This window comes from Heptranchias perlo, chromosome 22 (assembly GCF_035084215.1).
Source record: "Heptranchias perlo isolate sHepPer1 chromosome 22, sHepPer1.hap1, whole genome shotgun sequence".
Taxonomy (NCBI): domain Eukaryota; kingdom Metazoa; phylum Chordata; class Chondrichthyes; order Hexanchiformes; family Hexanchidae; genus Heptranchias; species Heptranchias perlo.
This window is the reverse complement of record NC_090346.1, coordinates 4,463,344-4,535,432: the sequence shown is the minus strand read 5'-3', so window position 1 is coordinate 4,535,432 and position 72,089 is coordinate 4,463,344. Positions and strand designations below refer to the sequence as shown.

Genomic DNA, 72,089 nt, shown 5'->3' with positions numbered 1-72,089 from the left:
AGACACTTAATGGGTGACGACATCTCGAAGATCGGGCCGCTGCATCACCAGCAAGAGGCCCTCAGGTAAGTCCTTGAGGGGGGCGATTGGGAGAAGGGAGCGCTTGGGCCTGCCTGTTAGGCCTCAAGTAGACCTGGCTTTCCTAAACGGAGCCGATGTTGATGTTGGCTGCCTCAGGGCTATCCAATGTTGCAGATGGGGCCTTAAACAGGCATTGGGCCACTTACTTGCATCTGCAAAGGGCCTAACGCCCATTTCAGGTGCGGACCCTGGACGTCTATTTTTTGCCGATTCAAATACGGTGCATTTCCGGCTCATAATGAGTGTGCATTCCCTGCCCGCCATGTTGGAAGCTAGGCGCCCATTTAACACCCAAAAAACAGGCGCGGCTGCAGCCCGAACATTGCATGAAGCCTTTGCACGTAATGAAGACTTATCATAAAAAGTTACAGCAGAGAAGGAGGTCATCTGGCCCATTGAGCCTGTGCCTTCCACAACCTCAAATAAAAATATTTGCTGCCTTGTGTTTCTATTTTGTATTTCAGGCACAGCAACATAACTAAATAATTTATGACAAAGATTTCGGAAAAATAATTTTGAAATAAAAAGAAAAAACCACAAAACCATTTAAAGGCTAATGTTCTTGAACATGATGCCAATGGAAGGAATGAATTAATTCCTGGGCCTTTCATCTCATGGAAATTGACAGCTCTGGTCAGTGGATGTCAGACACAGTAGATTGTTTAACTAACTGTATCTGCACTGCCTGTGGCTATGTATAAATCGGTGACATTAAACAGCTCCCTGAGTTTCTGCTAACAGACTTAAAAGAAAGAGTTCAACTTTGCTATAACCACATGTAATTAAATATGTCTCTTAAAGGGTTCCCAAACTTTAATTTTAAATGTGGACAAGTTGAAAGCTTATTAGGGCTCCTTAAAAGCAGGTAATAGATAGAATGACTTCCAGTCTGTTCAAACTGTCTGCCTATTCATTTTATTTAAATATGTTTCGTCCCAGTGTATAAGCCAATAAATAATAAATAAGTTGAACCTATATTAGAGGGGGCAATAGGTGCTCGGATTGATTAGAAACATCCTAAACTAAAATTCTTTAGCTTTTGGGGTTTAGATGGCCCTCGAGTCCTTGAAATTGTTCCTGCTAGCTCCAGTTTCTAAAATAAACTGTTTGAAATATTATTTAAAATTGTTGCTTGCTGTGGCAATGGTTTTTTTTAGGTCAAGTTCAGCCAATGCTGCTGGAGCTGGAACTTGCTCACAATCCATCTATATAGTTGTAAAGATCGATGCAATGATTTTATTAACTGTTGCTGTAACCAAGTTTGTGGCCTTGAATTAAGAATTGTTCAACTTAAAGGTCACCAAGGCATCATGGCACGAATGAACTCTGAATGGAACTGAAAAACACACAATTGAATCAATATAAAATTGATCGAAATTCAGTAAAATCTCATTTATAATTTGTCAACCAGATTTTTATTGGTAGAAATTCAATAACATTCAGAAAATATAAAACAAATTGGAAACACATATCAAATAATAGAATCTACAAGTCATAATATGAACATTGAACCATTCCACCAATAAATGAAAGTTTTCATCAGTATATTTCCCTTTCCCTTAAGGGAAAGATAATCAATAGTCCAACTGATTTGGATTTAGGCTGTAAAGGAGGGAAATTCGTTCCACTGACAATTTCAGTGAAAAAGTAATCATGAGTCAAAAACCTGGCTGCACTTTGAAGAAGACCCAAGTCAAGGGGAAAGATTTTATTGTCACTGTAGCAAAAGCTGCACTCGAGTTGATTTGTTAGTGACAAGAAATCTATTTGTAAACAACTTGCCATATCCTTTCTAACAAATTAGAGAGGAGTAGACTTTGAGGTGCTCTCTCTGTTGGAAACGGGGCAGTAGCCCCACAAAGATGGTGGGGCACGACTTAGCGCCCCATTCCCGCCATTGCCATGGCCACTGTGGGCCCACCGCTGGACGGCCAGAGTACCCGCCTGAATCAGACAGTACGCCCATTTATATAACACCTTGAATGTCTTCAGGCCATTTCACATCGAATTAATTACTTATGAGGTGTAGTCACTGTTGTTTTGTAGGCAAATGCAGCAGCTAATTTGCACACAGCAAGGCCCCACAAACAACGAGATGAGTGACCAGGTAATCTAATTTGGTGGTGGTGGTTCAGGGAAGAATGTTGGGAGAGACAGAGAGAGAGCAGGTCATGGGTCTTCTAACCCTTAATAATCTAATTAATCTGAAGCAGAATTATAAGAAATATTAATAAACCAATGACTCCAACCATACTAGCTGCTCAGAATTGTTCACTGACAGTAAAATGCAGAAAAATAAATGCCTTGTAACATTTTTAATTTTAAGCGTATAATCAAATTGCAATAATGAAGCTGTGATTCATCAGTAGGATGAAACTGAAGGCAACAGTTTCACTGAAAGATAAACGTCCTTCAATCAAGTAGGCTATCCTCAGTTGCAATTAGTATGCTCTCACATGGCTATTATACAATTTGCATTTATGCTGCGCATTGAATGGCAATAAACTTCCCAAAGTGCTTCACAGAAGCATAATCAGGCAAAATTGGACGGCAAGCCAAAGAAGGAGATATAAGGAGGGATGACTAAAAGCTAGGTCAAAGAGACAGGTTTTAAATAGGGCCTTAAAGGAGGAGAGGGAAGTGGAGAGGGGAAGAGTTTTAGGGATGGAATTCCAGAGCATGAGGGTTGGACAGCCGAAGGTGAAGGGAGGGGGATGCACAAGACGCCAGAATTGTAGAAATGCAGAGTTCTGGGCGGATTGTAAGGCTCGAGGACGTTACAGAGATAGGGATGGGTTGAGGTTGGGGCAGAGACAGGCATTGTTATGGAGGTGGAGGCGCAAATAGGTGTTTTTTTCTGATGGAAAGGAAATGGGGTTGGAAGCTCAACTTGGAGTCGAATAAGACACTGAGATTGCAAACAGTCTGGTTCAAACAGAGACAGTGGCCGGGGAATCAGTGGCAAGGGTACGGAGTTTGTGGAGGGGCTGAAGATAATTGCTTCGGTCTTCCCAATGTTTAACTGGAGGAAATCACACCTCATCCAAGACTGGATGTCTAATAAGCAGTTTGATAACACAGAGGCCGTGAATGGGTTCAGTGAAATGGTGGTGAGGTAGAGCTGCATGTTGTCAGTGTAAATGTAAAAGCTGACCCCCTAGGCCAGATATTTCCTTGGAACTGCTCCTGCTTCCCCACTGTAACTTCGCTGGAAGTGCAGTGGCATTCCTGTTTACGGCGGTGGAGCTGAAGCAGCTTTCAGGAAATTCCCAGCCTACGTCTTCAGATGATGGCACCAAGGGGCAGCATGTAGATGAGGAAGAGGAGGGGGCAAAGGACAGATCCATGGGGTTCTCCAGAACTATCAGTGTGGAACAGGAAGAGAAGTCATTGCTGGAGATGCTCTGGCTACAACTGGTAAGAATGGAATAAAGCAAGGATAAGTCCCACTTAGCTGGACAATAGTGGAGAGGCATTGGAGGAGGATGGTGTGGGCGACCGTGTCAAAAGCTGCAGAAAGGTCGAGGAAAACGAGGAGCGATAATGCATCACTGTCAGAGTCACAGAGGAGGTCATTCATGGCTTTAATTAGGACCGTTTCAGTGCTGTGCGGAAATCTGATTGGAGAGATTCAAACATGGAGTTGCGGAAAAGATGGGCACGAACTTAGGAGGCAGCAACACATTCAAGGAGAAGGGGCGGTAGTTTGCAAGGACAAAGGGGTCATAGTGGTCTAAGAGGATGTGGGTGGTGAAGGACACAAGATAGCAACTGTAGTTGGAAAGCACCTTGGCTGTGGCCGAGACCATGGGAATAGAGAGGCCACATGAATTGGTAAGCTCGAGGGGGTGGCTGTGAATATGGGCAGGAGAGTTTATATGGAGGGAGAGGTTAAGGGAAGACAGGCGGGCAGTGAAATCAGGGGAGAAAAGGCAAGGTGAGTTGAGATGGAGATTGAAATTATTCGTGTGGAGCATAAACACCGGCATGGACCAGTTGGGCTGAATGAGCTGTTTCTGTGCTGTACATTCTATGTAATTTTATGTGGGAGGAGGAGTCACTCAGTGCAGAGGCTGAGGGAGGAAAGGAAGAAGGATATCTCGGTGAGAAACTCAGGATGGAGTTGGGGGGCGGTAGAGAACAAAGATTTTAAAGGAAAGGCAAGAGGGATGGAACAAGGTGAAGTGCTTGAAGGAGGAGGTACCAGAGGAGTAGGAGGAGAGGTCAAGGTGTGATTTGGTGATAAGGGTCACACCACTTTAGCAGCGGTGTGGGTGAGGCAGATGGTGGAAAGTATAGCCAGGCAGGGAGGCGTTAGTTAGGGGCAAGGTGTCACCACCCATGAACCAAGTTTCTGTCAAAGCCAGGATATCAATGCAATCGTCCACAACAAGCTCATGGATGGCAAGGGTCTTGTTCATGAGTGAATGGACATTCTTGAGGGAAATTCAGAGAGGGGCGATGATTGTTGATGTGCTGGTAGAGTCCAAGGGGGCTGGTGGTGGGTGGGGTGAGTGGGACAGAATGGAGGTTGATGAGATTAGCCTCCAGTGGTGCACTAGGGGGGTAAGATCTGCGAGAGAGGAGGGAGATGGGGCAGTTGAGGTTACTGCTCATAAGGAGGCAGTGAGGGTGACTCGATGGGGCCTTTGGAGAATGACATGAGAGGCACGGAGCGTAGTAGTAATATACTGAAGGAAAGCTTAGATTCATGAGGCTCATATAACAGTGTAAATAATGAACACCTCACCAGCTCTATACTACTTGAGATTCCTACTCCGAGGTAGCAAGCAAAATGACACACAGAGAAAGAGACAGTATAAGATACAATTTATAATGTTTCTAGCATGACGTATAGCAATTAACTGTTTATTTCAAATCAATGCACTTGTTATTGATTATATTACAGTTAGGAATATTTCAATTACATGTACAGAATGGATCCTTTGTAATAACACAGAACCTCAATGCTAGTTATTTACACACCAGTGATAAACTGTTTCAAACACATCAACAAATGAACATTACTCACTCTCAACTCAATGTGACCTCCTTATCAAAATCTTACCAAAAAAAAACTCCTTTTCACAAACCAAAATCAAATAGCAATAATGCAGTCAAATAGCAAGGAACTGTAGACAGACAGTTTGACATAAGGACAGCCTCATGGTCTAATCCTTCAGTCAATATGGCTTTCCTCAGTTACTTCTACACATCCATTATTACTGAGGACTACAGAGTATGTATGCTCCATTCACAATTCACACAAGTGGTCCATGGCTGCATTGATGGATAGCTTATTAAACAATGTCACATAATTTAGTCAGTAAGGTAACATATTATAATCAGAACACACTATAATTTAGATGGACATGTTAGTTTGCTTGGGGAGATATGTTGCTGTAGTTACACCAGATTTCAATTAAAAACTGCTGCTCCTAATGGCAATTTAATTGTATCTTCCAGTATAAATGTGGTTGTAAACTGATTGACTTGGGGAAAATGAATCACAACATATGTTGCAGATTTATCAGAAATAACTTAATATTCCATTACAAAGAGATTGAAATTAAATTTTTAAAAGTGGGCTAAGGCAGGCTAGCACTCTACATAGCCAACATCCAAGAAGGTAGATTATTGTACAATAATAGATCGATTCAATTATAAAAGAGGTCATAGTGATTAAACCTGCACACAGTAGAAGTAATATTTAGATATTGGGTTACTTTTATCACTGTTTATAACCCACTTTACCATATCCAAGATATTCACCACCACATGCTGCTTTTAATTGGAGAAGGGGGCGGTCACATCAACAGGAGAAATGATCAACAAGAACAACCAGTTTCTGGGAGGGGGTTTCGATGAAGTGAAATGCTTCACCTTCCTGAGCAGCATCGCGAGGTCCTTGAGATTGGTAGTGTGCTTTGTTTTTTTTCAATTCAAAGACAAAAAAAGCATACAGGCTTTAAGGAACAGTCAAATATTTACAAGGCCAGATTGATTACTGGAAGCCATTTTATTACTTCTGTGAACTTTTAACTTGCTGGTAATGATAAAAGTAATACTAACATGCTTTAGTTTTTCCGTTATCTCTAGCATCAGCTCCTCCCTACCTTCTCTCTGACTCTCAGGGAAAGATGGAAATTAAAGGAGGAAAGTAGGTTAGAATTACTGGCCCATCGCTTGGTTTACCTCATACTGTGGCTGTGACATAGGACGAAAATCAGCAATCACCTGCTGTTATCCTCACTGCTGTGAGTTTTTCCAAGAAGTTAATTATGAGTGCACATATCGTAAAAGACAAGATTCGATTCCAATCAGTCAGCAACAGCCTGGGAAAATAATGACTTTGACGTGAAAATATTTAAATACTGTGGCTACAGCCAGTAAGGAAAAACTCAGAAATAAACTGAATTGAAATAACAGATTTTCTGTTGGCACCATTATCACAAAACCCACTACTTCCCAAAACAAAACTATAGTTCTTAGCATCTACTTAATCTCCACTATCCATTAACTCCTCAGGAAATGTCACTAGATTTGTGAAGCATGATCATTAAAACTATGTTATCTGTCTTCAAAATAAGTAAAATTTTTAATATAAAAATTCTAACCTTCATTATAGATAATCAATCATGATTGGATTCCACTACTGCGGTCAATATTGTTGACCCTTAATACTCAAGGATTTTGTTTCACCTGTTCTTAAAAATAACTTCAGAATTTCATTAGTCATCTATTTAATTCCTCTGTTTATAAAGTGTCATGACAATGTACGTCAAAGCCTGATTGCTCGCTTCGTTCCTGTACAATTCCAAGGTGTGTTCTATCAGGTCTTGGTGTCTAAGCAACATCCAGTTCCATCGGTTTCATTAGGATTGTTCCTTTACAGATATTTATATCTGTTATAGGATTTGATCATCGTGTTTACACGATCTGGAATCCTCTCTCTATACGCCCTAGTTTCTGGCCCTATGTTAATAATAAACTCTGATTATCCTTCACTGTACCAAATTGCTCTTTAATCTTCCACTTATTGTACATTTAATTGACATTTTTTTACTACTTCCTTTGATGTCTCTTGCAATTGACTTTCCTATTTTTCTCTTTTATGTCTTTTTTTCATTTTGTAATTCTTGATTTATCCCTTTAGGTCCTTTATCCCTTTCAGTTCTTTCCATGTTTAAAAACTTTCACATCTTTCGCATGTACTTCTCTTGACCTGATAATTCAACTATTTGGAAATTAATTTCTTGTTTCTTACTAAAATGTATTTTAACTTCAAATCTTTAACCTTTCCTATAAACATGTATTTTTCCCTTTATTTTATCACTTAACAAAATGTTGCCAGTTAATTCTGCCCCATAGTTGTTTGACATTTGGGTGCCCTACTTTAGGAAATATGTCGAGGTCATGGAGAGGGTACAGAACAGATTTTCTAAGATGATACCAGGGATAAGGACAGACAAAAGAAACTAGGGCTCACCAGAACTTAGAAGGTTAAGAGGAAATCTGATAGAGGTGTTCAAAATGTTAAGAGTTTTAATTAGGTAAATAGGGAAAACTATTTTCCACTAGTTGGTGAGTCCGTAACTAGAGGGCAGAAATTTAAGATGATTACTAAAAGAATGAAGTGAGAGTTTTTTTTACACTGAGCGTTGTGAGGACATGAAATGCTTACCAGAAACAATGGTGGAAGCAGAATCCATAATAGTTTTTAAGAGGAAAGTGGGTAAATAGTTGGAAAAGAAGAATTTAAAAGGATATGAAGAAAGAGCAGCAGAACGGGATTGAATGGATAGCTTTTTCAGGCCTGATGGGCCAAATGGCCTCCTTCAAAGCTGTCAAATTGTATGATTTTATAAATAAAGTATTCTGTTTTACTTTATTATGCCATTCCAATTACATCACAAATCGTGAGCCTTTCACACACTCCCATATCCCACTGGCTCACAATAATCCCTTGGACTGGGACTTAACGTCAAATGAGTATATTTGATGAAGTGAATTTCCTGTTGGCTTGTCCATGTGTGAAACAATCTAATTTAAAATACAAAACTCATTTAAAAATGCAAATGCTTTTAATTTAAAAATTTTAACCAATTATCTTAATTTGAAACTCTGTCTGTCATTATTTCATTACAAATTACCATCTGTTATCAGTTTATTAAAAACTCCAAAGTAGATGATAGCACCGTAGAGTCGGAATATTGTACTGTTAGCTCTTGATCCAAATTAAAGGCCAGATTAGAAAGATGGGATAAATGTTTTCTCTTTCTGATGGATATTCTAAGTAAAATGAGCTTTGCTGATCACGATCCGGTTTCCAGCAGATATATTTCATAGAAAATACTCGATAATTTCAGAGGACAGAACTGCCTATAATTCTACACTATTTACGAATCTAACTCAGAAAAGTGTGTGAAATTAAAAGTTGCATTCTGGTCCATTATGTGGGCTAAGCGTCACACCTTTAGTTGTTTTCAGGTGAAGGAGACTGTGTGAACAGTGCAGAGCAGATATAGAATGCATCTGGCCTGTCCTGCAACGGAAAGATATCGGATTGTTTGAAAAAGTTCAAGTGCAAAGGTAATGATTGATTAGTGAATCAGGTTTGCTAGAGCATTTGCTTGTCTGTGTGAACCTATGACATGTTTGTTTGAATCCCAATACAATTCCTCCAGCAACCACAGGGCAAAATTGATCAGAAGTTCTTGTTACAGGTACTTTGGGCCGCATCAAGCACTGTGGCATCTAATACTTTAGTTAACTGATCTCATCCGGTGCAGCAGTAAGATTTCTACAATTGGCCTCAGTGCCTGGGTTGGGGAGGGGAAAACATCAGAGAAGGTTCCTCCTCCTGATTCCTATCTAGTGCTTCCTATTGGAATTGTGTACGTGTGGCTGTCAGGTGAGTCTAGGCTCTTCTCCATCCTACATTACCAATCCTTCTGCCCGTTCTTTGATCTGACAGTGGCTCTTCCTCTGATAAAGAGTTCAACATCTTCCAAATTTACAGTAATTGTGCCGGTACTGAGTCATTTGAACTATCGGCTGAAATAAATGAGAAGGAAGGAACAAAGGAAGGGAAAGAAATAAGTCAAAAGTACTTTACTACCATTGAATTACTTTTGAAATGTAGTTACTCTTGTTTTGTAGGCAAACATGGCAGCCAAATTGCACCCACAAACAGCAGCCAGTTAATCTGGTGGTGTTAGTTGAGGGATAAATGTTGGCCAGAACATCAGGAGAACTGACCTGCTCTTTTTCGAGTAGTGCCGTGGGATGTTTTATATCCAGCCCAGCAGGCAGACAGGGCCTTAGCTTAAAGTCTCATCCGAAAAACAATATCTCTGACAAAGCAGCACTCCCTCAGTACTGCACTGGAGAGTCAGGGCCTAGATTATGTGCTCGAATCCTGGAGTGGGACTTGAACCCACAATCTTCTTGACTCACAGGCAAGAGTTCTACCACGGAGGCAAAGCTGACACTTTCCAGGTGTGGTAGTGCGATCTTCATTCACATAATTAGGTTAGATCAGCCATTTTTTGAAGTCCCCATGGCCACTCTTGAATATCTCTGTCAAGACTCACAAATGAGTAGTGGTCACTTGGAGGCGGTTACAGAGGATGAGCAGTGCCTGCAGAACCAAACCCCAATTAGGAGTCAATGGCTTCAGGAGAGGAGGGGTGGGGAGAAAGATGGTGAGAAGAAATAAAGTGCAATGTTCCATTCTGAGCATTGACAGGCCACAAAAAATCAAAGTGAATTAACTTAAAAACATGTAAATCCTTCAAAGAAACATATTTTGCCATATACCCCATTTTGTAAAGCTCAGTCCAACAAAAATGAACACTACAATCTCATTTAAATTGCAGCCCAAGTGCATTTAGTTACACATGATAAATGTATTATGTATCTGCAATTTGGAGATTTCTTCACTGACAAGTACATCTGTTGGTTACTATATTAGGAATGTCTTAACAAAACAAAATGCCTAAAGGATTATATTAGTTCTAGTGTTGCCATTTCAACAGTTCTTTTTTGATGCTTTGACATTACATCATGTATCTCTCAAGTTCTTGCCATTTCCATATTTCAGGTTGTATTACATTGGTATTTTTCCATTCAACAGTTTGAACATTAATATTTGGTATTCAACTGATTCTATTATTCATGAAGTAAAATAAGGGATGCTTACCATTGTTCTTATATTTTTCATATGTATATTTCAATGATTTGGTGAATTAGGTCTTGAAAATTCAAACTCTTTTTAAAATACATTTTTAAAAATGCACCAGCCCTTCCTGTATCTCATAAGTGAGAAATAAAATATAGTGCATCTTTAATGGCTTGCAATTATGTAATAAGAGACAGGGCTTGAAAGGGGATGGTATTAGTGCACATAAAAAGAATTTATGGTATGTCCTGGCTCATATTCAGTCTGGCTTTACTCTGAAAGCAGTATTTTCTCTCTGCACTATCTTGCATTACCAATCTTTCTGGGCATCCTTTGATCTGACAAGGGCTCTTACTCCGGGTGTTTAGGAACAGAGAAAGGAAACAGGGTTCAACACCTCCAAAATTTACAGCAATTGCGCCCCAAATTAATTATTTGAACTGACGGCCAAAACAAATGAAAATAATTACTACAAAAATCATCCAACCAACCCTTCCAGGTGTGGTAGTGCCATTTTAATGGAAGTAATTAGGTTAGATCAGCCCTTCCGTGAGTAATTGGCCTGAAGGGCATCCTGTTAGTTTGCTAGTTTTTGATCAACATTTTCAGAGAGATCACACTGTTTTGATGTTTCTTAGTGATAGCAAACAATGTTTTAGTTTTTGGAGGCAATACAGAAAATGCATTTTACAATCAGTGCACATTTAATGCACATTCTATGCATTTTTTCACATCAATATTTTTAAATATGAACATACAGGAAGTAGCAATTTGAAGATCCACAAAATGGATGAAGTCATTCATCGTCAAGTCTAACAGGAAAATGCAACCTTAATTGTCACTAAGGATGAGCTGAAAAATCGCTAATCATTTTATTTGATTGTTTTCCGTTGAAAGGAGATAAACTAGTGAAACAGATTGAAGGTTGCTTACTCAAATTGGATTTTCAAATCTACCCCGAAAGCAGCTTGGCAGTTGGTAGCATCAATACCTCTGAGTCAGGAGGTTGCGGATTCAAGCCCCACATTAGACTTCAGCACATAACCCAGGCTGAGTGCTGCATTGTTGAGAGGAGCAGTCTTTTAAATTACAACAACAACTTGCATTAACATAGTAAAATGTCCCAAGGAGCTTCACAGGAGCGTTATCAAACAAAATTTGACACCGATTAAATTAGATTGGACTTAGATTAAGTTAGACTAAGGCTTTCTCTGTCTCTTCCAGAAGGTTAGGATATTGTCCTGTGAATGTTCCTCCCTCAACCAACACCACCAAAAATACATTAATTAGTCATTCATCTCATTTGTTTTTTGTGAGATCTTTCTGTTCAAAAATTGGCTGCCACAATTGCCTACGTAACAGTAACTACACTTCAAAAATAATTAATTGACTGAAGCATTTTGGGACATCCTGAGGACATAAAAAGCATGATCTAAATGCAAGTTCATTCTTTTTCATCCAAGAGCAATTTACTTTTTCGGCTTTGCTGACCTTATCAAAATAGCTTACATGCTTACAAGTTGCATCAACGTGTTTATTCTTCCATCGCTGGTCCTTCATGGATTCTTTTTTTTTCTTTTCTTGCTGCATCTGATTCGTTATGACCTGTTGTACTACCTCCCTATCCCAGTGCTGTATCAACACACAAAATCCACATTTTAATGAACTGTGCTTTGTGACAGAGTTACTTATTTATTACTACTAGCTCACTGAGTGATATGAATGAGACTGTGGTATTTCAAGAAGTTGTATAAAGAGGAATTAGTTAGTGTGTTAGGACTTACAATAGAGTATTTATTCAAGAATTCACTTGCAGTGTATTCCAGTAATGCTAACAAAGCGTTCTTGACACTTCTAACAATAGGGGATTAGAAAAATGTGGAGAGAATTGGGGGAACTTTAACACAACCTGACCAGTGGGAACAGGGCAGGAGTGCAGTTAAAATAGCTGTACAAAGACTTACATTCCCTGCTGTATTCTTGTCCAACACCATCCTATCTAGGTCCAGTTAAGATGCCAGCAGGCGGGAATCAAACAGGAATGGGGCGGTGAGTTTTTGCACAGCTATTTTAACTGTGCTCCTGCCCCGTTCCCACCGGGCAGGCTGAGTTAAAATTCCGACATGAATTCATCAAATTCGTCATTAGGATACCAATAGCAATTTAATGGCCTACTGAGCAGGGCGACCACCACGAGCACTCCGCTCAGTAAAACCTGGCAGCAAAGATGAGGTGGCTCTTTAAGGTAAGTCAAAAATTTTCCTTAGTGGATCCAGGAGGAGCAAGAGTGTGACTTACCTTGATTGCATTATCTCAGGGCTTCTTCCCACCATTCGGATAATTTTGAGTTTTCCTTTAGGCTCGAAGCCTTGGATTTAAATCTCAAAATCTGTCACAGCATGTAAAATAAGTACCTAACCAGTCTAAATCTGATTAAACTTCAGTCTATGAAAGGCAATATGTGTAGCATGGGTACTTCACCTCCTCTGAAGCATATTAATATACCTCACAATGGTGTTAGGCACAAGTAAAGTCTTTCATCCATAAGACTGAAACTACAGAATCCCTGATTAAAGTGGACTACATGTGATCTGATGGAATCTTTGCTGCTGTGACCACAAAGTTCAAATGATGGAGCAAGTGCTTTGGGAAGTATGAGTATCTCTGCCTAGATCTCACGGTTAATGGCGGAGGGAGCAGAGATCTGATGGACCAATTTTGTTAAGCCCTTGAGTGCTCCATTAGTTGCTCTAGAAGGAGACCTGACAATGTGTGAAGAAATGTTATTGTTCGATTGCTAAAAAAAACACTTTCCACCTTTAACCCCTTGAGTACTGAAGATTTCCATGTCAAGATAATGCAATAAGTTTCAAACATTTCAATTTATTGTGAATTGTACAATGCTTATATTTTTAGTTCTATGATATAGAAACTCCTGTTTGATGGACATTCCTCAACACAGAATTAATACTGATAAGAAATGGACTTTTCATTTTATTATTAGTGGTTTAAACCAGATTTGGAACCAGAGTTTATATTAAGTACTAACATCCAACCTGTCAAAGGCCTTCTCTTTATTGATGAAAGCTGCAGCCATTGAAGTGTACAGTGTGTGTAGCCGGATTGAATCACTTCATGAATTCCTGGTATCATCAAGTGAAAACTTACTTGTTGTAAAGTGCACTCAGTTTAAGAGAATAACTTTTGATAATACTTTGCAAGAATTTTAGCTAGGTCTTTACCCTGTTGAATAATGCTGGCCTTGCTAGTGATGCCCATATCCCAAGAATGAATAAAAAAAGGGAGCTTCAGACATTACCCACAACAAATTCTGTGACGACTGTAATGCTAAGTTCATGCATATGTATTTATTCTACCGAGCCTTACACTATGAACTTTATAACAGTATAGCCTCGTTGCGGAGTTTGTGCTTATTGGTACAAATAGTACTTTGTTGGAACATCAGAGTAAAAATCACAACATACATGTACTTATAGAATGGGTGTGGGCTCAGGAGCACTGTGATGACACTTCATTTACAGGACCATTTTAACTGTATCACATGGTTAGGCATCAGACTGCTGCTGTCACTACTCCATTTGTATTTCTCTTCCTCTCCCTCCCCTGTATATAAAAAAACACAAACACATAAACACTAAAACACAGAAATAAAGTTAAACACAGAAATAAAGTTAAACACTTAAAAAGCCCCAGCTCCAAGTTTTAGGCTGATTTTTGTCCACAGCACAAGAATCGAATTCAGCTACTGGCTCTGTGACTGAATGAATCACCACATACACGATAATATCTCTGCACACTAACGGACATCAATATAAAGTAAGTCCTCCAATTCTTTAGGTTTTTCTCTAAACAAATATTTAAGAACATAAAAAAACAGAATTATTTATCGATTATATAAATCTAACAGCCCCTGACTTTGATAGTGGATAAATTCTTCACAAGGCATATGCATCTACTTGCAAAATCTAGTATGAGTTTATTCAGTATAAAATTCAACTCAGAACTTACTAGAGCCTATCCATTTAGAAAGGTTAATTGCTGGTACACCCAGGTAATTGCTGGCAATATAAAACAGTCGAAGGAACATTTTAGCTTAATCTTCAGTCTTGTTGCTTAGTTTATCCAATCACCTCCTTACTGAAGTGCTGAGATGCTTTTACTAGCAGATCTACTTTTAATAATTGTAAGTGGACAAAAGTTTCTCCTGTGCTTATTTAATGAAACATTTGCTGTAACCAGAACACTGTTCTCTGCCACCCCTGATCCTGGGCCAATTTGGTTCATTTCAATTTGATTAACTAATTGTGCAGGTGTGCACATTACATTACAACCCTGCACTTAACCCTTTGTTCCCTGTATTCTAATTCCAATTGATTTTTTGAAAATAATGGACCAGATCATCACCTTAATTATCCTAATCAACAGTCACTACTGGTCGGAAAAGCACCATCACCTCAACAAATGGGTAATATTGATAATAGACACAGTAATGAGAGTTAGTGCTCCTACAAGTAATGAGACCCATTTCAACATTTTTAAAAGAATTGCAAAGTTTGAATACCAAATTACACCTATCATTGATACAATTGTTTGTGCCTTAGTCAGATGCCTTTTGCTCATACCGTTGTCAATAGTTAGCATAGTGAAACGATAGGCCCCCAAACGCTCTAACCTCTACTTTTGCTGTCATACATTTCTCATTCTACCGCCATAGTGAATCATGAAGCAAAAGAGAATGTTGAGAAAGAGCTCAGTGTACCTCTGCCCCATATGCACAAGATCTGTTATTAAGAAGATTTTTTTTCTCACCCGTTTGTTTTTATTTCATTCCTCGCCCAAAGGCAGCAACTTACGCTGGGGCATTGCTCCACCAGTCCCAGCCGCCTTTTGCAACCTCATCTAAGTGGTCATTCTTTGCGTGACTGCTTTACAGAGAAGTGTCTTATTTTTGCTCCACAGTAACTGCCTCTCGTGTTAGCTGAGCACACAGTGACAATGCTGATGGTGGTCATGGAGAAATCTGCAAGACTCAACCACTTACCTTGCTGAAAAAGCGTTGGATGTAACTAGCTTTCAGCAGAAGAAGAAAACTGTAAATGAAAGGATTTGTTACAATTGTGTAATTTAGAGTGGAGAAAAAGAGCAATAGTTTATTTGTATCTCTCTCTTTGGCCTTTCTTGCTGCAAGCCTGAAATAAGATTTCTAAAAGCAGATTATATAAGAATATCTATGTATTTTGTACAACTCAGACTCACATTAATCATGGAGAAAGGACAGCAGTACATAATTTCGAGTCATAAAAGGTAAAGTTCTTGCAACACCAGATTTTCTCAAACGACTGACTGACACTTCAGTATGTAGCAAGATTTAATGAAATATGATTAGAGTGTGAAAGAGAGCGGGAAATTAACCTTCAGGAAACCCACTTCCTGTGCTAAGTCTTCCATATACTTTGTTATGCGGTCTGTATTTCCATGTTCACCATTTTGTTTTTCTAGTAGATCTCTTAAGAAATAAAACTGAGTGCCTCATTAAGTAAGGGCTTAAGAACAAAAGAATTTTCAAAAACATGCAAAGACCCTTAAATCAACAACTGCATCCCTTTCTGAGAGATCTCAATCCCACATATCCCTTCTCTCTCTCCAGAAATGTATCTAATTGCCTCCTGAATCCATTTATGTTGTCTGCTTCAGTGGCCATCCCTGATAACTTATTCCACAACCCTATTACCCTCTGCGCAAAAAAAGTTTCACTTGGCTTCCCTTCTTACTCCTAACTTCTTAATGTTTAACTTGTGTCCCCTGGTATTTGAACTCTTTGCTGCAGTGCACAATTTGCCTGGATCCCTCTCATAACATTAGGAATTTCAATTAGGGTACCTCAAAGCCTCCTCTTCACCAAGAGGACAAGCCCAACTGATCTTTCCTTATAAATTAAATTCCTGGAATATTTTCTGTTGCTTGCCTCTGTGCCTTCTCAGAGGCAATAAACAACCCTTCATGTGATTAGGTGCCCAGAACTGCCACAGTACTCCAAATAACATCTGATCAATGCCTTATACAGAATGCCCTCTTTTGAGTGGAATTTTATTGCTCTATTAATTTGTTTTAGGTACAAAAGATTTTTTTTTAAAGTGTATCACCCAAACAATGTTATCCAAACTTTCCAAAATTAGTACTTCACTTATTGACTTGTACCATTTGGATTTTACTTCAATTTATTTTATAGATTTATCTATTTCTGACTTCAAAAAGCTGAAAATAGCCGCTGTGAATTCCCTGAAGCAATTACAGATAGTTTTCCAGCGGTTATATAAATTTACTTTTCTGTATTTAGAGGGTACACCTCATGTTCTGACTGGATAAAATGGGGTAGAAATTGGACCTCGTTATGCTTGTTTCCTGGGCAGAAAATGGGGGCAAAAAGGTCCAATTTTGTGGGGCTATGTCTCGCGCCTCAAAGGCGCCTGAAATCCACCCGACCCCATATTGGGTCAGGTGATTTTTCAGGCATTCCTGGCAGCTGCCTAAAACAGAGGTTAGACCTCTTCCATACGCTAATGAGGTGTCTAACGCTTGTTTTAGGACTCCTCCCTGACATTGGGCTGCCCTGAGCGGAGCAGGCACCAGGTTTTCCTGCGGTGATTGGGGTCTAACAAGCGGCCGCCAACAAAAAGTACCATTTTTTTAAACCCCTCCCGGCTCCACAACACTCCTGAGGGCCACTGCTGGCCCCGTTTGCCCCCCTCCTGTTCTTCTGCCCCCACCCTCCTCCTGGGACCTACTGAAGGCTAAAATTGGATGGATTGACATGAATGAGCTGCCTCTGGAGGCGTCAGCAGCTTGCCCAATTATTACAATGAGGCCTGAGGCCTACTTTCAGGTCAGCCTCAAACCTTCCAGTTTGGGTGCCCTGTCATTAATGAACCTGAAAATGGGTCATACCGAATTTGTACTCAGACATTTATCCAACAATTAGTCCTGATTAGATAATGCATGAGTTTGTTATTAAAGCTAAATCTGCTCAGAAAATAAATATTGTATTGAGTGGGACTCGTGCATTTTTTGTTTGCATAAATTAAAAAATATATTTTGAGTTGCAGGCTCTGCTTGTATTCCAAGAATGATGTATGTGTGAGAGGACAGTAGAGCTTCTGTAATGTTCCTGCACTCTAGAAGCAGGTTGCATTAGTGCTTGTGCTACCACTTCACTTATAGATTTATCTATTAAAGATTATGAAGCACTTTAGTTTTTTGCTCGGTTGCAAAATGCAACACTGAGCCTGATCATAAAAATTAGATATTTGGGAAATTCTAGGAATGATGGATCGCTGATCTCTGATCTGTGTGGTTGACTAGGGAAGGAAATAGTTAGCCAGAATTTATGCTGAGGACGTCTAACCAGTGACCCTTGCTGAAGGGGTTTGTGAGTTGAATATCAGTCGATTAAAGGGTGAGATTTCACTGTGATGCTCCCCAATGGTCAAACACGCTGCCAAAACTCAAAAGCATCAGCCGTGGCTCAGTGGTGGCACTCTCGCCTCTGAGTCAGAAGGTCGTGGGTTCAAGTCCCACTCTAGAGATTTGAGAACAAAATCTAGGCTGACACCTTAGTGTTATAATTTGGATAGCCAGGTGGTGAAGGATAGAACACTAGAGCTTAGTCTTCAGTTGTTTCCAAGCCTTTATTCACAGAGATCCACATTACACCCACACCCTACATCAGCTCTCTTATAAATGGATACAAGAGCGTTCCCAATTGATATGCACCACCTGAATACAATTAACACTAATTGATATAAATCACATGAATACAATTAATACTTAGGGCTAAGGCAGTGCTGCACTGTCGGAGGTGCCGTCTTTTGGATGAGATGTTAAACAAGCCCTCTTAGGTGGATGTAAAAGATCCCATGGCACTAGTCGAAGAAGAGACAAGGGGATCTATTTTGGTTTTTGGGCGGAAGCCCCAGAGATTTTGAGGCCTCGTTTGAATCTCATTGGCGAGCTGCGGGACGCCAAACAGGAGTGGCCGCCAGCAAGATAAGTTGCTGGGGAGGGGAGGAGGGGGATGCAATCGCAGAGGGCGGGGATCCCAAGGCTGCTCCTCCAGGATTCAACACTTACCTTTAGCAGGCCACTTCAGCTCCATCGCCTGTGGAACTGGTCAGAGCCTGCACTGAGCAGTCGGGGGGCCTATTCATGTCGTAGGACCCCGATTTCCATATTAAAAGGTCTCTATTGCCTGAAACAGGCCTTACTGTGCGCAAATTGGCTGGAACGTTTCCCTATGTTACAACAGTGACTACATTTCAAAAGTACTTGATTGGTTGTAAATAGGATTGCCAACACTAGTTGGACATATACCTGGACTTGTCATCACATGACCCTCTGCCTCCAACCGCCCCACCCCCACACTCCTGCCAACTTGTCCATACTCCCGGTACACTGCCTTTGCATACCAATTGGACAGCGAATAGACTCTTCATTACCCGATTGAACATAAGAACATAAGAAATAGGAGCAGGAGTAGGCCATTCAGCCCCTCGAGCCTGCTCTGCCATTCAATAAGATCATGGCTGATCTTCCACCTCAACTCCACTTTCCCGCTCTATCCCCATCTCCCGTGATTCCCTTAGTGTCCATAAATCTATCAATCTCAGTCTTGAATATACTCAACGACTGAGCATCCACAGTCCTCTGGGGTAGAGATTCACAACCCTCTGAGTGAAGAAATTTTTCCTAAATGGCCGATCCCTTATCTTGAGACTATGACCCCTAGTTCTAGACTCTCCAGCCAGGGGAAACAGCCTCTCAGCATCTACCCCGTCAAGCCCTCTAAGAATTGAATGATTCTTTACTGTCAGTCAAACAGCCTTTTATCCCCATGTCTGATATTTTTATAAATAATAGGCAAGTGTGTTCAAAGAAAATTGTTTTAAAAGCACAATTTTTTATTGCCCTGATGATTTTTCTCCTGGGTTGCTCGTAGCAGTGTCCTGGAGATTATTCTTTAATTCCTGGAGACTCCATGGCAATCCTGGAGGGTTGTAAAGCGCTTTGGGACGTCTTGAGGTCGTGAAAGGCGCTATATAAATGTAAGTCTTTTCCTTTCCTTTGTTGAAACTCTGAAATGAAGAACGTTTACTTGGGCAAAGAACCACGAGGCTGCTGCTCCTACCCATGTGACTTCTTTAATGAAAAGAGAATTAAGAGAGGGGGAAAAGAGTGATATTTAAACAGTTTTGCATTAATTAATTTAAACTAATTTGGCAGGGGGATGGGCACCAGGATGAAACATTAGAGAGGAGAAACAAGGTGCACAGAGGACTGGGAGAGACACAGAGCGCTAGGGTAAAGGATAGTTCAGAAATAGAGGGATCAGACAGGGGGCAAATGCAAGGCAGTTTAAGATGGGTTTGAAGTGCATGTGCTTAAATGCACAGAGCGTGGTAAATAAGGTTGGTGAGCTGCAGGCACACGTCGCCATATGGGACTATGATATAGTGGCAATAACAGTGACCTTGCTCAAAGAAAGGGAGGATTGGGAACTTAATATTCCTGGCTACAAGATATTCAGGAAAGATAGGGAAGGAAAGAAAGGAGGAGGGTGGCAGTATTGATCAAAGACACTATTACAGCACGGGAAAGAGATGATGTAGTTGAGGGGTCAAAGAAAGAATTTGGTTGGTTGAAATTAAGGAACAATAAAGGAGCTATTACGCTACTGGGTGTATACTATGGGCCACCAAATAGTGGGAAGGAGATAGAGGAGAAAATTTGGAGGCAAATTACAGAAAGATGCAATAACCATAGAGAAATGATAATGGGGAACTTAAATTATCCTAGTATAGACTCGAATAGCAACAGTGTAAAGGGCAAAGAGGGAGAGGAATTCCTGAAATATGTACAAGAGAACTTTCTTGATCAGTGTGTTCCCAGCCCAACGAGGAACAAAACAGTGCTGGATCTAGTTCTGGGGAATGAAGTGGGGTAAGTGGAGTATGTTTCAGTGGGGGAACATTTGGGGAACAGTGATCATAATATCATCAGGTTTAGAATAGTTATGGAAAAGAACAAGCATAAAAATACTTAACTGGAGGAGGTCTAACTTCAGTGAGTTAAAAAGGGATCTTGCCCAGGTGGATTGGAATCAAAAATTGATGGCAAAACAGTAATTGAACAATGAGAGGCCTTCAAGGAGGAGATGGTTCTGGTACAAAGTGGACACATTCCCATGAGGGGGAAAGGAAGAGCATCCAAAGCTAGAGCTCTCTGGATGACTAAAGATGTAGAGATTAAAATGAAACAGAAAAAGGAGGCTTATGACAAATGTAAGGTTCTTAATACAGTAGAGAACCAGGCTGAAAACAGAAAGTACAGAGGAGATCTAAAAAAGGAAGTAAGAGGGGCAAAGAGAGAGTATGACAATTGGTTAGCGGTTAACATTACCCAAAAGTATTTTATAAATATATAAATAGTAAAAGGGTAGTCAAAGGAAGGATGGGCCGATTAGGGACAACAAAGGAGATCTACTTGTGGAGGCAGCGGGATTGGCTGAGGTACTAAATTAATACTTTGCATCGGTCTTCAATAGAGAAGAGGATGCTGCCATTGTAGCATTAAAGGAGGAGGTAGTGGTGATATTGGATAGGATAAAAATAGATGAAGAGGAGGTACTTAAAAGATTGCCAGCACTCAAAGTAGAAAAGTCACCCAGTCCAGAAGGGATGCATCCTGGGTTACTGAGGGAAGTAAGGGTGGAAATTGCAGAGGCTCTGGCCACAATCTTCTAATCCTCCTTAGATATGGGGGCAGTGCCAGAGGACTGGAGGATTGCAAAAGTTGCACCCCTGTTCAAAAAAGGGGGAAGAGGGATAAACCCGGCAATTACAGGGTAGTCAGCCTAACGTCGGTGGTGGGGAAACTTTTAGACACAATAATCTGGGCAAAATTAATTAGCATTTGGAAAAGTATGGGCTAATAAATTAAAATCAGCACAGATTTGTTGAAGGAAAGTTGTGTTTGACTAACTTGATTGAGTTCTTTTATGAAGTAATGGCGAGTGTTGATGAGGGTTGACGTGTATACGGACTTTCAAAAGGCATTTGATAAAGTACCACATAATAGACTTGTTAGAAAAATTAAAGCCCATGGGATTAAAGGGACAGTGATAGCATGGATACAAAATTGGCTGGGGGACAGAAAGCAGAGAATAGTGGTGAACGATTGTTTATCAGACTGGAGGGAAGTATACAGTGGTGTTCCCCAGGGGTCGGTATTAAGACTACTGCTCTTTTTGATATGTATTAATGACTTGGACTTAGGTATACAGGGTATAATTTCAAAGTTTGCAGATGATATGAAACTCGGAAATGTAGTAAACAGTGAGGAGGATAGTAACAGACTTCAGGAGGACATAGACAGACTGGTGAAATGGACAGACACATGGCAGATGAAATTATGAAGTGATACATTTTGATAAGAAGAATGAGGAGAAGCAATATGCACTAAATGGTACAATTTTAAAGGGAGTGCAGGAATAGAGAGACCTCGGGGTATATGCACACAAATCTTTGAAGGTGGCAGGACAAGTTGAGAAGGCTGTTAAAAAAGCATATGGGATCCTTGGCTTTATTAATAGAGGCATAGAATACAAAGGAAAGGAAGTTATGCTAAACCTTTATAAAACACTGGTTAGGCCTCAGTTGGAATATTGTGTTCAATTCTGAGCACCACATTTTAGGAAGGATGTCAAGACCTTAGAGATGTTGCAGAGGAGATTTACTAGAATGGTACCAGGGATGAGGAACTTCAGTTATGTGGAAAGACTGGAGAAGCTGGGGTTGTTCGCCTTAGAGCAGAGAAGGTTAAGAGGAGATTTGATAGAGGTGTTCAAAATCAGGAGCTTTTGATAGAGTAAATAAGGTGAAACTGTTTCCAGAGGCAAGATGGACAGTAATCAGAGGACACAGATTTAAGATGATTGGCAAAAGAACCAGAGGCGACATGAAGGAGCATTTTTTTACGTAGCGAGTTGTTATGATCTTGAATGCGCTGCCTGATAGGGTGGTGGAAGCAAATTCAATAGTAGCTTTCAAAACGGAGTTGGATAAATACTTGAAGGGAAAAAATTTACAGGGCTATGGGGAAAGAGCAGGGGAATGGGGCTAATTGGATAGCTCTTTCAAAGAGCCGGCACAGGCACGATGGGCCGAATGGCCTCCTCCTATGCTGTAGCATACTGTGATACTATGAATTACTATCTCCCACAGGAACAGATTCAGTATTAGGTTGGAAAATGAAATGGCCTGGACCACAGACTTTCCACCATAATTAGTGTTCTATAATCAGCCAAGAAGAAATGCTATTTTCCTTCTGAACTATTCTAATAGTTCCTCCTGCCCCATGGATTGGAACACCTCACCATTGCATTGAACTAGTGAGGCTCATCTAACAAGACCAAGAAATTTAGTGAAAGCTGGTTTTCAAATCATTCACTGCTCATTAATTAAGTGTGAAATAATATGTTTCTAACAGCTATTTTTATTTAATTTTATTGTGTAAAATCCTTAAATTACTCCCATGCCATTCCATGTTATAATTCTTAATGTGTATTAAGAGGAAGCAACAAAAATAATGTTTACCATTGTGAATAAGAATTCTTTTGGGACTGATGTGAAGATGAATGAAGATGGATGAAGTTATTATCTATCTAACACCCTTTAATATCATCCAGATGCAAGTTGATTTTGTAATATTAATTGGTGCACACTCTAGAGCACTGTAATGACACATTAATAGTAAAGATCAATCTAATACAATTTTATTTTTAAGAGAGGAACAAATGCACCCTGTACTTCAGAGATGAAGGAATTTCTGATCAGTTATTGGCCTCTGCAGACAATAATTTATATAGCTCTGCCTACGTTTAAAAAAAGTCTCAGAGCACTTTACATGGGGAGATTTAGACATTAAGAAATAATGAATTTAGTGAAGAGGGAAACTGAAGGTAAGGTCAAAGAGACCCTCCCTCGCCCTTGAGGAAGAGCCCAGACCTGGATTGCTGGGTCTTCACTCCTTTAATATTGCCCCAGGACTTTTGGGCCTTTCCTGGGAGGCAGCAGAGAGGGGAAGAAGGGGGAGGTTGGCAGGGGGAAGCTTGTCCTGTGCCTACAGTAGGAATAAGCCAGTTGGAGGCATTTTCCTGTTTCTGATGGAACATCGACTGGGCGTCCCAGTGCAGGGATATCAGGAAAACATGGCAATGTGGCCTGCCTCCAGACCTCTGCCTTCTGGCGGGTTCATGGGATCCTGGGCACAAGCCAAAGTCTTTGTTCTTCACCACATCCCATCCCCACCACAGGATGATTCAGTCAGTTGGGATCTTCTAGCTGCCGATAGAGATCAGCAGCCAAAAGGTGCCATTAAATGGCCCAGGGAAGGAAATCCCAATGATTCTGGGGCTGGCCAGGAGCAGCATATCCCTGCCCACTGCCAGGATGGAGGGGGAAGAAGCAGATAAACCTGCCCTCTAGGCTTTTAGGAATCTTTTAAGAGGCAAGAGGTAACAAAGTGGTTTAGAAAAGAATGTGAGGGTAGGGGCATAATGGTTGAAAGAGTGGCCTTTGAAAATGGAGCAATCGGGCAAGGGACAATCAGAGATGACCTTTGTGAGGAAAGGGGATCAGTTTTCCTATGAATATGGTGTTTGCAGCATTCCTGTTCACAGTCACACTTGGGAACATTTATGTTCTGTTCACTGTGTGATTATGTGGGACAATGCTTGTGTGGGCAAGTAATGTATAGGCATCAGCAGAGTGAGAAAGGTTGTCATGTTTTGCTCAATCAAATGCATGCAGACTGTGGGTCATTTAGCCAAAGCTCTCACTCTGCCTGTCTATAATCAGCTTATTTTTTACATTCTTGTCCATCAAGACTTGTGATTTCTCTAAAATTCTTGTACCTTACCCAAAGGAAACTCTGAACCTCGGGCTAAATCCATGAAAGTTCGTAGATATGTCTTTAGATGTTATAGTTTCATCACTGGTCTCCTAATGTATTCTAGAATCAATCTGAAGTGAACCTGGTAAACTTAATTTTTGCTCAAAATTGATGTAAATTGACTCAATTTCCCCAGATAAATCTGCAGAGAAACATTGACACAGACTTCATTTCCCAAGGTTCTCCCTACTAGGACAACCTTCCATCAAACCCATGGGACAGCACACAGATCAATATACCAACCACAGCACATATAGGCCAATTGAAGGTCCAACTATTTCTTGGTCTGAGAAATCAGTCTCTCAAGTAGCAGATGAACTTCATATGTTTGACTTCTTGATGGGTGTCTGAAATTGTTATTTTGTCCAAAGAAAATGGGTAAATTGTGGATTGTGTTGAGCATCAAAAATGTCAATAAATGAGGAGTCAAAAAATCACTAACGCACTAATTGTTCAACATAAAAGTTTAAAGTTCATTCTAACCTTGTTTTAAATGTATCAAAGCCCACACTGTGACCTGAGTTAAGCAATAAAGATTCATGATGGATACTTCCAACAACAGCTGTATTGTTTGATTTCTATCAGCAAAACTGGAATATCATTCAGTAAAACAGATGTTTTCTTCACACTTCATTACCACATCAAAGGCCTAATGTTTTCTGTTCTCAGACTAATTGAACCAGCATTAGAACTGCAGGTGGGATTAAATGATCTGATATTCTTCTGACCTTTCTGCTCCCTCAACTATCTGACTCTTTTAACTGGGAACCACATTACACTGTTTGAGGAACAATCAGCAGAGTGTTCGCACTAACCACCAAACAAATGTCAACTTGAACTTTTAGGTTCAGAAGCATTATTTGCAGAACTTTCTTTGCATATTTTCCATTGCAAAAAATGTGGACAAATGTCTGCTGTAATTTTCTAATAAAATATCACACTGTAGTGAAACATTAATAAGTTGTGCTAGGATTCATAGTTTTCTCTTTAACTCTACAGTAAATGGCATTTGGTGAATTACAAGGCATTTGCATAATCGAAAAGATCAGATCTTTAAACTGTTGACTGAACCCAGATATATGTGCAATTACACTGATTCATCACCAAACTTTAGCTTATCGACATAAAGGATATTAGTGCTCATGAAACAAATGCTTTTGGGGTAATTTTCACTTCTGGCGGTGGTGTAAAACTGGTGGTAGCTGATCAGCTGCCCGTTCTAGACCCCGCCCCATTAACTTCAATGAAAAGGAATCAGGCCGGGTGTGGAATGGATGGCCGATCCGCTACGGCCAGTTTTCCGCCACCGCTGTAAGTGAAGATCAGCCCCGTTCTCATTTCGGGCACCCAAAGCCAGCATCAAGTGCTCCCAGGTTAGGTAATGGTGCAGCCAGCTGCTGAGTAAAACTCCTCCTGCTCTGTCTCACATGTGTACTTTAGCCCCAACATTAATACAGAACCAGTACTGCACCAGTGCAACATTTCCTTTTACCACACCAGCCATCCATTACTCTCTTTATGTGAGAGGGCCAATTTCTTTTTCAGTTTAGCAGCTAGAAGTTTTGCACTGTGAGGCCTTGTTCACTACGAACTTCAGAAATTCATTTCATGAAGGATCCTTACAACCGTAAAGCAATTCCTGAATTGTCACCATGGGTGTCAGCAGTGAACACATTCTACGTCAGGCCACGTACCCGAGGCATAGTTGTGCTAAAGAACACGCACAATGCATTTATCACATGAGCCACGGAGGATGGCCACGTAGTATTTATACGTTTTTCATCCTTTTCAGCAACAACTTGCATTTATACAGCGCCTTTAAAGTAGTGAAACGTTAAAGGCACTATATAAATAGTGCTTCATATATCTCTCTATTCCTCCATATAGCTCTTTTCTAGCAACCTTTTATTACATTTCTCTTTCTATATTCACACCTGAACTTGAACCAGGTGTTGACATTTGTGATTGATTTCTCTTTCCTTGTCTTGCTGGAACAAGAGAAAGTAAGAGATAGCTATGGAGGCAGGATTATCTGAGTACTGATAATGGTAGTAAATGCCTCCATCAAAACTATAGGGCCTGTGTTTATGTTGTGAATGCTAAGATAGCTCTCCTGGTGAAATAAAGCAAGAGAAATGCTGGGAATTACTTGTAAAGTTCCACCGTGAGTGTAATTGCCTACATAACAGTGACTACACTGCAAAAAAATAATTCATTGCATGTGAAGTGCTGTGAGCTGCCTTGTGGAAGTGATAAATTTAATAGAGTTTTTTGAGGTAACCAATTGGATAGATAAAGGTAGGTGCAGTATATATGGATCTTTAGAAGGCATTTGATGAGAGTCTCACAAGAGGCTTGTTAAAAAAAAAATCAGGCACATTGTAGAAGAGGAGATTTAACAGCATGGATAGAAAATTGGTTGATGGATAGGAAACAGGAGTTAGGGTATATGGGAATTGCTCAGTTTGGAGATGGGTTGGAAGTGATGGACCCTAGACTTAAGGTATATATAGATACTTTGCACTTGGGCATAGGGAGCACAGTCTTGAAATTTGGTGATGAGAGAGTGGTTGAGGGACAGCATTGGATCTTTTAAAGGAAAATTGGATAAATATTTGAAGCATAGGAAGATGCAGGGAGATACAATGGGGAGAGCACAAGGCAACGGGATGAGTTTTGGAATGGTCTAGCAAAGAGCAGGCACAGACACGATGGGCCAATGGCCTCCTTCTGTACTGTTAATTTCTACATTTGTATGATGAGGCACTATATTGACACAAGAGGGCTGAAAATCCTCGGACCCACTGTGCTGCTGTGATCCCCACCATTACTCCACTATTTTAAAAAATACCTTATGATATTACATGATGTGCAAAACTACAGCTCAGTGAGTTTAAACTGAATAGCTGACGCCAGCTTGCAGTCAGCCCACCGGCCATAACCAAGTCAGCCAAACCACCACCTGCATTTAGTCACCAGATGCCAACCAGCATGCCACCCATTTATAACTAGCAGCTAGCCACCAGAAGCTACCCATCCACCAGAGCCAGCTACAGCCAGCCAGCTAGCTACTACCAGCAGGCAGCCACTATTAGAAGCCAGCCAACATTCACCAGCAGTCAGCCACTAGAACACATCCATCCATCAGTAGTAGCCAGTCACTAAAAACTACCCATCACGTGTAGTTAGCCTCTAGAACTGCCAGCTTAGCCTCAGTCAAGCCGCTGTACACCACCACCAGCCAGTCTGCAGCCAACCATTAGTGACCAGCTACCAGTTCTTAACCAGCCAGGCCACAGCCAGCCACCTGCAGCATAATGAGTGGGGTGGGGGTACAAGTGCCCCCACAATGAGGCCAGAATCTGGGGATAAGCAATATTCTGAGAATGATTTATTTTTTAAATCAGGAAGGAGGTGAAAGAAGGTTGTCAGAATTATGAGCTGGGGTGAGAGGGTTGGGGGGGGGAGGTGAAGAGAAGCATGCACAATCTGCAGGGGGAAGGTGGAAGATAGCTGGCAGAATTGGGGGAAGGACAGAGCTGCTAGAATTGTGGGGCAGATGGAGGAGAACGCAGCTGCCAGAATTGGCAGCGGGAGAGGCAGCAGTTCTGGTACAGTTGGTTTTTCCATTGTGCTTCTGAGTTAATGGAAAAGTGTTGCAGGAGCAGGAGAAAGAGTATGGTACATTTGTATCAACTCAGAAACTTATTGTAAAAGTCATCAGCCAATTGTACCAGCTCTGTTGCCTCTCCCACTCCAGATTCCAGCAGCAAATGTTGTCCATCCTGGTCCAGAAACTGATTGAAACATGCACTGTTCACAGCAGGCAAACGGTGACCAGACAATTGGTATTTGTCTTGCTCCCATAACAATTCCCTATTATACCGAAATTTAAAGTGGACATATTGGGCATGATTTTATCGGGGGTGCAGCAGGTGGGGGGGGGGGGGTGGGGGGGTTGGTGGAGTTCCTGTTGGGAATCATGGAAGTACGGATTTCCCAACCGGATTTTGACATAAGGACATCTTTTAATTTTTTTTTTGATTGACAGGTTGGCCTCAGTCGGATGGAAGAGGAAGGAAGAGGATGTGAACAGGTAAGTGTTAGACCGGGGGGTGGGGTTGGGGGTCAGTCATCGGGGGAGTCAGTCATCGGGGGGGGGGGTCAGTCATCAGGAGGCTCAGTCACCGGGGGGGGTCGGGGGTCATTGCTGGGGTCGGAGACTGTGGGGGGGAGTTGGAGATCGTGGTGGGGGGATGGGGTTGATCGTGTTTGTAGAGTCACTGCAGGTAAACTTGTTGGGCCTGGGGGAAGCACTCCTGCTCCTCCAGGCCCACAAGCCACGCTATAAAGAAACTCACCTGCAGTTTCGGGCCTTCTCGCTTCCTCTCACATGGCGTGAAGCAGCAGGCCCAGGAATCCTAGACTCCAGGAGTTAAAAACAAAAAATCTGCCTTCATGAAAACCGGAAGTGGGTGGAGGCAAGTTGGGGCGGGTTTTCGATTTTTAAAATTTTTACTGCTCCCCACCCCTTCCCATAACCCACCCGTTTTTCCCATTTAAAATCATGCCCATGCTTTTTGACTCCTCTCCTGTATACGTATTGTACAGCTTCCATATGAAAGCTGGTTAGATACATAGAAGTTACAACATAGAAGAAACAGTCCATTCCGCCCAACCTGTCTGTATCAGTGTTTACTGTCCACATGAGCAAATAATTCTAATCATATTTACCCACCCAGCTCCTATATCCCTTCAAAACCTTTTCCTTCATCCACCTATCCAATCTAATCTTGAATGTTGATACAGTCTCTGCCTTAAAAGGTACAAAAAGTAATCAAAAAGGCTAATGGAATGTTGGCCTTTATCTTAAAGGGGTTGGAATACAAAAGTGAGGAAATGATGCTTCAGTTATACAGAGTCTTGGTCAGACCCCATCTGGAGTAATGCAGTCAGTTTTGGGAATTGCATCTCAGGAAGGAATTATTGGTCTTGGAGGGGGTACAGTGCATATCTACCAGAATGATACCAGGGCTTAAAAGGTTAAATTATGAAGACAGATTGCATAAATGTGGCTTTTAATGCCTTGAGGGGTGATCCAATTGAGATGTTTAAAATGTTAAAGGGTAGATGCAGAGAAACTATTTCCTCTGGTGGGGAAATCCAGAACAAGAAGGCATAATCTTAAAATTAGAGCTAGGCCATTTAGGAGTGAAATCAGGAAGCAATGTTTTCACACAACGGATAGTGGAAATCTGGAACTCGCTCCCCCAAAAGGCTGTGGATGCTGGGTCAATTGAAAACTGAAACAGGGTTGATAGCAGTTCCCCCCACAATCATTGTCTTAGGTCACTCATCAACAATGACCACTTGGGCAAGGCACTGGATGGCACCGAGGGAGCCATCTCCTAGCATGAAGTCAATGCCTTCAGAAGAAGAGGAAAGGAGGGAAGAAAATTGGTGTTAAAAAAAATAAACAAAAAGTCTGCTTTCTGCACCATTATTCTGTTATTATATCTATCCCCATGCATCACTCCCTGTAATTGAAATACAGTTGCACAATATCATTTCTATAATGAATTTAATACTATTCTACATTGTTGCTTTCAGTTGATGGTCACTTCTGCAGAAAGTTACATGGGAATTGAATCTTCATAAGTTGTCTCCACTTTAAAAAAATACTGTTGATCAATACTACTAGAACATTCTGTTGGATGTACTCTGATGCTATTCTAATACAGGTTATTGACTGCATTAACTGTTTCTAAGCGTTTATGCGAGTAACAATTATTTAGTGAATTTACTTCTGAAACATTTCGTCCAGCGTTTAAAATGGAAACACTAATTGGACTTTGATTTCCTTGTGCTTCTGCTTTATAATTTGATTAGAGAGCTCAACATTTTTAAAGGAAAGTTATGGATTTGCATAGTTTAGTCACTAGCAGAATCCTCAACCCAGTTCTGAGCTCTGTGCAGCTGAGTTGTGGAGAGATTCAGGGGCCGATTTTCGGATGGCCGAGCAGATGCGTTGGGGACGGGGGGTCTCCTAAAATGGCGGAATCCCGGAGCGCGGCTCCAACCCGCTCACTTCCGGGTTCCCCAATGATGTGATTGGGTGCGCGCGCATCTCCCGCATACCGCACTCCCACCGGCAATTAAAGACGGCGGGATGATAATTTACATTGTTATTTAGGTAGTTGGGTTACTTGACAGACCTCATTGACTGGAGATTTTGGCAGGGGTGCAATTTTGAAGGATCCTCAGCGTATTTCCCGTGCTGTGGGAAACACTCCCTGTTGGAGCAGACGTGTTTCAGCCAGCAGCCAGTGGGAGATGCAAAGGATTCTTTGACAGGTGGGGGAAAACGTCATTTATTGCAGCAGGGCACTCTGTCACTTCAGACAATGTTTTGGCTGCAACACCTTTGTCTTTCCACTCAAAATTATTAATTTATACCCTAAACTCTACTGTGCAAACACATTTACCTACTTTGCGGACCCCCTCAAACTCACACCGTCAGGATGGGGGGGGGTGCCATGGCTGCATTCATCACTTCATCCGAGGATGAGCAACATCACCAGCCTCGCCAGGCACGCCGTCCCCCTCTGCCACGTGGAGCTCCATAACACAGTGCTGCGCCACAGGCACCTGCACAAAATAGTCGTGCAACTACACTTACACCAACTGTAGGGTGGCATCAAGTGTGGGTGTTCATGGAGAACCTCATGAAAGGGACTTCTTACACAAGCCAGTCAAGAATGGCCAAGATGTGGCAGTAGTGGTGACAATAATAATATTTAATGTGCCATTAACAAAAATCAAATATAAATAAAAAACATGACAAACTGTCAAACACCCTTGTGCATCCCCTTTGTGCTCACAAAACCTTCGCCTTATGCTTACGAGTACTCCTACGTGGTGCTTCCCCTGTGGCTGCAGCAGAGGTAGTGGCAGGTTGTTCTTGTTCATGCCCTGACCGATTAGATGCTTTGGGCCGACGCCCTCTGGGTTTCGGTGCCCGTGAGGGCCCTTCCAAAGACTGCTCCACTTGCACCTGTGCAGGGGCAGACTCGGCCACCTGGAGGGGAGGCAGCATTGCGGGTACTGGTTGAGAGGGGAGCAACGGGTGAGACGTGGGAGCGCTTTGAGTGGCGTCCCCACTTCCATGTCCCCTTTCGCCATCATCCCTCTCCTGGGCCAGGCCCACATCACTCCTACCACCCTGCTGGATGACAGTTTGGAGGACATATGTGAAGCCTTGTAAGGCCAGTGCTAGTGTATCTGCCCGCCTGATAAAGGCGGCGGAAAGTTGTTCACCCTGAGTCCAAAGGGCCATTGTCAGGGCCTCAACAGACTCATTGTTGAGCCGTGCTTGAAGCTCGATGGAGGCTAGCCTTCCCTCCATCGCAGACATTCCCGTACTTACTCGCGACACTATCTCAGAGGTGCCCTCACGTCCCTGTGACATTACCTCAGAGATTCCGTCCTGTACCTGTGCCACCATTCTACTCATGCAGGAGTTGGACTCCTCCATCCTCTGTACTATTGTGGAGAGTGCGCGTGGCACCTGATCCAGCACCTCACAAATGTGCTGCTGCCCCTCAATCGTTCTCCTTTTAAAGGATGGCCCCCAGGGTTCAGCATCTGTGTCCAGCTGAGCAGAGCCTGGAGAGGAGTGCTCCCACCGGAGCGGACTCTCCACAGCTGCCCCTGCCACCAGTGTCTGCTCGTGGCACGTGTGTGGTGACTCACCATGTGCGACCCCAACTAAGTGAGGATGGGTTGAGTGGTAGTGGTGGGATGAGTACTGGGGAGGTGAGTAAGTGCAGGTAAGTGGAGGATGAGGTTTGAATGGGTGTGAGGAGTGATGTGATAGAGGAGTGTTGGCAGTGCAGAAGGAGTTGTGGGGTGGGGGCGGTGATGTGGAAGACGGAGTGTAGGAGAATGAGGAAGTGTACTCACTTTGGCTGACCTAGTTAGGTCATTGAAGCACTTCCTGCATTGTATCCAGGTGCGGGAGATGTTGCTGCTGCTGCTGACCTCCTCTGCCACCTCGAGCCAGGCTTTCTTGATGGCAGAGGCAGGCCACTTCCTCCCGTCCGCTGGGTAGAAAATCTCCCTCCTCCTCCTCCTCCTCACCCCATCCAGTAGGACCTGGAGTGAGGCATCGTTAAATCTGGGAGCAGCCTTTCCCCTGGTCTGCTCCATGCTGCACTTTTGGTTGGTTGCTCCAGGAGCAGCATTGGAGGACTGCCCCTTTAAATAGGACTCCTCCAGCTGACAGCCTGTGATGCCGATGCGCAGTCCGCCCGCTGGGCAGGTTGACAACGGGAAACCCGGAAGTCACGGTAAGTGCCTTCAATTTACCCGCGATCGCGTGGGGAACGGACCGATTTCACTGGGCAGGTTACCCACGCGCCCAGTCGACCCCCCCCCCCAGCTGCCATCCTGCCTCCCTGGTAATATCAGGGCCTCAGTCTTGTGTATCTCTCCTGGGTAAGACAGATCTGTTAACCTGTTCCATGCAAAAATACTTAGTATAGGGTAGTACTGTAATGGAGGAGGTGAGGGGAGTGGGGGCTCTCTTTGGATAGATTTACTGCAGTTCTCAAACATATTAAAATGTTGCAGTTTTCAATGAGTGCTGACGTTTTGCTATTCTTTTGTTTGCCTATTGACTTCAGTACAAGCAGGTTTTCCTATTGACATGATCCCAGGTGGGACACATTATGCAGTGCACCAGACTGCAAAAGTATTTTGCAACCCAGTACGCTAGTTAATATGTCCCACCTGGTGTCCATTTTCACTACCCACCAATTAAATCAGTTGAAAGAAGTCAAAATGTCACCACCCATGCATTGAAAAGTATGGGATGTTACCAGCTGGATTTCTCTACAACACAGCTCCAGGCAGAGAATTACTAATCAAATGAAACATTTTTACAACAGGATTGAGTTTCTGTTTAAATTTATTATATTCTATTCATTGATTTTGATTTAAATGTTTATTAGAATTTATGGTGGCTTTAAAGCTGCTTGGAGTTGTATTAATGAGCTCACAGAAGAGTAAGGAAAAATCATTTGTCCTTAGAGAATCAGTTATGTACGTTTGTCTGTATTTATTTACACATTTACATTTGTTGCTCTCTAACAATATTTTATGACTGAATACAAAGTGTGCTATAGTAATCTGTGAGCTGTACACAATCTGAGGTATTGGAGTTAAGGATCGATTTCTAGAACTCACAGCAACGAGTCCCAAAGCTCCAGCCCCCTCATTTTGCCTATCTTCTTTTTGAGGAATATAAAATTATATCTCCTCCCCCCACCCCTCACACTGCCACACATACACCTTCGGAACAGTGTCGTCTCACACAGTTACAAAATAGGGATAGATTAAATCTGCAGTTTCTAATTCCAGTAGGTTTATGTAGGAGATTGGAAACCAATTCTGGATTTATTAATCCTATACACAAATAGAATGTATGCAAATCAGGTTAATTGTCAATTTCTTTGTATTTAAAGCAACTTATTCACTGATTGAAACATAGCCATAACTTTCCATTGATGCCTGAGCTGAATAGTTCAGACAATGCAAAACTGTGTAAAAATTAATTGCATGACACTAACATGCTGTATCTGGAGTTTAAGCACTAAGTATTGCATATGTATTTTCTACACAGATATAGCCAATGTCATTTTGATGGTGTCCAATATCCTTAGATAAAGCTTTGTCTGAGATCCACAATCACTCTACATTAAAGTTTTGCTCAGAGACAATGCAATCCACAGCTCAGTGCTGGGCGAACTTTTCTGAGGACAGTTCAGTTTTTACTAATACTGAATGCTGTGTAAAAGAAATTAGACATGTACATCGTGAAATGACACCAGTTAAAGGCTTATATGTTTGGGCCACTTTTTGAAACCACCTGGAGGTTCAAAAATACTGTCAGTCCCTGGCCGGTTGTGTATGGAAAAGTGGTAAGCCAGAAATGTCAATACGTTGGAAGAGAGAGACTGGAAAGGACACAAATGGAGATACAGTAATACAAAATAAAATTAAAGCAGCAACAATAAAATAAAAGCAAAAGAACTCAGGAAAAGGATGGTTGTGGTATTGTTAATATCACTACCACCTGGTTCATCCCCGATGATTTTGGTGGTCTGTTGAGTAAAAGATTGAGTAAAAGAGTAAAAGATTAATTATGATTCATAATTCAGTGCTGAACTCTGCCTTTTAGTCTTAGGAAGGTGTATCCCAAGGTGCTTTATAGAGAGAAAAAATATATTTAAAAATAGGTATACGGAAGGGATACAAAGCCACAGGGCAGGGATTAGGAAGGGTGATTGAAAGCTTGGTCAAAAGATAAGTTGTGATGTGGAGATGCCGGTGATGGACTGGGGTTGACAATTGTAAACAATTTTACAACACCAATTTATAGTCCACACCGTTCACCTGACGAAGGAGGAAGCCTCCGAAAGCTTGTGGAATTTAAAATAAATTTGTTGGACTATAACTTGGTGTTGTAAAATTGTTTACAAAAGATAAGTTGTAAGAGATGAAGAGAGAAGTAGAGAGTGGGGCTGATGGCTTTGCCACCCATGGTGGTGTAAAGGGAGGGGGAAGTACAAAAGGTTAGGGTCAGAACACTGAAAGCTGTGGGAGGGGATATAGGGTTAGTGAGGTTGTAGAGGTAATGTGGGGCAAGACTGTGGAAGGATTTGAAGGTGAGAATGCAGACTTTAAATTTAATGTATATGGGAACAGGCAGTAGGTCAATGTAAGTCAGCGGGTGATGGTTGAGTGGGACTTAGCGCGGGACAGGATGTGGGCAGCTGAATTTTGGAGTTTATGGAGGGTAAAAGATGAGAGGCCAGCAAAGAGGGCATTGGAGAAATTGGGGTAGATGTTGACTTTGTGCGATAGTGTAAAACGGGTGATAACGAGTCGGCAGCCCGTTTCACATCTCTCCCGATTTTTATTTCCATTGAAGTCAATGTCTGGCACAAATGGGCAGGGAGTGTATGGGCACAAGCTCCGCCCATTTTTTACCTCAAAATTTCAAACCAGGTCTGCTGGAAACAGGCAGGCATGCTGCTCGCCCATTTACAGGCATGCTTTTAAATTCTATCAGGCAGGCCTTGGGCGTCCATGGGGTCGCCAAGGGGCACTCCTATTTTTCAATTGCCAGCTGTTCATTTTTCAGTCAAGAATCAGGTGGCCAACAGTTGAAAATCACCCCCACTGTTTTTAATATATTAAAATTATATATATATATATTAATTTATGACCTGTGGAGTAGCACATGGTGTGTCAATCACTCTCTGATGACTTAATTTTGATGTTTCTCTGTCACACTCTCTTTGGTTCTGTCTCTCTTTCTCTTCTGCTGCTTCTCTCTGAGTCTTCTTTCGGTTTCTCCCACTGTCTTCTTCTGCTTCTGTCTGCCTTTTTGTCTTTTTTCCTTTGGGTGGGATGGGTTGGTATGATGTGTGGAGGGGAAAGGAGCCACTAACTGCAGTATTCATTTGGGGTAGGGATTGCTGTCCGAATGACGCCTTCAAGGCTCCCTTCCCACCTCATCCCCCAACTCACGTGCTTCTCCGCCACCCTATCATTCCCACCAAGTTCCTGATCCATTCACTTTCCCACTATCCATTCGCCTTCCTACCATTCCCTCACTTTCATCACTACCTCTACCTCTTTGAATTATCCACTCAACCCCTGTATTGTCCCCTTGCTCCTCTGTCATTCACTTCATCCTTAACCCTCCATCTATTCCCATTCCCCCCGCCCCACTCCACACAGGATGGGTGACGAGAGGTCAGAGTTCCCTCAGCCTTAACCCATTTCCCTCCTCTGTTCAGCCCCCCAACAATGAATCCTTATGTGTTACACAAAAAACGCTTTTTTTTTTCCTTTGAAAATTTAACTTAAAAAAAACACAAATTAGAATAAGGGAACAAATTGCCTGTGAGGCTTTATTTGTCACTCTCTCGCTGTCTGACTAATTGGTGTTAGAAATTAGATTCTTTGTCTCACATGCCAATGATTAGCATTGACATTTTCTGTCAACAAAACACAAGTTCACTTCAAAATTCAACTTATTTTTGAAAATTGAAGTTACATTAAATGAAAAGACATTCACTCCTCTCTCTCTGACCCAGTCTCTCTTTCTCAACTTAATGCATTTGTAAAGTTTATAGAACACAAAACAAAAGTGACAACAGCTATGTATTCAGAACTATAATGTTTTTCTCTCCCACGCAAACAGCCATTTAAAAAAAAATTCAATAATAACTTGACCGCAATAAAGCTTTTAAAATCCTCTTTTTAAAAATTATTTGAAGAAAAGCTACTGCAAAGAAAGTGCTAGTAGCTAAAGAAAAATTCCGTCACTACAGCTGACTGAACAGGACTGAGGCATCCTTGGAGATTAGGTACATTGCAAATGTACAGACTGAGCGATCCAGATTCAGCTCTCAGAATCATATCTCTAGGCAAAAATATCGGCCTAGACATTTGTTTTCCTTTGGCCTGCCGACACAAACTGGGCACAGGGAAGGCATGAGGGGCCTCCAATATGGGCCTCGGCCTCATTTATACGAGTCCGGCAAGCTGCGGACGGCTGCTGGGCATCCCCACACAGCTTGCCGGCAAATCAGATGTGAATTTTGGGCCGCTGCATCATTGGCAGCACCCCTCAGATAGGTCATGTGAAGGGAGGAGGCGATCGGGAGAGGACCGAGCTGGGGCCATTAACACTCTTCGGCACTGCATTGGGGCCGGGAGCAGCACTCCTGCTCCTCCTGGCTCTATATTCAGGTATTTTTTTTAAAACTTATCTTTCAATGGCAGCATCAAGCGGTCCCTCTGGTTAGGCTGCACGTAGACCTGGTTTTCCTGAACACAGCCAGCCAGGCACCGACAGCATTCAGAGCAGACCAATTTCGGGAAGGGGACCTGAAACAGGTGTTAGATCCCTTATTTGCATGTGCAAAGAGCCTAACTCCTGTTTCAGGCGCAGCCACTGGACGCTTCTTTTTCTGCCTTCGTCAATAGGGCGGGCGGCGCGGAATGTGCGCGTGCACACTGCCCACCACATTGGCTGCTTAGGTGCCCATTTTACACCAGTAAAATGGGCATGGCATCAACCAATTTCTAGGCCATCAAATCCAAGGCCAGGTTTTGGGGGAGACTGAGGCCTTCAAGTTAAAGCACTTGGAGCAATTTGTGAGAATTTAGTGGCTAGGTTGCATAATCAGACTGATGAGTTTACATACAATGTGGACATAGGAATTTTTTAATGGAAATCAGTGACACAAAAACGTGACAAAAATGTTACAACCGGAAGTCGAGTAGATTGGAAAAGCACGGAGATGTAATTTTAAAAATATATTGCATTGTTTTTCTGCGAATTTAAAAAGGTTGTCCAAGGGAGGGAGAAGAAATAGCAATGTTTTCCTCTGGACTGTATTATCATGCGCATGAATGTTCTTGGTTTTAATTAGGTACCATCAAAGTACTATAAGGTGTCTTCTGACTGACAATTGTGAAAAACAAATTGAGTACATACTATAATTTGTTCATCCCTCAGTTCTTGTAACTTTAAGAAGCCACCTTGAAGGTTGCAGCAACATTTTAAAATTCAGAAATGCTACTCTAAAAGCAGAACAGGACTAGATTGAAATTTATTTGCAAAATTGGGGCAGCGTATAGAACGCTTCACTCAATTTTTTGGCATGTTAGACAGAATTATTCCAACATGAGGAGTATTAGATACAGCCACTACTACTTTGGCTGCTTTCTGAGTTTTGTTTCCCCAACTATATACCCATTATTATACAGAATCTTCTGGATAGTTTATTTTATTAGAGCAGGGTCATGGAAGTTTCCCTTTGGAGCCACTTCACTATTTAATTTTTTTAAAACTTTGTTTTAATAGGGATCATCTCCAGTGAGTTATAAGGACATTTAGCCAAGACTAGACAAAAGTTTTATTCTAATGAAGTGTTCAGTGGTAATATGATACAAAGTGGTAAAATAACCCCATAACCTCCATGTTTTATGTAGATAGGTGCTTCCCCACAAGGTGGGAGAGAAGATTGAAAGCTATGTTATGCCCAGCCACTCTTAAACACTTCCTTGCAGCTTGTTAAGGTGCAGGAGCTTGGGAGATAGAAATACTAGTGTTTATTTTTTAAAATTAAATGTTAAACAGTTTATTTACAGTTAGTGACAATTACAATTACATTTCAACTTTCTGTACAGGGTATTAACTTTCAGTGCAGCGTTTTAACTTACTGAATACTAGTGTTTATAGACAACTGAACAGAGTAAAGAGTATAAATTAAAAAAATATATAGCATATGCTTTCAACATGTTTGTTATAATGAAATTAGTATGTTTAGTCTTTTTGATCCCATTACCAGTGAGAGTTTCATGTACTAAACAGTAAAATATAATCATATTTTTCAGTACAGCATTACCCCCAAGTGGCTATTGTCAGTATTGCCACCATTTTAGTAATATCACAATGTTGATTTAAGCCATCCATCCAGGCTTACAAGTCCTAAACCCAGACTCCCTCTCCCCTCAAAAAAGTATCTTTATGTTGTCACCTTTAACCTGAAAGGTAACTGTTCATTCATGTGATCTCTGCCAGTACCTTAGCTGCATACTTGGAAAATGGTATTTCCAAGAGTTACCCATACCCTATTTTTGAAAAAATAACCTGCATATTTTTAGTGTTAAAAAAATCACTTTCACCTTTATGAGTAGCTGTCAGCTGGAAGTTGATGACTATAGTTAAATTTTATTGGGGCAGGGCTACAGGATAACTTCCAGTGACAATATTGTGTCTGCTGATGGACAATCGAACCATTTGTTGTGTACTGCATTCTTTGACAATTTAGTGGTCTTTGCCCGTGTTGAATGCATCTAATATATGGCATCCAATTTCCAGGGGTCTACTGGGTCCAAAATGTCAAAGTTCCCAACAGTCTAACACATTTGGCTCATCAGAGTTTTCAGATGGTTCATCATGGTACGTGTCCATTTTCTGCAGTCTTTGATCAGTTCCTTAGTAGTATAAGGAGGCCCTTTCACAACTGGACACCTGCATTTTAAATTAAGGAAGTGGGTGAAGTTAAATTAAAAGCTGGGAGCGTAACATTGTTGTTTTATTAAATTTAGTAACTTGAACTTGTTTATTAACTAGACTAATAAAACTAAATAAACAGGGGAAGGAGCTGATTGGCTGGTAGCTGGTGAGTGTTTCTTTTTCTGTTGAGTGTTTTTTTAAGGCTTAATTTATTTTTGTTAAGGTTAGTAAACAATCTAATAAATGGAGGCATGGCAGGGCAGCTCACACCCAAGCCTGTGCTATGTGGGAACTCCAGGACGCTTCCCGTGTCCTGGACAACTGCAGGTGCAGGAAGTGTCGTCAGCTGGAGGAGCTCGAGCTCTGGATTTCAGGAGGTGGTCATCCCACAGCTTGAGAGTGCAGGCAGAGAGGGACTGGGTGACCACCAGACAGACAAGAAGGACCAGGCAGGTAGTGCAGGAGTTCTGAGTGCATCTCACTCTCTACTCTCTAACCAGTATTCAATTCTGAATATTGGTGAGGGAGAGGGTTCCTCTGGGGAGTGTAGCTAGAGCCAAGTCCACAGCACCATGAATGGTTCAGCTGTACGGGGCGGGGAGAAGAAAGGTCAGGAGAGCAATAGTGACAGGAGATTCTGTGGTTAGGGGAGCATACAGGCGTTTCTCCGGCTGCAGACGTGATTCCAGGATGGTATGTTGCCTCCCTGGCGCCAGGAGCAAGGATATCACTGAGCGGCTACAGAATATTCTTGGGGGGGGGGGGGGGGGGAGGGTGTGGTGAACAGCCAGAGGTCGTGGTCCATATTGGTACCAATGACATAGGTAGAAAGAAGGATGAGGTCCTGCAGGCAGATTTTAAGGAGTTAGGAAAGAGATTAAGAAGCAGGACCTCAAAGGTAGTAATCTCCGGATTACTCCCGGTGCCACACGCTAACGAGTATAGAAATAGGAGGATAAAGCAGATGAATGCGTGGCTGCAGAGATGGTGCAGGAGGGAGGGTTTCAGATTCCTGGGGCATTGGGACCAGTTCTGGGGAAGGTGGGACCTGTACAGGCCAGACGTGTTGCACCTCAACAGAGCTGGGACCAATGTCCTCGCAGGGAGGTTCGCTAGTGCTGGAGGGGGGGTTTAAACTAATTTGGCAAGGGGATGGGCACCAGGATGTAGCAATGAAAAGGAGAAACAAGAGGCACAAAGAATCAGAGGAGAAAAATAGCACTAAAGCAAGTGATAGTACAGTAAGCAGTATTAGGTGGGATCAGACTAAGAGAGAATACAAGAAAGTTTAAGACTGGTTTGCAGTGCATGTGTGTAAACGCACGAAGTGTGGTAAACAAGGTTGGTGAGCTGCAGGCACAAATAGCCACATGGAATACGATGTTGTGGCGATAACAGAGACCTGGCTCAAAACAGGACAGGATGGGTACTAAATATTCCTGGATACAAGGTGTTCAGGAAAGATAGGGAAGGAAATAAAGGAGGGGCGGGGGTTGACAGTATTGATTAAGGAGAATATTGCAGTACTGGAGAGAGAGGATGTCCTGGAGGAGTCAAGGACAGAATCTATTTGGTTAGAGTTAAGAAATAAAAGAGGTGTCGTTACACTACTGGGTGTATTCTATAGGTCACCAACTAGTGGGAAAGATACGGAAGAGCAAATTAGGAGGGAAATTACAGAGAGGTGCAAAAGCCATAGAGTAGTGATAATTGGGGACTTCAACTACCCTAATATAGACTGGGTTAACAATAACATAAGGGGCAAAGAGGGGGAGAAATTATTGAAATGTGTTCAGGATAACTTTCTTGACCAATACGTTTCCGGCCCAACGAGGAAGGAGGTGGGCCAAGTGGAGCAAGTGTCAGTGGGAGAGCATTTAGGGAGCAGCGATCACAGTATCATAAGGTTTAGAATAGTTATGGAAAAGGACATGGACCACTCTAAAATAAAAATACTCAATTGGAGGAGGGCCAATTTCAATGGGATGAGAACAGATCTGGCCCGGGTAAATTGGAATCAAAGATTGGCAGGCAAAACTATAATTGAACAGTGGGCAGCCTTTAAAGAGGAGATGGTTCGGGTACAGTCTAGGCACATTCCCACGAGGCAGAAAGGTAGGGCCACTAAAGCCAGAGCTCCCTGGATGACAAAAGAAATAGTGAGTAAGATGAAACGGGAAAGAAAGGGGTGTGTGACAGATGTCAGGTTGATAACACAAGTGAGAGCCAGGCAGAATATAGAAAGTTCAGAGGAGAAGTGAAAAATAATGGGGGAAAGAGAGAGTATGAGAATAGACTGACGACCAACATAAAAGGGAATCCAAAAGTCTTCTACAGGCATGTAAACAGTAACAATTACAAATGTTACACCCTTCAAAAAAGTGTAAGGATAAACCCAGCAACTATAGGCCAGGCAGTTTAACCTCAGTGGTGGGGAAACTTTAAGAAACGATAATCCAGGACTGAATTAGCCGTCACTTGGACAAGTGTGGATTGATTAGTGAAAGCCAGCACGGATTTGTTAAAGGCAAATCGTGTTTAACTAACCTGATAAGAGTTTTTTGATGAGGTAACAGAGAGGTTAGATGAGGGCAATGCAGTTGATGTGATGTATATGGACTTTCAAAAGGCGTTTGATAAAGTGCCGCACGGTAGGCTTATCATCAAGATTGTGGCCCATGGAACAAAGGGGGCAGTAGCAACATGGATACAGAATTGGCTAAGGACAGGAAACGGAGAGTAGTGGTGAACGGTTGTTTTTCGGACTGGAGGGAGGTGTACAGTGGTGGAACCACTACTTTTCTTGATATATATTAATGACTTGGACTTGCGTGTACAGGGCACAATTTCCAAATTTGCAGATGACACAAAACTTGGAAGGGTAGTAAACAGTGAGGAGGATAGTGATAGACTTCAAGAGGATAAGGTCAGACTGGCGGCATGGGCGGACACGTGGCAGATGAAATTTAATGCAGAAAAATGCAAAGTGATATATTTCGGTAGGAAGAATGAGGAGAGGCAATATAAACTAGAGGGCACAACTCTAAAAGGCATACAGGAACAGAGAGAGCTGGGAGTTTATGTGCACAAATCGTTGAAAGGTGGCAGGCAGGTCGAGAAAGCGGTTAAAAAAGCATATAAATAGAGGCAGAGTGTAAAAGTATAGAAGTCCTGATGAACCTTTATAAAACACTGGTTCGGCCACAACTGGAGTATTGTGTCCAGTTCTGGGCACCACACTTTAGGAAAGATGTGAAGGCCTTAGAGAGGGTGCAGAAGAGATTTACTAGATTGATTCCAGGGATGAGGGACTTTAGTTACATGGATAGACTGGAGAAGCTGGGGTTGTTCTCCTTGGAACAGAGACGGATGCGAGGAGATTTGATAGAGGTATTCAAAATCATGAAGGGTCTATTCAGAGTAGAGAGAAACTGTTCCCATTGGTGGAAGGATCAGGGACCAGAAGACATAGATTTAAGGTGATTGGCAAAAGAACCAAAGGTGACATGAGGAAAAACTTTTTTACACACCGAGTGGTTAGGATCTGGAATGCATTGCCCGAGGGGGTGGTGGAGGCAGATTCAATCATGGCCTTCAAAAGGGAACTGGATAAGTACTTGAAAGGAAAAAAAATTGCAGGGCTACGGGGAAAGGGTGGGGGAGTGGGACTAGCTGGATTGCTCTTGCATAGAGCCGGCATGGACTCAATGGGCCGAATGGCCTCATTCCATGCTGTAACCTTTCTATGACTATTTTCATATTTTAATCCTACAGGGGAGGGAAGGTGAACAGAATTAAATCGAGTTTCGCATGGATATTTTCTACATCATTATCTGTAGTGCATCTTTTATGACCTTCCTAACTATGACCATACAGTACCCTCTAGTGGTCAATTGCACATAGTCACAAAATTACCCAAAACATTTCACAGCCAATGATATTACCTTTAAAATATAATCTGTTTTGGGGGTGTTGGTTGAAGGATAAAAGTTGAGAACTCCCCTGCAGTTGAATAGTGCCACAGAATGTGAGGTGAGAGTGACTGCCCTTGACACCAAGGCGGCATTTGACCGAGTGTGGCACCAAGGAGCCCTAGTAAAATTGAAGTCAATGGGAATCAGGGGGAAAACTCTCCAGTGGCTGGAGTCATACCTAGCACAAAGGAAGATGGCAGTGGTCGTTGGAGGCCAATCATCTCAGCCCCAGGGCATTGCTGCAAGAGTTCCTCAGGGCAGTGTCCTAGGCCCAACCATCTTCAGCTGCTTCATCAATGACCTTCCCTCCACCATAAGGTCAGAAATGGGGATGTTCGCTGATGATTGCACAGTGTTCAGTTCCATTCGCAACCCCTCAAATAATGAAGCAGTCCGAGCCCGCCTGCAGCAAGACCTGGACAACATCCAGGCTTGGGCTTATAAGTGGCAAGTAACATTCGCGCCAGATAAGTGCCAGGCAATGACCATCACCAACAAGAGAGTCTAACCACCTCCCCTTGACATTCAACGGCATTACCATCGCCGAATCCCCCACCATCAACATCCTGGGGGTCACCATTGACCAGAAACTTAACTGGACCAGCCATATAAACTGGGTACGGTAGCATAGTGGTTATGTTACTGGACTAGTAATCCAGAGTCATGAGTTCAAATCCCGCCACGGCAGCTGGTGAATTAAAAAAATTCAATTAATTAATTAAATTCAATTAATTAAATAAAAATCTGGAATTAAAATACTAGTATCAGTAATGATGGCCATGAAACTACCGGATTGTCGTAAAAACCCATCTGGTTCACTGAGGTCCTTTAGGGAAAGAAACCTGCCATCCTTACCCGGTCTGGCCTATATGTGACTCCAGACCCACAGCAATGTGGTTGATTCTTAATTGCCCTCTGAAATGGCCTAGCAAGCCACTCAGTTGTAAAATCTCGCTACGAAAAGTCATAATAAGAATAAAACCGGATGGACCAGCCGGCATCGGACCACTAGGCACCGGACACGACAACGGCAAAACACCAAGCCCAGTCGACCCTGCAAGGTCCTCCTTACCAACATCTGGGGACTTGTGCCAAAAGTGGGAGAGCTGTCCCACAGACTAGTCAAGCAACAGCCTGACATAACCATACTCACAGAATCATACCTTTCAGCCAACGTCCCAGACTCGTCCATCACCATCCCTGGGTATGTCCTGTCCCACCGGCAGGACAGACCCACCAGCGGTGGCGGTACAGTGATATACAGTCAGGAGGGAGTAGCCCTGGGAGTCCTCAACATTGACTCTGGACCCCATGAAATCTCATGGCATCAGGTCAAACATGGGCAAGGAAACCTCCTGCTGATTACCACCTACCGTCCTCCCTCAGCTGATGAATCAGTCCTCCTCCATGTTGAACACCACTTGGAGGAAGCACTGAGGGTAGCAAGGGCACAAAATGTACTCTGGGTGGGGGACTTCAATGTCCATCACCAAGAGTGGCTCGGTAGCACCACTACTGACCGAGTTTGCCGAGTCCTGAAGGACATAGTTGCTAGACTGGGCCTGCGGCAGGTGGTGAGCGAACCAACACGAGGGAAAAACTTACTTGTCCTCACCAATCTACCTGTCGCAAATGCATCTGTCCATGACAGCATTGGTAGGAGTGACCACCGCACAGTCCTCGTGGAGATGAAGTCCCGTCTTCGCACTGAGGACACCATCCAACGTGTTGTGTGGCACTACCACCGTGCTAAATGGGATAGATTCAGAACAGATCCAGCAGCTCAAAACTGGGCATCCATGAGGCGCTGTGGGCCATCAGCAGCAGCAGAATTGTATTCCAGCACAATCTGTAACCTCATGGCCTGGCATATTCCTCACTCTACCATTACCAACAAGCCAGGGGATCAACCCTGGTTCAATGAGGAATGTAGAAGAGCATGCCAGGAGCAGCACCAGGCGTACCTAAAAATGAGGTGCCAACCTGGTGAAGCTACAACTCAGGGCTACATGCATGCTAAACAGCTGAAGCAACATGCTATAGACAGAGCTAAGCGATTCCACAACCAATGGATCAGATCAAAGCTCTGCAGTCCTGCCACATCCAGTCGTGAATGGTGGTGGACAATTAAACAACTAACGGGAGGAGGAGGCTCTGCAAACATCCCCATCCTCAATGATGGCGGAGTCCAGCACGTAAGACAAGGCTGAAGCGTTTGCAACCATCTTCAGCCAGAAGTGCCAAGTGGATGATCCATCTCGGCCTCCTCCCGATATCCCCACCATCACAGAAGCCAGTCTTTGGCTAATTCGATTCACTCCACGTGATATCAAGAAACGGCTGAGTGCACTGGATACAGCAAAGGCTATGGGCCCCGACAACATCCCAGCTGTAGTGCTGAAGACTTGTGCTCCAGAACTAGCTGCGCCTCAAGCCAAGCTGTTCCAGTACAGCTACAACACTGGCATCTACCCGACAATGTGGAAAATTGCCCAGGTAGGTCCTGTCCACAAAAAGCAGGACAAATCCAATCCGGCCAATTACTGCCCCGTCAGTCTACTCTCAATCATCAGCAAAGTGATGGAAGGTGTTGTCGACAGTGCTATCAAGCGGCACTTACTCACCAATAACCTGCTCACTGATGCTCAGTTTGGGTTCCGCCAGGGCAACTCGGCTCCAGACCTCATTACAGCGTTGGTCCAAACATGGACAAAAGAGCTGAATTCCAGAGGTGAGGTGAGAGTGACTGCCCTTGACATCAAGGCAGCATTTGACCGAGTATGGCACCAAGGAGCCCTAGTAAAATTGAAGTCAATGGAAATCAGGGGGAAAAACTCTCCAGTGGCTGGACTCATACCTAGCACAAAGGAAGATGGTAGTGGTTGTTGGAGGCCAATCATCTCAGCCCCAGGACATTGCTGCAGGAGTTCCTCAGGGCAGTGTCCTCGGCCCAACCATCTTCAGCTGCTTCATCAATGACCTTCCCTCCATCATAAGGTCAGAAATGGGGATGTTCGCTGATGACTGCACAGTGTTCAGTTCCATTCGCAACCCCTCAAATAATGAAGCAGTCCGAGCCCGCATGCAGCAAGACCTGGACAACATCCAGGCTTGGGCTCATAAGTGGCAAGTAACATTCGCGCCAGATAAGTGCCAGGCAATGACCATCTCCAACAAGAGAGTCTAACCACCTCCCCCTGACATTCAACGGCATTACCATCGCCGAATCCCCCACCATCAACATCCTGGGGGTCACCATTGACCAGAAACTTAACTGGACCAGCCATATAAATACTGTGGCTACGAGAGCAGGTCAGAGGCTGGGTATTCTGCGGCGAGTGACTCACCTCCTGACTCCCCAAAGCCTTTCCACCATCTACAAGGCACAAGTCAGGAATGTGATGGAATACTCTCCACTTGCTTGGATGAGTGCAGCTCCAACAACACTCAAGAAGCTCGACACCATCCAAGATAAAGCAGCCCACTTGATTGGCACCCCATCTACCACCCTATTCACTCCCTTTACCACCGGCGCACAGTGGCTGCAGTGTGTACCATCCACAGGATGCACTGCAGCAACTCGCCAAGACTTCTTCGACAGCACCTCCCAAACCCACGACCTCTACCACTTAGAAGGACAAGAGCAGCAGGCACATGGGAACACCACCTGCACGTTCCCCTCCAAGTCACACACCATCCCAACTTGGAAATATATCGCCGTTCCTTCATCGTCGCTGGGTCAAAATCCTGGAACTCCCTTCCTAACAGCACTGTGGGAGAACCGTCACCACACGGACTGCAGCGGCGGCTCACCACCACCTTCTCAAGGGCAATTAGGGATGGGCAATAAATGCCGGCCTCGCCAGCGACACCCACATCCCATGAACGAATAAAAAAAATCTTTTACATTCGCCGAGAGGGCAGATGGGATCTCGATTTAATGTGTCATCCGAAAGATGGCACCTCCACCTGTGCAGCGCTCCCTCAGGAATGTCAGCTGAGATTATGTGCTTAAGTCTTGGAGTGGACCTTGAATCCAAAATCTTCTGATTCAGAGCCAAGAATGGTATCAGATCAAGGCTGACACTGTCACTGGAAGTCATCCTGTGGCCCTGACTCCGTCATTACCTTCCAGCTGATAACAGCCCAGAAAGGTGAAAGTGATTTTTTTTTAAGATTAAAAATATTCAGGTCTATTTTGTTAAAAGGGGGTAGGTCCAGATAAATGCAATGTTTCAAATATGCACATGAATTGTAACCCCATTGCAATTATTACTAAGCATGCTGGCAGAGAGCACATGAATGAACATTTACCTTTCATACCAAAGGTAGCATCATAAAGATATTGTGTTTTGATTAAAAAACAGAAAATGGTTTTCCAAGATATTATTTAAAGAGTAGCTCACAAGATAATTAGGGAAGAGGAAGCCATTTAGCCATCCTGATATCAGTCCTAAAATTACCTTTTACTAGTTGGAACCTGTATCTCCCAGTTCTACTTCCGCAGTTTAATTTAAAGTAATATTTGGGGTTAACTTTTTCTATACTCTTTACAATTTATAAGATCACCTAACACCTTGGGGGTGAAAAAGGCGGGGGGGGGGGGGGGGGGTAACGGATCAACTGTCCATTATATACCTTGTCCGATTTTCCTTGCATTGAAGTCAATGGTTGATCCTCTACTGTCCGTTTTGTACCCCCGTCAAAGTTCAATTTACCCTCCTTCTCTCAAGGCTGAAAAGTCCAGGTTTCTTCAGCTTTTCCTCATAACTCAGACCTGGGGATCAGCCGAGTAGCTCTTCTCTGTGTTGCCTCTCCAGCACTTGAATGTCTCTCATTTCTTGGTGACCCAGATCTGGATACAGTATTCAAGGTGCAGTGTGACCAGAACACTATGAAGTTTGATCATTATCTCCTGACTTGCATTCTACTGTTATGGCTACGTAGTTCAACATAGCATTGGCTTTGTTGATTGCTACAGCTGATGAGGTGAGTGGGGTAAGGCAGGTAGAAATGCAAGCACAAAAAACAGGCAAAGTGGAAGAGGCTCCAGCAGCCCAAGGAGAAGAAAAAAGGTTCACTGCAAGGGTGCAGACCGCCCCGCATAACTTGCTGACAGAAGTAACTTAACTACTGTGGAAGGAGCATTTTATAGTTACACAATGTGAGTTACAGAAAATTTCTAACAGTTAGCCAAAAGACACCTGCTGCTCTAGGGCATTCCACAATGGCCACTTTTGCCCACTCGGGAGGAGAAAAGGTGATCTACTACACTGTCAGCAAGCCCGTCCACAGCTTTTATTACAAGGTGCAAGACAATCATATGTCTAAGGTTGCCTCAACTTCAGATTTCTAACCGAAATTCTAGGACAATTGGTGACCAGTTAAAATACATGAATTATAGTAGGCATAACCTAGAGGATACTGGAATTGTACTTTCAAAGCAAGCTTTTTTTTAAAATGAAAGGAACCACATTTATAGCTAAATATCAGGATTGAATGTATTCCAATTACATTATCTTAAAAATAAAACTTTTTTGGTATCAACTCAATTCCAATCAGTGAGGGAACAAACAATAGCTCTGGGCATCCAGGCAAACAGCTGCAAACCTTAATGCATATACATTGTCTGCACTGCAAATTCCTGACAGTAGGCGTCAGCCTTGATGCAGTAGTAACATTCTTGCATCTGAGTCAGAAGGTTGTGCACTCAAGGCCCATTGGATGAGATGATAAACCACAGTTCCGTCCACCATCTCAGGTGGATGTTAAAGATTCCTTACTATTTGAAGAACAGCAGGACAGTTTTCCCTGTGTACTGGCCAACATTCATCCCTCAATCAATATCACAAAAACTGATCACTGGTCATTCATCTCATTGCTGTTTGAGACCTTGCAGTGCACAGATTGTCTGCTGCATATGCCTACAAAACATTGATTACACTTCAAAAATAATTAATTGGATGAAAAGCAGTTTGGGATGGCTTACGGTTCTAGAAAAATGCACATTTCCCTTCTTTCTAGTGAACTTAGTACAGACGTAGTAAACACTGCAGTGCAACCTTCTCGCCTCTTAAATATTAATTTGAAAACTCACCAGTATTAAAATCTAAAATTTATCTAGAGGTGTGGCAGTGTTAACAGAGCTAACAGAGGTCTGGTCTAAACCAGACCTATAATTTGCCCTGTACACCTACGAAAACATAGGTTTCCAAATGTGAAGACATCATTGTACTGACATCCTCATTTTGTGTCTGTGTACTTGGACTTTGAAGGCTCCACAAAAATCAAAATAAACAGATATACAGAATGAATCTTTTGATTTCCATTACTATAAATGTTCATTTTGCATTTTGGCTCCTGTTACTTCAGATCAGCGTGAGATGTTGAGTCTGAAAGGAAAAGTGAATGGAACAACTAAAACAACAAAAGTACACACTTACATTATAAATGTTTTCCCTGCAGAATAATCAGTTTTTGATTGACAAAGTGATGTTGCATACAGTTGGCTTGTTCCATTCCATGTGATATGTTCATCCTTCTTGCCGCCCCCCCCACCCCACCCTCAATTTTCTCTCCTCATCTCCTCAAGGGGAGGACTTGTGCTGCTGTATGGTTTCACAAGTGCAAGCAGTACTCTAGTACCTAACCACATGGTCATTTTTCATGAGGACCCAGACAACGTGCACCGACAGACTCCATCCTCGCCAATGGCCCACACAGACTGAGGTCAGCATAGACTAGGGAACAACACTGGGGCTGTGATGCTCCATATTGCTCAATACACCAGGTAGTGAATTTACCCACAACCATCAGATGAGTTCATCCCTAATGTCAACATTACTGAATCATTTTTTCCATTCTGATTAAAGTTACTCCAAGTTAAAAAGGCCAAATGCATAAATAAAAAGAAAGCAAGCCTGTTGGTGAAAGAAACAAACTGTAAATAAACAGCAAGATTCAAAATATATTTTTAATTTAGAAAAACCTACAGTACACATATTGTGCATTTAAAATCTAACCAGAAACATTTAATCCAGTCAAGTGTAGTGTTAAAAGAACCAGTGAAAAAGTAAGCCTCGATCTTTAATTTCATTCCTCTCTTGCCCCCACCAAAAAAAAATTAAGTCCCAGATCACTAATCTGCTATTTATTCTGCATACCTTAAAGTAAAACATCTGGCGACTAATAGTGGGCAGAGTAATAAAAATATGAGATTAGGTCCCAGAGGTGAAAGGTCACTGCCTAATCCACTGTACCCCACTGCAACTAGTTCCCTACTTAATTGTCAGCAATGACACCAACCTTGGTTACCATGCCAAAATTTATGGTGGACCATAATTCCATGTCAACTACTGTGATTCCCCCCCCTATTAGGTTCCTTCTTTTCTACAAAATCTTTCTTACAGTGTATAAATGTACAGCTAAAGCAATTTAGTTTTTATATCATATTGCATAATTTGATATCACAGCTATTATTCACTTAAGATCACAAGTACAGTTTTCTTTAACTGATAAGACATTTTAGTTTATAACTTTGTCTTGATATACCTTAGTTACATTTGTGACACAATACATATTATTTGAACAAAAGATTAAGACTGCTTTCTGTTACAAATTCCAGTGAAAAATGTGCCTTTCCAAATGATTTCCTACCCCCACATTGTGTTTTGCTTGACATTTTCAAAAAAGATTAGATTATAACATTTAAAAATCAAGCCCCACTTACTTAACACAGCAAGTATTTTTGTCAGTGTAATCATGTAGGTATCAATTTCCTGGACATTCAAGGAAGATTTTATCCAGAAAACTTCATGCAATGACTAACCACCAAAAATAAATACCAACACAGAGTCCTTTGTTGCTATTTTCTAGAGGAAATAGTAATTCTTCTATATGTTAAGTTACAGGGCATTTAAAAAACACCACACATTCCAGATGATGAATAAAAAAGCAGTTCCATGCTCGCCTTATTTTTCCGCAGGAGGTCCGTTGACTGCATATAAAAAAACAAAAGATAATTCATGTTTTACACATTAACAGCTTCTTGCATTATTTTTGCTCTATTGATAACTGGTTCATTTAAAAGTATTACAAATCTATTAAAATTAAGTCCAATAAAAGTAATCCAGCCAATTTGGATATGAAAACCAATTTGCCAAACAAGAAACACATAAACTTTTATCTGTACCTACACTATGTGCAAATAGCTTTAGAAATGACAACTAGATCAAGTCTGCTGAATTACTGTACTTACTACTCAAAACAATGGCATTACATATAAACACAAAAAAATTTCAATGAATCAGGCTTCACAAGTTTAAGTATTTCCTCACATTTGAAAAATATTAACATAGTACTATTTAGAATTAAAGACGCAATGAAATTAAGTCAAAACACAAAGTAAAAAATTGCACATCAAGCTTCGATACCATCTCTTATCTAATACCTTAATACAGTTAAAGTTACACTGCTCTGTATTAAATTAAACTTAAGTTTAAGGCTACTACAGAAATGTTAACACTAAACTATTGATAATAAGAGTTTCTCTCAAAATGCTTTATTTTAACCCCTTAGTTAGTCAGTCAGTTGCACCAAACCATTTGCTGGAGCTCATCAGAATGTGTTTAATTTGAAGTCGCTTTTGATTTTCCTTTATACCATCTTGCGTGCCTTTAAGAGGTCCCCTCTTAGTCAACACCTTTCAAGGCCGAAAAGTCCAGATTTCTTCAGTCTTTCCTTATAACTCAGTTCTCTAACACTGGCTCTTCTCTGGACCATTTCCAGCGCTTTAAATGCCTTCCTTATGTCTCTGTGACCAAAGCTAGGGCTGGCACTCGAGATGTAGTATGACTAGGGCACTGTACAGTTTAAGCAATAACTTTCTCTGACTTACACTCTTGTTTTGGCTATATAATCCAGCACACTATTTGCTTTTATACTCCAGTATTCTTTTTGCTTTGTTGATTGTTGCTCTGCACTGATTTGACGGTATGCACCAAGTCTATTAATACCCAAAAGATCTCTCTCAGCTTTATCCTTAGTTATTTTGACACCTTTCACAAAATACTTATGCTGCCCAGTTTGCACTGCTTTGTACTTGTCCATGTTAAATTCCATCGGCCATTGTTGCATCCACTTAACACATTTTATCTAACCCGTTTGTAAATCACACATTCTCTTTCTCAGACCCAATTTCCCCTCCCAGTTTAGTACTGTTTGTGAATTTGACCAATTTACATTGAACTTCTGAATCCAAGTTGTTAATATAAATTAGAGACAACAGGGCTCAGACATTGATCCTGGGGCACTCCATACATCACTCATCCGATCCTCCATATAATTTCCTTAACAAACACCCACTTCTTCCTAGCCTACGGCCAAATTCTTATCCTTTCCATGCCTTAGCTTGAATCCCCCACAACTTTAAGCTTAAGAAGCCTTCACGCGGAACTTTTATCAAAGATTTCTTGGAAGTCTAGGTATACTTGTTAAAGGCAGTTCACTTGGGATGTTACACTCAAATAAGTCAAGAAAGTTGATCAATAGGATATTCCCCTCTCTGATTCTACGTTCGCTGCTATATAACTGAGTTATCATACAGGTAATCAAATTTATTATTGACAGTTGATTCCATTATTCCCCGTGCTTTTGTGAAGACAATAGATCTGTAACTGTCTAGGTCTGCTTTGTCACCTTATTTTGAAAATGGGGATCATGGTCATAGTCAGGACCCCTGATTCTCCCCAATTCTGCAGCCTTTTCCTCCGCTCCACTCTTTTTTGGGTGTTTATTTTAACCTGAATATAAAATTGTATGCAATAGCCTTATCATACAAATTACAGTTTAATTGATTATTTGATGATGTATTTTATTATACAATACTGATTTAGGTATCTTGTGTGTAAAACCAACGACAGTCATATTGCCAGTTTTGACCCTCCCCCAACTAGTGATTCAGCAAAACACAGGAGTTACACTAGATAAATATAACATGGCAGAAAACCAAGCAGAATTGATTGGATGTTGAAATGTCAACACTAACTGCAGGAGAAAATAAACTTACCATCAAAAACAGTGCCCCAATTATTTTTTTAAAAAATTGCTTCATCAACTTAAATGTGCAGAAATAAAGGATATTATAACAAGTCCACAAGTTATTTTTAAAGCCAAGTTCAACTTTATTGGGGACAGAAAGGGATGTTACAAAATCTAGCTTGCAAACAGTTCTGATCCAGTGACACAGGAATTTTATTAAGTGCAATAATTTCATGTTAATCTTATTGTTCCTTACTGTAGGTTCCAGCTTCAAACTGGCTTAGGTAGACTGGATTCAAATTTATAAAACTAACCTGAAATGAATATTCAAAATAAATGGGGAGAGAAAAAACAATGCACTAGTGAGAAGTTATTTTTCTTCAGCCATTTATAGAGCTGTTGTAAACTGAATTGGCCACAATGCACATACCTTTGGGGACAAATTTCAACGAGCTGCTGAATATTCAGAAACGTGACTGGCCTCGCTTGGGCCCGTCATGGAGAAATTCGTGACCAAGTCCATTCCCACATTTTCCACAAGAAACCTGAAATAAAGTGATTTTAAAATTAACATGTTCTACTTAGGCACCTTTTTCAAAATGATCACAATCATTTTATGCAGCCTTGCCAGTAGATGGTAGGTACTCCAAAGATGCAATGAAATTTGTCAAGCTGTCCTGAAGTTTTGCAATTAAGCAGGAAAGCACCAAGTTCATTAAGCTGTGTGTTTTTATTGTGAATTCTGTGATGTCAGAAAGCTCACACATTCAGTTCATTACTCATTAGGTTACTGGTTGTATATTTTTAAATCATACATTCTCTCTCCCCCTCCCATCTTTTATAGTGATCTAGTAGTCAAGGTGCAAGCCAGATCAGTAGCTGTCAAAAGCTTTGTCAGGATTCCCATCCAAAAAGCAGAAAGTTATTTTACTGCTACAGCAGTAAAACGGAGTTAAAAGGAGTGCATTAAAAATGGACCCAGTTTCCTGTCACAGTGCACTGGCCATGCATTGCTGCTGATTATGGTCCAGGCCAGGTAATGGCAAATACTAACAGATACACACGAAATAATCTTACATTTTCCATTTAATACCACAATGACATCCTCCTACCTTTAGGGCATCTTTGCCATCCTTGCTTTTAGATAGACTGTCCAGATGAATGGTTTCAGTAAAAGCAGGCCATGGTGAGGAATGGTTATACTTAGCCTGACTTGAAAACAATTCATGCCCACACTTTGAACAAATGTATTTACCTGTATTGAAAAGAAACAATGTTTAAAGGAGTCTAACATTCAGTCAACAAAATTGAAAATGAACAACATGTCCAATAACATTTAGACCAATGACAGGAGATATTAACATGTCCCCATATCACTGTAAATACAATGTGCTATAAGACAAAATTACATGGTCAGTTTCTCCTACATCCCATTGCACACTTAGGAAAATATAATAAAATATCTTGAAGTGGGTGTCATAAAATGACAATCAGCAAACACCAGCCTTCAACTTATTCCAAAATAATTTGGTGAGCTGCATGACACTGCTTTAAATGCACTGCTTTGCTATACTGCCATCCAGGATGTAAATATAGTAACAACTGGTCTACACAAATAGATTCATCAATTTAAAACAAATCAATGTTATCAGCAGTGCCTCAATTACCTGCCAAGTGCAAATCCAAATAACGCAGGATTACATATAACAATCTTGGCTATCAGAATAGCACGAAGTCATACAGAATAAAATCTCCCAGGTTTGATTCTGGTTCTGCACTAAGATAACTAATCTGAGCTAGCGTGGCATTAATAAACTTGCATTTATATAGCATCTTTCACAACCTCAGGTTGTCCCAAAGCGCTTTAAGCCAATTAAATATTTTTGAAGTGTTATCACTGTTATAATGTAGGAAACGCGGCCAATTTGTGCACAGCAAAGTCCCAAAAACAGCAATGCGATAATGACCAGATGATGTTGGTTGAGGGTTAAATATTGGCCCCAGGACACCGGGAATAACTCCTCTGCTCTGCTTCAAAATAATGCCATGGGATCTTTTACATCCACCTGATAGAGCAGACGGGGCCTCGGTTTAACGACTCATCCGAAAGACCGCACCTCTGACAGTGGAGTGCTCCCTCAGTACTGCTCTGTAGTGTCAGCCTGGATTACATGCTCAAGTCTCTGAAGTGGGACTTGAACACAGAACCTTCTGACTCAGAGGCAAGAGTGCTACCAGAGACACAGCTGACACTTATTAGAAGACAACAATTGGCCTCTTGGGTTAGAGTGAGGAAAAATCATTCAAGATCGCTATTCAGTATGCGCCGCTGATGTACATGTTTGTGAATGATGGGTGAGGATTAGATCAGGCTTGGCTATGATGCACTTCATGGATAAATACCCACACTCCCTGTCCAGATTCAAAAAATTCTGTGGCATACAGAAAATCCAGGAAGGTCCCCAGCAGCCATGGAACCATAGCCCTGAAGGGAGTCAGCCCTTTCAGGCAAAAAGGAGAGGGAGGGGAAGTAAGAAAAATAATTGCAACAAGATCTGGGCAAGAGTTGCAGCAAGACCTGGACAACATACAGGCTCGGGCTGATAAATGGCAAATAACATTCAAACTACATAAGTGCCAGGCAATAACCATCTTCAACATGCGAGAGCCTAACCACCTCAACATGACATTCAATGGCATTACCATCACCAAATCCTGCACCATCAACATCCTGGGGATCACCATTTATCAGAAACTCAACTCACCAGCCACATAAATGCCATGGCTACCAGAGCAAGTCAGAGGCTGGGTACTCTGTGGTCAGTGGCTCACCTACAAGTCACAAGTCAGGAATGTGATGGAATACTCGTGACTTGCCTGTATGGGTGCAGCGACAACACACCAGTAGTTCATCCAGGACAAAACAGCCCGCTTGATCGGCAGCCCATCCACCACCCTAAACATTCCCTCCCTTCACCATCGGCGCACTGTGGCTGCAGTGTGCACCATCCACAGGATGCACTGCAGCAACTCGCCAAGGCTTCTTCGACAGCACCTCCCAAACCCGCGACCTCTACCACCTAGAAGGACAAGAGCAGCAGGCACATGGGAACAACACCACCTGCACGTTCCCCTCCAAGTCACACACCATCCCGACTTGGAAATATATCGCCGTTCCTTCATCGTCGCTGGGTCAAAATCCTGGAACTCCCTTCCTAACGGCACTGTGGGAGAACCTTCACCACACGGACTGCAGCGGTTCAAGAAGGCGGCTCACCACCACCTTCTCAAGGGTAATTAGGAATGGGCAATAAATGCCGGCCTCGCCAGCAATGTCCACATCAAGAATTATTTTTTAAAATGATATGCTCTACTGAATTAAATGTGTGCGTGTCAGACTTTACCCAATACTTACAGACGTTTAGTGTCTGGCTTCCATGTTAGAAATTTCCAGACAGTCCGGTCCGAAGCTGGACCAGAAGCGACTCAGTCAAACGCCCGGCGGACACCCCCGCCAGGACCTGCCCCTCGGCGGACGGTCACTGAGCCGGGCACCGCGGCGGCTTTTACACTGAAAAAGGAAGCGGGGCAGCCGGCGGAAAGTTCGTCATCGCCGCGCTCGGCAATAAAAGTGCACGAATGATGAAGTTAGACAGACGGTGTGGTCGGGCGCCGGGTTGTTGCGCACTTCAACTAAACTCGCCATTTTTACTAACAACTAAATCCCGTTTAAAAGTTGAACTGATAAAACTCCCCCACCTCACCCCAAGTCTCAGCAACACCCGGACTTACCGCTTTCGAAGTGATCCTTGTAAACCTCTCCGCCGAAAAACGAACAGAACGCCATTTACCGTCCACACTTCGACGGCCCGAGGCGTCCGGAACCCCTGCTCGCGCCGCCGGCGACCGTTGGAGCACGCGCACGCGCCGCCGGCGACCGTTGGAGCACGCGCACGCGCCGCCGGCGACCGTTGGAGCACGCGCACGCGCCGCCGGCGACCGTTGGAGCACGCGCACGCGCCGCCGGCGACCGTTGGAGCACGCGCATGCGCGAGAGGCCGGGCGCCGGGCAAGGGGCTGAGGCTGCCGCACGGATACCGTCAGGAGTCAGGGGCATAGGAACAGGAGCAGGCCATTCAGCCCTTCGAGCCTGTACCGCCATTCAATTAGATCATGGCTGATCTGTATGGAAGCAGCTGATAAATCACAAAAGGAACTCTTTGCAAGTTATTTCTTTAAACATTTGATCTTGGGATGACAGAAGCACTGGCAAGGCAGCATTTATTGCCCATCCAAGGTTGCTCTGGGAGAGCTAAAAGCCGACCACGTGGTGTGAGACTGGAGTCACAGGTAGGCCAGCAGGGGAGGTGAACTTCCTTCTGAAATAGTGAACCAGTTGGGTTTTTACAACTTTGCTCCATAAATGCCAAGGTCGCTGGCCACTCCATAGATTTATACTCACCCACTAACTTACCGTGGTCTTTACTGAGGGAATGTCCTCTAATAAGAAGCTGAGAAAAGCCCAGCGTTTGCTCCAGTGAAGCTAGGACCCGTGGAATAAGCAAGAGGATCGATGTCTCCCCTTGACCAATCAGCTTAGCATCCTTGAATCACCACGAAGAGTCAAAGGGGTCAATTTTGGGATGGCCGAGTGGGTGCGTTCGTGGCAGGGGGGTTCCTAAAATTGGGTAATCCCGCAGTGAATCCAGAACTTGGCGCCAACCCGCCCACTTCCAGGTTCCCCAATGACACGAATCGGTGCACGCGCAGCCCCTGCATGCGGGACTCCCACCGGCAATTAAAGCCTGCTGGATGACAGTTTAGATAGTTAGGGAGTTATTTGAGTTCGTTGACAGATCTCATTGGGAAGAGATTTTAGCAGGGATGTGATTTTGGACTCTCCTCAGCGTGTTTCCCATGCTGTGGGAAACACTCCCTGTTGTTGCAGATGTGTTTCAGTCAGCAGCCATTGGGAGATGCAGAGGATTCCTTGATAATTGAGGGGAATACCTCATTCATTGCAGCAGGGCACTCTGTCACCTCAGACAAAGTTTTGCCTGCCATGCAGTTGTGTCCACACTCAAAATTATTACATCATACCCTAAACTCTGCTGTCCAAACACATTTACCTACTTTGTGGACCCCCTCCCACTCACACCGTGAGGATGGGGGGGGGGGAGGTTCCATAGCTGCATTCATCACTCCGTTGGAGGACGAGCAACATTGCCAGGCATGCCGTCCACCTCTGCCACGTGGAGCTACACATCACAGTGGTGTGCAACAGACACCTGCACAAAGTAGCCGTGCAACTACACATACACCCACTGTAGGGTGACCCAATTGGTGGCATCAAGGGTGTTCATGGAGAACCTCATGAAAGGGCATTATTGCACAAGCCAGTCAAGATTGGCCAAGACGTGGCAGTAGTGGTGACAATATAATATGTAATGTGAGTTGATCAGAAATCAAATAAAAGTAAAAACCATGACAGACCCTCAAACACTCTTGTACATCCCCTTCATGCTCACAACACGTTTGCCTTATGCTTCCTACTACACATACGTGATGCATGCCCTGTGGCTGCAACACAGGCAGTGGCAGGTGGGGTGAGGCTGACCGTGAAAGAGTTGCATCAGAGGGTGAGTATGAGACAGAGCCATGAGATTGTATGAGACAGAGCCATGAGATTGTATGAGGATTGGGTTGAGTGGTAGTGGTGGGATGAGTACTGGGGAGGTGAGTAGGTGCAGGTAAGATGAGGATGAGGGTTCAGTGGGTGTGAGGAGTGATGTGATAGAGTAGTGTTGGCAGTGCAGAAGAAGATGTGGGTTGGGGGCGATGATGTGACAGACGGAGTGTAGGGGAATGAGTAAGTGTACTCACTTCGGCTGACCTGGTTAGGTCATTGAAGCGCCTTCTGCACTGTATGCAGGTGCGTGATATGTTGGTGGTGCTGGTGACCTCCTCCGCCACCTCGAGCCAGGTCTTCATGGTGGCAGAGGCAGGCCACTTCCTCCCGTCCGCCGGGTGGAAGATCTCCCTCCTCCTCCTCCTCACCCCATCCAGTAAGACCTGGAGTGAGGCATCATTAAACCTGGGAGCAGCCGTCCCCATGCTGCTCTATGCTGTCGGTGGAGGACTGCCCCTTTAAATAGGGCTCCTCCAGCTGACAGCCTATGATGCGGGTGCGCATTCCACCCGCTGCGCAACTTTCTAGCGCGAAACCCGGAAGCCAAGGTAAGTGGCTTCAATTTACTTACGATCGTGTGCCAAACCCACCGATTTCACGCGCCCAATCAACCCCCTGCTGCCAACCCGCCTCCCTGGTAATATCGGGCCCCAAATCTCGAAGTACAAGTGGCAACATAAAAACCAGGAAGTGAAAGCTACAATAAAATCGTTTGTAAAAAAAAGTTATAGACAGCAAAAAAAGTACAAAGTATCGAATTAAATAAAAGAGACAGACGGAAGAAGTTAAAAAAAGTATTTAATTTTTTAATTTAAAAAAAATTTAATGACCAAACATTATTAAAATAAATAGTAATGAGACTCCACATTTTTAAAAGTAAATTTTTAGTTGTTTGGCAATTATTAAGACTTACTGTTAAAACTTCGTTTAGACCTGGTATATTTAAGCGTACCTGTTTTGTGATGATATTAGTTAGTTTCCAGCTGGGCAGAAGAGCAAGTTGGCGCTGGTCCATTGATTATGATGATTGCAGCTGGCGATATCCCTGTCAGATTGCCGACGAGCCATGAAGAGCAAGTTCCGGATTTCCACATTTGGCTGCATGTGTGCGAATTTGCTCTTTCATTTGGCCACTAATAACGGTGAACGCTGTTGAGTTCACCGTTCTTTTTAAAACAATTTCCGGCTCAATATGAGAGCTTTCGTGGCACTAGCCCACGACTTGCCATGATAGGATTTGAACTCATGACCTCTGGGTTGCTAATTCAGTATCATAACCACTAGGCTACTGTACCCTTAAATTAATGGAATACGGCAGATGAAATTAAATACAGTTAAGTGCAAAATCCTGCACATTGGAAGAAAAAATGGGGTACATACTTAACGAATAGCATTGATCTAGGTATGGACAAAAGAGATGTGGGAGTGATAGTCAACTCTCCATTGACCACGTTCAATTTCAGCAGGGCAACAATTGTTATGAAAAGTTACCGAACGGTTAGACATTTCAGGTAAATATTTTCTTCGAATGAGGCACTGCCTTCACAAGTAAGTGTTGGCAAACCTTTTCTTATTTGTTGACAAACAAATGATGCAGTGAACTCCATAACTATAGCAGTGCTTAAAGAAGCAGTGATAAATTTATGTGGAAATTGATGACACTAGTGTGGATCATTGTAAATGTGAGATCGCATTAAATTCCTGTGATTTGGATCTACTGGAGATTCAGCAACACAGTATTTTAAGAAAGTAAAGAGATCATCCACCCAATTAGTTCGTTCTTCATTAGTCCAGAACACAAGACAATTTATGTCAATGATTTTGAAAATACACAATATTTGTCAAATCTGAAAAGTGAAAAGACAAGCTAGTGTTTCAAGACAGCAGGCGAACTCCCTCCTCTTGTTTATATAGTGCCGTGAAATCTTTTATGTTCACCTGAGCCGGTAAATGGAGCCTCGGCTTAACATTTCATCTGAAAGACAGCACCTCCTACAACGCAGTTCTTTCTTGGTACTGCACTGAGGTGTCAGTATAGATTATATGTTCAAGTCCTAGAGTGGAGCTTGAACCCATAACTTTATAACTCACAAGTCTGAGTGCTACTACTTAGACAAGCTGATATTCATTACAGTGAAAAGAACAAGTATGTGAAAATAGCATTGAGTTATGTTGGAACAAAATAGGAGGCCAAAGACACACAGATCAAAATGGGAGGGCATTGAAGTAGCGAATCATGCATGATGTGTCTGTCTGGGGTGCTGTGGGGATGGCACCATAGATTAAGAACATAAAGCATGGAAGAAGAAAAAGTCCATCAGGCCCACAGCTTCCACAGACCACGAACAATATGCTCTATCATTGCAGCCACTTATTTAATCACCTGATAAGAAGTTCTGCTAAATTTCTCCCTAACCCCTGAAGATAATTGAATAAAACTCCTGGATACCCATCTGTGTTTACATTATTCATACCTGGGCAATTGCTTTCCACAGATGACAATGCCATTGATCCAAAAGCACAGAAATCTACAACACATTGCATGGAGTACTTAGATCATCTCTGCATTAATCCTAAAAACCTTCGATCCCATACCTAATCAGGATTCGTGCTGCCCTCCCACACATTGTATAGCTTTTAAACGTACAACTCAGCATCTTGTAGTTGTTTCAATGCTAACAAATCTTAAATATTGAAGTTACTAGAATTTATACTATCAGCTAGCTGTGTGACCTTCAGAATATAATCAGCTAGCGATGCCAACTTCAGAATATATTAACAAATGTTAACTGTGTATGGTATATGGCATTTATACAAGTTGCATCCACTTAAACAATTCAGTATTCTTGTCTTCAGAGCACTCAGATTTTTGGCATCAACCAGCAGCATGGTAAGAATTGGGAGATGTTGGTCAGAAAAGCCTTAAATTACATTTTTGCAATATATCAAAAACCACCACAAGGGGACTCTGTAATTTAACGCTCAGAGACTTTCCTCTGATGAAAACGTTTTATTTTTGCTTCCCTCAGAAGTTGCCATTACCAGACTGAGGAGGGTGATAAATGCAGTTGCACCGTTTAATGGATAGGGTAAGCTGTTTTGGGTCTGATGGTCTTTTTCCACCATTCTTTTCATATGTTCCTAGACTTCAGAAACATTAAATACTTCAAATTGCAGTTTAAGACTATTTAACCATTTACTTAGATGGCATCCTCTCCCCATCCCTGCACATGACATCTCTTACCAAGAAGGAAGCAGCAATGCCATGGGAACACCATCATTTCCAAATTCTCTTCTAACCACATGCCATCTTGACTTGGACATATATCACCATTCCTTCACTGTCGCTGGTTAAATATTCTGGAATTCCATGTCTAACATTATTATGGGAGCACCATCATCACAAGAAATCCAACAGTTCAAGACAAAGACTCACCACCACCTTCTGAGGACAATTTAGGAATGGGCAATAAATTCCACCTTGTCAAGTGTCACCCACATCCTAAGAACAAATTTTTAAAAACTTCCTCAGTAAACTTGGTTTAAATCTAAAGAATAACAAAATGCCATGTCGGTGCATAATCTATTTTAATACAATGAAATTTCACGACTTTCAGCAGCAATGTGTTTTGGTTTTTCTGATCTAGTCACTCTATGGGGAGAGTATTATGTAAAGGAGAGGATCAATAGGCATTGCTCACCTTACTCCATTGGATGTGTACATTCTTTCAGTTCAGCAGTATTGGCGGCTTAATGTAAATATATAGGGGTAGTGCAGACCTAGCCTTTACAGACCAAACATAGGTCTAAAATGAGTCTAGTTTATTTAACTAGCCCATGGTGACTGCACAGAAGGAGGCCATTCAACCCATCGTGACTGTGCCGACTCTTTGAAAGAGCTATCCAATTAGTCCCGCTCCCCTGCCCTTGCCTCATAGCCCTGCAAATTTTTCCACTTCAAGTATTTATGCAATTCCCTTTTGAAAGTTATTATTGAATCTGCTTCCACCACGCTTTCAGGCAGTGAATTCCAGATCATAACAACTCATTGCGTAAAAAGATTTTTCCTCATTTTGCCTCTGATTCTTTTGCCAATTATCTTAAATCTGTGACCTCTGGTTACCGACCCTTCTGCCACTGGAAACAGTTTCTCCTTATTTGCTCTATCAAAACCCTTCATGATTTTGATCACCTCCATCAAATCTCCTCTTAACCTTCCCTGCTCTAAGGAGAACAACCTCAGATTCTCTAGTCTCTCCATGTAACTGAAGTCTTTCATCCCTGGTACCATTGTAGTAAATCTCCTCTGCACCCTCTCCAAGGCCTTGACATCCTTCCTAATGTGTGGTGCCCAGAAATGGACACAATACTCCAGCTGAGGCCTAACCAGTGTTTTATAAACATTTAGCATAACTTCCTTGCTTTTGTACTCTGTATTTTTATTTATAAAGCCAAGGATCCTGTATGCCTTTTTAACAGCCTTTTCGACTTGTCCTGCCACCTTCAAAGATTTGTGTACGTACACCCCCAGGTCTCTCTGTTCCTGTACCCCATTTAAGATTGTACCATTTAGTTTATATTCTTCCTACCAAAATGAATCACTTCACACTTCTCTGCATTAAATTTCATCTGCCATGTGTCTGTCCATTTCACCAGTCTGTCTATGTTCTCCTGAAGTCTGTTACTATCCTCCTCACTGTTTACTACATTTCCGGGTTTCGTGTCAACTGCAAACTTTGAAATTATGTCCTATATACCAAGTCCAGGTCATTAATATATATCAAAAAGAGCAGTGGTCCCAACACTGATCCCTGGAGGACACCACTGCACACTTCCTTCCAGTCTGAAAAACAACCATTCACCACTACTCTCTGCTTTCTGTCCCTTAGCCAATTTTGTATCCATGCAGCAACTACCCCTTTAATCCCATGGGATTCAATTTTGTTAACAAGTCTATTATGTGGTACTTTATCAAATGCCTTTTGAAAATCCATATAGACAACATCAACCCTCTCTGTTTCTTCAGCAAAGTCACAGTGGGGATCCATATCCAAATATCTTTATTTGCTTCTTGGCTTTCAACTTTGCAATCAAAGTGACACTAAGACATGCAGGCAACAATATTAAAATACAAATCTCTTTGTGGATTATTAATCTGAGACCTGGCTGTATTCTTGCTTCTATTTTGAATCTTTTCCAGTACCTGTGTCCTTTCATATGTCCTGTGACAAAATAGTAAATTAATTAAATATAAATCCTGTTTTAGATATGAAAATACTAGAGGGGGAATTCTAACTCCTGGGCAGAAATCCAGTGGGAAACATAGAACTCCCGCCCGGGAGCTGCAGTGGGAGGCCATTTTAATGACTGGGCCTCATTAACATTCCGTTGGCCATCTGCCCTCCCAAAACGGGCTTTCAGAGGCAGCTCACCGGCTTTGGGCCTGCGAAGATTGAGCAGCCCAGAGGCAACCAGTTCGACGGTCAGGTAAGAAAGTGGGAGAGGGGGTGGTTCGTGAGCGTCTTGCGGGTCGGAAACACACGTGGTGGGGGGTGGTGGGGAGCCTGAGGTGGCTGCGGCTCAATTATTCTTTCTGAGCTCGGGAGGAGCATTCCTACTCCTGGACCCACAAAGATAAATTATAAACTTACCTGACAGGGCTCTGGTGCTAGGTGTCCACCAGGCCTTACTGAGCGGAGTGTCCATGGCTGTAGGTCAAAATTGCATTGGGGTCCTAATGAGATTATAGGCTTCGAGTCAGGCGGGCACCTCAACCGCTGAAGAAAACAGCGCTGTTATAATGGCCACTGGATGGGAAAGGAGTGGTAAATCCACCACTTGGATTTTATTTCCAGTTCCATCTGGTTTCTGCTGGGCTATGGGAGTTAAAATTCCCCCTTAGATATGTCTGAATACAACTAATTTAGGAGTAGCTTTATGTTAGAGAAAGGAAATAAAATAAACAAGCTATTTTATGGGAAAATAACTAAACCATTTGAAATGAATTGGCAATATGTTGGTGCTTTAAAGTGTTATAGTAAAAAATTGGATTTTGCTGTCAAACAGCATAATATAGGAGCTCTATATAACTGTTCTGAACCAGTGACAGAATTATATTTTGTACACTTAATGCATATACTTAAATCATATACCAATTGGCAGAATGAGTTTTTCCACTGGGTGGGGCTGGGTTCAGAACAGGACAGGCCCCAGGAACAGCTGCAATGGAATCTGTGATCAGCAAATCCACCAGTAGACTGCTGTTTATTTCGTGACATGAAGATAAAGATTCAGGCTGAATGCTGAAGTGCTTTCTGGCTCTTGTAGCTGCCCATGGTACTTTAAGCTGAATGCTGCAGATGGAATTGCTGGAAGAACCATCAGGCTGTTTGCAGCCTCACATGTCTAAACTTGTCATGGATTTTTTTTCATGCAGCCATTTGAGAAAGGAAGGAAGGAGATTGTTCTCAATATAATTTTTTGATTGTTTCTACTGTGCATCATTTACATTTTATTTATATTTTGCATTTAAAATGATCTCATCATTTTTTCCTCCTTCAACATGATATTTTCCTTCACTTTCATTTATTTTTTAAATCCTGTATCTTCCTGTTCAATTATCTTTGACCAGGCCTTTGTTCACTTCTCCTAATACCTCCTTCTTTGGCTCAGCGTCCTTTTTTTTTATGATGCCTCTGTAAAGCACCATGGGAGCATTTTTCTACATTAACAATGTTGTCATTAGCATTGCTGTTCCTAAAGACACAGAAGAACAAAAAGATATTAACAACTGGGGACCAGTCCCAGTTGTCCCAGTTTCCTTCACCAAGGTCCTAGCGAAAGGCCTTGCAGCAACTGTATCACTTAAACCCCCTCAGAAAGTGTTTGTTTCTGACACCCCAGTTAAAATGATAAGAATGCCATCCTTGATATCATCATGTGAGTCACAACCAATAAAAATGAGATGCTCCTGACTGTTGCGGACCTTGTTAAAGTCTTTGAGGTTGTGTGGCAGATTTTCCTCCTCATGATCACCCCAGCATAAATCAGGCAGTACATGTTTGATATGTGCCCAACTTCTGCACCAAAAGAAGTGCCTTCTCCTCCGCTGAAGCACAGACTGCAGCTCTGGTGGCAGTAGGGGTCAGATTAGACAGCACACTTCACCGCCTTTAAGGGCTGAGTTGCAGGCTGCTGTCTTGTAGGGATTTTAGACCAGCCAGGGTTACTGATCAGTGGAGACACAGGTCCAGGGCCCAGTGGAATGGTGACAGCTGGAAGAAGCCTGCAATTAAATTGCGATTTCTCAAGAACAGGAGCACATGCCAGGCATCTGGTCTTCCCCTCAAAGCACTATGGAAGTGGCACATAGGATGCCCTTTATCCTCTGTCCAAGTCATTTCACGGCCACTGGCCAATATTTGGATCACAATTTCTGGCCTAAAAGCTTCAAGTCTCAAAGTCTAATAAGTCTCAAAGCTTCAGATTCATTAGAAATTGAAAGACCAAAGGGCTGTGCTTCTTGAAGTCTTGGTGTGAATTAAAACAAAACAAATATAAAAAGCTTGTTCAGAGACTTAAACCCCTGCTATGTTCTACAATGGTTGATATGCACACAGTGCAATTAATCTTAGGGTTTTCTTGGAACTTAGACCATTCATAGGGTTCTTGTTTGTTGAATTTGCTGTTTCAATTAATAGATTTTAAAAGGAAAAAATTAAGCTGACTAGATTGGAACATTGACTCTGTTTAACATTTAGACATGTCAGCCAGGAATCTTAGTCAAGGTGTCTTTTAGAATTCATTGGTGAAAGAGGCATGAAAAATAACTCAGTGGAGTGATCTGGTACTAAATGAAAATAAGCCCACATAGCAGGAGGCTCAGGAAAGTGCTTGCTGAATGAGTGTTGACATTTTGAGGCCAGTTCTTTGTGCCTTATAGATTTTGCTACCTAATCAACTTAATTTTTTTCTTTAATGCATTATCTCAATCAATAACTAAGGAATGTTGTCTGTTAGATTTCACTAAATGGGTTTGTGGCTTTCAAAAATAGCAATAAAATTGGCAACCCACTGCAGCAATAGATAGATGTAGCATCAGAATATCAATGTTAGTGACTAGAGGCTGGTATTAACTGTTGGTGATAATAGCAGACGGGTACTTAGTGGGTTCGTATGTCATCCTTTTGTCTGATATTTAAACATATGTTAATGCCTCCAATAAAATATCAGGCAAAGAAATGTCATTATGTGTTCCACCACTATTATTGCCAACAGTAATTTCTAGCTTCGGGTTTTCTGGATCATATACCATACATCTTCTCCAACTGTATCAGAGATAATTCCCCCAAACCAAACCTTCCCATAGTGATACAGTTAAGACATAAACTCATCATGGGGGCAGGGGTGAGGAGGGGAAGATATCCTCTGTGCACTAACTGTAACACAGTCATAAATGTGTTTATAAAGAACACAGTTACTATTTTGCTACACCTAACATACAGAGGAAACATTCCTCCCAGGTGTGGGAAATGCAGGGGAAAGTTATTTCTTACCACTGTATGGTACCAACATGTCAACGTTTATATTAATATAGTCACTAACATCTCTTTCTGTTCTACTTTCGTTCCACTAGAATTATATCTGAAAACTAAAGAAGAAATGACCTGATATCTATTAGAATTTAATGAAGCCATTTTCATCCTGGACCATGGACCATCAAGCTCACCAGAAAGCTCTGATCAATTGACGTTGTGACCGCAAGTTTACAAAACAATGAAGTGCCTCTAAAAAGACAATGCAACCAGCTGAGACGGATGTCTGTGCACTTACTAAACAACACAAAGTTACTTCGACAATACCAGATGACTTATCACCTTTCTACTTGATGCTAAAAGGAAAGAAAGATGCTGCATCAAATTCCTGAGATCCAGTTTTGCAACACCAGTGACAGCCAGATAAGGAGTCCCAGCCGTAATCTAAGTAAATGTCCTGAATATTTGTCCTTGCATTGGTGTATTTTTGGCTTTATCCGATGCTTACATCCAGTACAATTGACACATTGGATAAAGTTGATATGTAAGTAAATCTAGTTTTCACACAAATGTATGAGGAATTCAAAGGGTTAGACTTAACGGGGTTATGGGTGAGAAACAACAGGAACCAGCCTTAGAGTATGTAATACTCATGGTTAAAACACACACAACCTTGCTATCTGAGGCAAAAACAGTGAAACAAAGGATGGGCCTGTATGTTCAAACATGTCGCTAAGCAACTACATTCCAGAATCAAGGAAGAACGATTGATAAGCCCCTAAAAGTGCTGATAAGGGAACCATCTATGTGGCTTAAATTTGCTGCAGTGAAAAGGGGGGCTAGGGGTTTACTCAGTGTATGAGTAGCCAATCCGAACTTAGACTCAGGGTAGAGGACAGAAAAAAAAAGTACCAGGCAGGTAAACGAGAACGAGAGTACGTCCATGATGGAACGGGGAACAAGGTCGCGGCTCTCTACCCAAAGGTCAACGGGGTAATATAATTCTCAATTGTGCTTTGTAAACTATTGCTTAAATACAGTAATGTATTGATTCTTGCTTGTTCTATATAGAGTCATATGGCTATTAACCATTATGACTTCGGTCTCGAACATTGAACAGAGTCAAAATTGACTACAGATATAATTTATTGGACAACAAATAGTTTTGTACTCAATTTAAACAACACAGGTTAAAATTTTTCCCCCTGTCAGGTAATTGCCCCAAGTGTACCATCACGGCAACTTCATTTCTACACCCATTATTCTTGTGTTCTTACAGAGCAAGACTTCAAACCACTGATCAAACCCACCCTGTCCAGTATGGACCGGACCGGCAGCTGGCAAGATTGCCTGCCTCCAGCACATATTCAGAAATTTTACCCCTTAGTCTTTCTGGGTAGATTTCAGTGTGGGAGCCTCCTTCATATATTTAGAACATGTTAAGCAATTGCAAAACTACAGCTATCAGATGAGTAGCAAATCTTATTTAAAGATTATTTTCCCAAGTAATATTAAGCTAATGTTAAAAGTACTTCTTATCTAACAGAACATAAAAGTATATTGCAGAACTATGAAACTGTTTGATGAAGAATTGAGGTAAAGATGCTCTGGTGCAGGGAATCACAATGACATAATTCTGTGTAGTGTTCAAATGATTTAAATAAAAACTTGAAAAGAAATAAACCCCATATTCTTGATCTTTTTTTATTATTCATTCATGGGATGTGGGCGTCGCTGGCGAGGCCAGCATTTATTGCCCATTTCTAATTGCCCTTGAGAAGGTGGTGGTGAGCCGCCTTCTTGAACCGCTGCAGTCTGTGTGGTGAAGGTTCTCCCACAGTGCTGTTAGGAAGGGAGTTCCAGGATTTTGACCCAGCGACGATGAAGGAACGGCGATATATTTCCAAGTTGGGATGGTGTGTGACTTGGAGGTGATGGTGCTCATCTGCTGCTCTTGTCCTTCTAGGTGGTAGAGGTCGCGGGTTTGGGAGGTGCTGTCGAAGAAGCCTTGGCGAGTTGCTGCAGTGCATCCTGTGGATGGTACACACTGCAGCCACTGTGCGCCGGTGGTGGAGGGAGTGAATGTTTAGGGTGGTGGATAGGGTGCCAATCAAGTGGGCTGCTTTGTCCTGGATGGTGTCTAGCTTCTTGAGAGCTGTTGGAGCTGTACTCATCCAGGCAAGTGGAGAGTATTCCATCACACTCCTGACTTGTGCCTTGTAGATGGTGGAAAGGCTTTGGGGAGTCAGGAGGTGAGTCACACGCCGCAGAATACCCAGCCTCTGACCTGCTCTTGTAGCCACAGTACTTATGTGGCTGGTCCAGTTAAGTTTCTGGTCAATGGTGACCCCCAGGATGTTGATGGTGGGGGATTCAGCGATGGTAATGCCGTTGAATGTCAAGGGTGAGGTGGTTAGACTCTCTCTTGTTGGAGATGGCCATTGGCACTTTTCTGGCGCGAATGTTACTTGCCACTTCTCAGCCCAAGCCTGGATGTTGTCCAGGTCTTGCTGCATGTGGGCACCGACTGCTTCATTATTTGAGGGGTTGCAAATGGAACTGAACACTGTGCAATCATCAGCGAACATCCCCATTTCTAACCTTATGATGGAGGAAAGGTCATTGATGAAGCAGCTGAATATGGTTGGACATCTTCCATCACTTTGCTGGTGATTGAGAGTAGATTGATGGGGCGGTAATTGGCCGGATTGACATCAAGGCAGCATTTGACCGAGTGTGGCACCATGGAGCCCTAGTAAAATTGAAGTCAATGGGAATCAGGGGGGAAAACTTTCCAGTGGCTGGAGTCATACCTAGCACAAAGGAAGATGGTAGTGGTTGTTGGAGGCCAATCATCTCAGCCCCAGGACATTGCTGCAGGAGTTCCTCAGGGCAGTGTCCTAGGCCCAACCATCTTCAGCTGCTTTATCAATGACCTTCCCTCCATCATAATGCTGCCTTGATGTCAAGGGCAGACACTCTCACCTCACCTCTGGAATTCAGCTCTAATGAGCTGTAATGAGGTCTGGAGCCGAGTGGTCCTGGCAGAACCCAAACTGAGCATCGGTGAGCAGGTTATTGGTGAGTAAGTGCCACTTGATAGCACTAACGACGACACCTTCCATCACTTTGCTGATGATTGAGAGTAGGCTGATGGGGCGGTAATTGGCCGGATTGGATTTGTCCTGATTTTTGTGGACAGGACATATCTGGGCTATGATGTTTAAATAGGCTTTCAAAACCTGGGAGAGCTCACAGAGTGATCCATTACAATATATTTGGGTGAAATGATGATTAAATATATCACCGGATAAGGACTGGAACCTATCACAATAACCGATTGTGTTACTGCACTCTAGATATATTAATGGATTTATGGTATTTTCCATTTGATTTTTAACCACAATGTGGCTCGCTAAACAGCTGAGTAGATATTTGGTCAGACTTAATTAGCAGAGTTTTCTGTTCAATAGCCAGTAGCACAGGTATTTCTACAAAATCAGATAATTGAAGAGAGCTTAAAAGCTGATAAGGGGAGCTACGTGACGCAGTGCATTAGCAAGCTTCCTTTCACTCAGGGACCTAAGTTTGAATTCAGCACAGATTGATAGGATGAAAGTCTCTATCTCTGTTAGTGGTTGTAGAATCCTTTTTATTTAGGTAGATAAGGTGGTAAAGAAGGCATATGGGATACTTGCCTTTATTAGCCGAGGCATAGAATATAAGAGCAAGGAGGTTATGATGGAGCTGTATAAAACACTGGTTAGGCCACAGCTGGAGTACTGTGTGCAGTTCTGGTCGCCACACTACAGGAAGGATGTGATCGCTTTGGAGAGGGTGCAGAGGAGATTCACCAGGATGTTACCAGGGCTGGAGCGCTTCAGCTATGAAGAGAGACTGGGAAGATTGGGTTTGTTTTCCTTGGAGCAGAGGAGGCTGAGGGGGGACATGATTGAGGTGTACAAAATTATGAGGGGCACAGATAGGATAGATACTAAGGAGCTTTTTCCCTTCGTTGAGGGTTCTATAACAAGGGGACATAGATTCAAGGTAAAAGGCGGGAGGTTTAGAGGGGATTTGAGAAAGAACTTTTTCACCCAGAGGGTGGTTGGAGTCTGGAACTCACTGCCTGAAAGGGTTGTGGAGGCAGGAACCCTCACAACATTCAAGAAGCATTTGGATGAGCACTTGAAATGCCATAGCATACAAGGCTACAGACCAAATGCTGGAATATGGGATTAGAGTAGACAGGGCTTGATGGCCGGCGCGGACACGATGGGCCGAAGGGCCTCTATCCGTGCTGTATGACTCTATGACTCTATTTCTGCCTGTACAAAGTCCTTTTCAGTTAGGAAAGTACCAGGAATGGCCTGACAAGATTCTGCAGTCCATCCGATGAGTTCCAAAATCTAATGCCTCAAACAAATGCTCCTTTAAATATTTCCACACTTACCTGCCTTCA

General features: G+C 42.4%; 1 protein-coding gene and 1 long non-coding RNA gene across 4 annotated transcripts; one reads left to right on the top strand and one right to left on the bottom strand.

Moving 5' to 3' along the window:
• Positions 1 to 50,325: 50,325 nt before the first annotated feature.
• On the bottom strand, positions 50,326 to 57,326 carry LOC137340837 (methionine-R-sulfoxide reductase B1-like). The gene is made up of 4 exons (XM_068003651.1): positions 57,197 to 57,326; positions 54,517 to 54,659; positions 53,835 to 53,949; positions 50,326 to 51,362 (listed from the first exon to the last, which is right to left on the bottom strand). Exons 1-4 carry the CDS (start codon positions 57,249 to 57,251, stop codon positions 51,337 to 51,339), a joined length of 339 nt encoding a protein of 112 aa, XP_067859752.1. The 5' UTR covers positions 57,252 to 57,326; the 3' UTR covers positions 50,326 to 51,336.
• A 152-nt stretch (positions 57,327 to 57,478) lies between these two features.
• Positions 57,479 to 69,310, top strand: LOC137340836 (uncharacterized). 3 transcript variants are annotated; one of them, XR_010966874.1, is made up of 4 exons: positions 57,479 to 57,754; positions 62,123 to 62,182; positions 64,360 to 64,580; positions 67,729 to 69,310. It is a non-coding gene; the product is annotated as an uncharacterized lncRNA (long non-coding RNA). The 3 variants fall into 3 exon arrangements; XR_010966875.1 differs by lacking the exon at positions 64,360 to 64,580; XR_010966873.1 differs by lacking the exons at positions 62,123 to 62,182; positions 64,360 to 64,580.
• The last annotated feature ends 2,779 nt before the right edge of the window (positions 69,311 to 72,089 follow it).